Source organism: Carassius gibelio, chromosome A9 (assembly GCF_023724105.1).
Source record: "Carassius gibelio isolate Cgi1373 ecotype wild population from Czech Republic chromosome A9, carGib1.2-hapl.c, whole genome shotgun sequence".
Classification (NCBI taxonomy): domain Eukaryota; kingdom Metazoa; phylum Chordata; class Actinopteri; order Cypriniformes; family Cyprinidae; genus Carassius; species Carassius gibelio.
In genome coordinates this window covers 26,060,370-26,132,458 of record NC_068379.1, presented here as the reverse complement: position 1 = coordinate 26,132,458, position 72,089 = coordinate 26,060,370, and the positions used below count along the sequence as shown (strand labels likewise).

Below are 72,089 nucleotides of genomic sequence, written 5' to 3'. Positions count from 1 at the left end.
TAATCTTGTTAAGCGTTTTAATTTAAATTAAGATGAAAATAAAATTTTATAATGTAAAATAACATTAACAATAATAATAATAATATTGGAATTCCTATTTTCCTGCAGCAGGACAAGAAAATGTTCATCAGCAGGAAATGGCCAGTCACACACACACACACACACACACACACACACACACACAGGACAGCTGGTGGGGTTGATGGGAGGATCAGCTTCCTGTCGATGGTGGACAGAGACACACCCAAACCCCCACATCTGACATGAACAAATAATCCCACTGATACAAGAGGATGAACAATTTGCTCTGACACACACACACACACACACACACACACACAGGCTTTAAGCACAAGAGCGCTGATGTTCCCTTGTGCTGCATCATTGTGAACTCTAATGTAAATAACATCCATCAACAAGCCTAAAATAAACAGATATGTACACTAGACAAAGAACATATGTAGAGTGCAGAGATTCACACACACACACACACACACACACACGCTCACACACAAACACAAATCGACCCTTTACAATGTCCCTCGGGACAGGAATTATGGGTCCACAGATGTTGTGTGTGTGTGTGTGTGTGTGTGTGTGTGTGTGTGTGTGTGCGTGTGTGCGAGAGAGAGAGAGAGAGGTTGAATCTCACAAACCTGTCAAGAAATAAGTTCTTTTTTTTATCATTTTATAAAATCATATTGCATTTAACATGATTAAAAATTATTTTCATGAAAATATCTTGAAAATAATGTCAACAGAATATTATTACTTTATAATAATAATTTGTGGTTAAATAAGCTCTAAAAATACTTTTTAAATATCTTACAAATATTTGTAATGTTTTTTTATTTTTTTTATTATGGATACGACAACAAAATATATTTAAAATAATGCCTTTCAAATGATTTAATCTGAAAAATATTGCCAGAAACTTTTCTATTAAAATACCATTTGTGGAAAATCTGGAAAATAATTTCAGAAATTAATAACAACCACAATAATAACAATAATAATAACATTTTATATTTAATTTGTGTTTATTCACATGATTTCCATCCAGTGTTTACAATGCAAAATAAAACTGCTATTTCGGTGTATTTTTATGTCTAAACATAATGTATCCATGTGCTGTAACAGATAATAGTGATATTTTAGGGTCCCAGCCTAAATTAATCCCAAACACACAGCACTATTATCATGTATGTCGGGATCCACAGCTGCTGCTGCAACAAAGAGACGATTAGTCTGAGCTGAAATCACCCTCCTCCAATCACACGCTGAGAGCTCATGACTGACAGCTGTGAGAGACCAATCAAATCACAGGAACCATTAGCATCAGGATCCCACAGGACAGATATGATAGTTTCAACATCCATCACTCTAATTGAGTTGTTGAGGCTAATAGGCAATTACCAAGCGATTCCAATGGACATTTTTCCTAACCGATAACCGATGCTCGTTAACCGATTATTAACCATTAAACGATGAAGATTATTTCCAATTAGAATTGAATTAAACTAGAAAGGATCTGTGTCCATGACCCGTTAAAAATACTAAATTTGTGTCCCTGGGGATTAATTTTACACGTGCAAAAAGCAGCAAACAACAGAACAAGAGGATTCACATGGTTTTCATATCACATCACGCTCACAGCACTTCTTTTATATATATAAAACTAATAAATAGGCCTATACAAGAAATATTTTTACTAAATAAATTAAGAAAATGAAAAATGCAGAGAATTTTTGTGCTGCATGAAAGGAAACCAGAAGGCAGAAAGCGGCATCCTATATTTCATAAGGATTATTTTACCAAAAAAAGATAAAGGTTTGTTTTTATTGTGAATGTACACAAGTAAAGCCAAACCTTTTACAATTACGATTATCTTTATGACTAAAAGGAGTTAGAAGGAAAAACTCAAGTGATTGCGCTGGCGCCGCATACATGCACACAGTTGAGCTTTGCTACCTTGACAATGTAGTCTGTTCATTATCATAAAATACTATCAGTCAAACATATAGGGAAAAAAACACACTGCTCAGTTTAAATATGTAGTCAAATCTGTGCTGTTGAGAGTTATCACTGTAACGCCGTGATGTTGTGCAAAACATTTTGGATATTGAAACGCGAGTAAAGTACATAATAATTAGTGATCAACCTATATGTGTATTAGACGATGCCGATTATCTTGTAAAACATGCGGGGGGGGGGGGGGGGGGGGGGGTATGATATAAAGCCAATATGATTTTTTTATTATTATTATTAATATTTAAAAAAAAAAATCATTTGACAATGGATTAAAAAAAGAAACGTGTAAAAGAAACACCTTATAATTTAGATGACAGTATTTTTCACAAATAAATAAATATTTGTTAATAATACCATCAAAATGAAAGTCCTGCCTTGAACACATCGGCCAAGCAGAAAAATTATCGGCCGATGCCGATATATATACAAAAAAAGCCAAATATTGAACCGATATATCGGCTTTAGTGATATATCGGTCAACCAATAATAATAAATATTAATTTGCTTACAAATGAATGAGCTAATTTCTACAAATCAAATAGACAAACTTGTTTGAGAATATATTGTAAGAAAATAAGTGTTTTAATTTTTTTATATTGCTTTAAGTAAATGTTTCTTATTTTTAAGGATATACATTTTTTTTTTATAATTAATCTTATAATTCACGACGAGTGTTTGTAAATTAAATTGAAGATGCAATAAATGTGCATTTAATTTATTTATTAACCTGGTAACTGTTTAAACATTAAATAAGCTAAAGGTTTTATGTGTATTTCAATTACTGTACCCCACCAGTTTTGATTAACTGATAAATCAAAGCTCTGAATCAATTCACTGAAAAAGCGATTCATGGAAATGAATCAAACCTACCAACTCAAACACTGCTTTTGCTACTTAATTTTAAAATCACAAATGCTATAAAAAAATATTATATATTTATATTCACCAGCAAAAAGAAGTATAACAAAAACAAATCATTGCAGTTTTGTTTTTTACATCACGTTGTCAGACAAAGCAAATTGCAATGCTCATCAAAATATGATGATTTTAGGCTCAAGCGAAGGTCACTGATATACAAACACATCAAACACAAATGCACACGCTAACTAGTGCTGATCCTGCGTTGGGTTTATCCCAGGTTCGGATCAGTTATTCCTGCTTTGGGATCCTAAAGCTGCTGTTTATTAAAGGACACGAATGGCCTAAATACATCTGCTTTAATGTAGTCGCTGCAGTCTGACGTCAAATGAAACTCAGCCGCAGGAGGATGAGATGAACACAAGCTTTATCACGGATGAATCATTTTATATCACGATAACAGTATTCATCATAACATAGTTTGCTTTTATCTGGAAATTCAATGAAAAATCCGTTATATTTTGATAATCATGCACTATACACAACCTCCATTTAAGAAAATACACATACCATTAATCTGTTAATGAATTAATTGTACGTGTTGATTCAATAACAGCTGTAACTGATTCAGCTTAAAGATTCAGGATTCAGTTAAAAGTATCGGTTCATAAGAGTCAGACTGTTGTCTTTGATTCACTCATTAATCAGACTACACTGGTCTCACAGACACAAACAAATGCAAACATTGCAGTAAAAACTATACAGGACAATCTCTAACAGTCAACTCACTTCTTTTACCAGTGTCGAAATGATGGTCATAGTTAATGCTTGGTCAGAAAACCTGTAGGCAGACAATAGCTCTTTCCTCCCACATACACTCACTCACACACACTCATTCACCCACAGAGGAGCGATTATTAAGAGCAGAGAGTGTAAATCACAGCAAACAGGGCTGGAGGTTTGTGGGAGTGTGAGGTGAGTCATATTAACTATGATGCAGCAGCCTGCTAAAATCAGACTGCAGAGACGGAGGAAAACACACACTGTGACGCTGTGCATCAGAGCCATGTCACGCGCCGCAGGCCCCCATCCTTTCATTTCCCATCCAATCCAATCCCATCCCATCAGCTCTCAGGAGGCTCAGAGCCCCGGGGAACCTGCATCACGTGGCACCCTTCCATAAAGGTTTAATAGACAGATGCTGAGCCTCAGCCAATCGTGAGTCGAAAAAGCTGACATCACTGCAGAGTGCAACAGCCCCGCCCACTTTTCCCAGTTCACTGGTTTAATAAAACAGTTATACGCGCGAGGTGAATCACAACATTACAAAGTCATTTATACATGTACACACACACACACGCGCAAGTTATTATATAAACAAATACTGCATTATCGTATAAATATTATTTTACAAATTAATTATACGTATTTATTTACATATAATGGTTTGCAAATGTTGGTCTTTCTCGTTTTGCTTCAAATGTGCACAGAGTCGTCAATTTCTGAATAATTAATTACAGTATATATTAAATAGTAAGTCTTGTTCTTGTACATTTCATTACATTTTAAAGCAAATGTATAAAAAATTTAATGTCATTAAAACAATTTGTAAAAAATAAAATAAAATACATATTGTTATGTATTTAATACATGGTATAGTATGTAATTTTATTATATATATATATGTTCGGAATGAAAACATCCACTCAATTAAACTGCTGTAAAAATGTATCAGATTCCTTTTTTTTCAAACATTTTTTTTTTTTGAATAAATCTGTTAATCAACTTCAGTCCTGATCAAAACTACCAAATATTTTGAAAAAAAAAAATTCCAAGATTTTAACTCTTTAATTGCCAAGTTCATAAATGATGTCATTGATTTGGGGAAAAAAAAAAACACAAAATGACTTATTTTCAATATAAAAGTAATTGTGGCTGGATTTTTTTTTTTACTTTTTAAAACATTCTTGGGCATGCCAAAGACTGGTAGCAACATTGGCTTTGATGCATTTTTAATTTTCTTCCATAAAGAGTAACAAGCCATGAACCAAAGCAAAGCTAACTTCAAAAATCATTTTTAATGTTTTTTGATTTAAAGATGTTTATAGAAACATCTGTAAATCCAATAGAATAAATCCAATAGAATGTATTTCTATTGAAAAATATGCATAAATGATGCATACCCAGACTGACGCAGTGCTTTCCTCCGTTCTCAGATAGGTGGAGATTTATTTGTAGAATAAGAAGAATTCCGTGGTTAAACATGATTATTTATTATAATCTGGGTTTATGGGTTCTTTCAAAGCATATTACAGCAAATAACAACCTTGTAATTTTAACCATTTGTTGTTCTAAGTCAATTCCCCTATGGAGAAAAAATAAATGGGATTTCTACTGTTCCACTCTAATACTGTACAAACACACAGAAGGATGACGAAAAAGAGGAGCACGAAAAAGCTTCAGCTCACTACTGAGAAGAAAAGATCTCAGAGCGACAACAAAACACATGAGAGGAGCTCAGGACTCGATCTGAACAGCTGCTCCTCCTCTTCAAAACCTCACACAGGAAGAAGAAGACGAGGAGGATGCATGTTACAGCAGACACACACACACACACACACAGCTCTGACACATAATCAATACTTTACATTGGCGCTTCCATTAGCAGCTGTGGACTCCGCGCACACACACACACACACACACACACACACACGCATTATATTCCTTCTTTACAACCGCCTGAACAGAGAACAGATGGACGACATTTGACAATAAAACAGAAAACATCACTGAAACTATAGATTAATAGACCAATGACTAGTACACACTGGAAAAATATAAATCAAACAAAGATCACTGATGCGCATTTTTCAAGAAAATACTGTTTAAGTGTTTCTACTGTACTTAAAATTTGCATGATTAATTTAATGTTTAAATGTTAAATAATTGAATGTAAATTGAATGTGTTGCTTGCTTGCTTGGTAATAATTTATTTAATGTACTAGCGATTTCTTAGTTAAAATTGTTTTAAAAATTCTGTGTATACCTACAAGAACAGAATAATTTAATTAGAACTATTTAATCAAAATATACATATTTTTAAATTTAGTTATATGCACATAAATACACACATATATACATTAAATTATAATTATTAATTCATTTCATTTTTTATTTTCATATAGTTTAATTAGAGTTACAATATAACTTAATAATTAACATTAATAATAATTAATTTATAACATTTTAAATTAAATTACATAGTTATATATATAAATATAAATATAATAATATAATGCAAAGTGATATAAATATAATACTATTATCAGAATTAATAATTAACTTATTTATTAATTTATTTTTATTATTATTATTTTCACAGTTAAAATAGTTAAGAATTTAAATAGTTCAAACTGTTTTCATCTACAGTATTCAATCATTACTGTCACAACTGAAACTGATACAGAAGGTGTATTAAGAATCAAAAGATGCGTTTCATGATTCAGTTTTTGGCTAACATCCATCAATCTCAAAAAAAAGTTGAATTTAGGAAGCATTTAAACAGGCAATATCATACGTTTATATTATTTTCAGTAGAATTCAAGCAACGATGACTGTATTGTGATTTACACACAGACACTGTGATCGAAAATGACTCGTCACAAAAGAAATAAAAAGAGACGCATTGAGACAAGTCACTAAGTTATGTATGCGTGAATGTGTGTGTGTGTGTGTGTGTGTGTGTGTGTGTGTAGCGGTGTGTCTGTCCTTCAGCAGAGGGCAGTGACAAGACAAGCGCCACATCGAACACCAGACAAATATATCTCACATGCGCACCGAACACTCAAGTTAATCATCTTCAACCCCAAACAACCTTCAGAAAGAAGAAATACATATATATATACATATAGGAAAGACAGAAACGCACAAGCATGCACACTACAATGCGGTGGATTACTCACAACTGACGGTGATGCCACGCATGATCCTCCTTCAGCAGAGAAACAGCTGAAAGCAGCCGGACGAGAGACAGAGAGAGAGTGTGTGTGTGAGAGAGAGAGAGAGAGAGAGAGAGAGAGAGAGAGAGAGAGGGGGCGAGCGAGCTGCAGATTGTCTGAGTGGGCGAGGTTCAGCTGTGACTGCTTGCGTCACACTTTTCATGAATGAATGGGCTGGATGATACGGGCACGATGCAGCGAGCCTGATCTCTCTCTCTCTCTCTCTCTCCCACACACAGACACACACACACACACACACACACACACTTAATGCGGAAGCGGAACGGGATTTCGGGAAAACACTAATGCATGCGGCGCTTATATTTTCATTAATAAATAAAAAAAATATCAACATAAGGTAAAAAATTTAATGTTATACTTAATTTTAAAAATAATAATAAAATGAAGTTTTTTTATTGTTTATTGCTGTTATTATTTTTCATTATTATTAAATAATTTAAAAAGGTAACATATGGTAAAAAGCTACACTGATTAAGAAATAAACTGAAATAGTTTTTTATTATCATTAATTATTATTAATACAATAATTATAATTATTAATATATATATAATAATTTTATTAATTAATCTTATGTAATGTTTGTGTAAACAAAACAATAAAATACAATATTTATATTAAAATTATAAAATAAAATATTAATAACACTATCCATGTGATTTGCTTTAGTATTCTACTAAATTTAAAAAAGCATTTTTTGTATTGTTTATTATTACTTGTATTATATACTTGATATTTTATAATATTCTCTAATGTTATGTTATTATGTATTAAACTCAACATATGGCCAAAAGTGCTAAAATGTTAATGCAAAATTGTAAAAATACATGAATTATCATGATAATAAAAGTTAACATATAAAAATATAATATAATTAATATAATTTTTAAAACTAGTTGCAATAAATTATCGGTTGATAACTTAAAATTATAATTTCCATCTTTCTAAAACGCACTCAATTACCTTTCACTTAGAAAAATATTTTTTTACAGTATTGTATCACATAAACCGAATAGAAAAGCCATAAAAAATGAAGACAGATGGATTAAAATTTATTACTTTTTTGTTGAAAATGCTTTTTATTATTTTTAGTTTTCTCTGCATGGGGACATTTTCCTCAATTTAAGTTTATTCAGCAACTTTTTTTTCTTTTTTTTTGTATGACATGCTGAATATTAATAATAATAATAATAATAATAATAGTTTTATTTTATTAAATCCAACATATCATGCACATTAAGACTAATAATTATTTTATTTTTTAGCCATTTATTTTATTTTAAGCCAACATATCCTGCATATTAGTACTAATAATTATTTTACTGTATAGTAGAGTTGGGGTACTCGAACTTGGAATCGGACTCGAGTCCAATTTCGGACTTGTCACGCACTCGGGTGAATTTGTACTCGGACTTGACACGGACTTGAACATTTTGGACTCGGAAAATAACACGAGTCCGCGTCATGTGTAACAATAAAACCAGCATAAAATTGAGATGAGAAATTCGATTCGATTCAATAAACCGGTTGAAAAAAAAAAACAGAAAACAGTTCACCGGTTCTTTTACACTCAACGTAATGATGTCATTGGCGATGACGTAATGGCGTCAAGTCTATCAAACATTCAAATATATAAAGTCAGTAATCATAACTTCAGTCAGTTAAAAACCTCATAATCATGAAAAGTTTACAATTTTTTACAAATTTTTTTACAATTTTACAAAGTTTTGCAACAACGCACCCAAATACAGTAACAACAATAATGTGCACACAAGGATTTAAGTCTTGAAGATATAAAGTAAATAAATTAGGTGTCATCAGCGCAGGAACCATGACCCACTTACTATACATAATACATTGTGATGTATTTGTTATTAAATGAACTTACATTTCGCCAGATTGCCCTTCATCCAAGCCCTCGAAATACCCGCGATCATAACATTAGCACAGAATCAGAATCAATCACCAAAAGAATCAGTTCGGTTCAGACGCGCTGTGAGTCAGTTGGCTTCACGCTGAATCGCGCATGCGCAGTATCATCAGCTCCTCGGCTCTTGAATCGTACGCGTCCGAAAGAAATGGTTTTAACAGTGGTATTTTTTATTACATTTTTATATTGCCATTGGTTTAATGGGTTGAAAGGTTAAAATATTAATAGAATGTAAAAATGTACAATACCAATTTATAATCTTTTTTAATTTAATGACTTTCTGGACTCGGACTCAGACTTGGACTTGATGTTTAAGGACTTGGTCTTGACTCGTACTCGGCAAAGGTGGACTCGGACCCAACTCTACTGTATAGCCTTTTATTTCATTGTATTTTATTTAAGCCAACATATCCTGCACACTAATTATTATTTTATTTTAAAGTCAATGTACAGTAAAATTCAGCATCTTCATTCCACTAATAATAATAAAGCTCACGGTTTGTACCTCCACAGAAGTTGACGCTCATTTCCCGAGATGCTTCTAGCGCCGACTGCAAAGTATCTCCTCTTCTCTTCGCACCTGTAAATAATAAATACAGACGGGTCAGAGTTCAGAGGTCACGAGGTCAGTAATCAGACTCGGTGATCGCACTTTCCGAAGGAAAGGCTCCTATTCATTCAGAGGGGAACGTGTGAAAATCTCCTCCGTTACCAACAACCCAGTTAATAATTCAGCACGGTTCAAAATAAGGTGGACGAGATGCATTCCAGCAAATTATAGAATAATTTTAGAAATGATATATATATATATATATATATATATATATATATATATATATATATATATTTCTTTTTTAAATACCAAAATACAATAATAAATAAAATAATAAAATATTAAGGTAAAATAAAGTAATAAAATATTACTAAAACAATAAAGTAAAATAAAATGGTAAATAGACTTACAGAAATATTAAAGTAAATTACTACTGCAAAAAAAGTAAAATGAATAATTAGAATGGTAGTAAAACAATCAAGTAAAATAAAATGTCAAAAAAATATTCAATAAAATATTAGTCAAATAATAAAATATTACTAAAACAATAAAGTTAAATAAAATTACAGAAATATTAAAGTTAATTACTAAAACAAGTACAAAGTACAATTAAACAAAATTATACTGTAATACTATAAAAACATAGCAAATGTAAATATTAAATAAAATAATAAAATATTAGTAAAACAATAAAGTAAAATACAATTTTGAAAAAATATTCAATATAATATTAGATAAATGATAAAATATTACTAAAACAATACAGTAAAAATATACAATTATAATAATAACTAAACAATAAAGTTAAATAAAATAATAAAATTAAAAATCTGAATAAAATACTAAAACAAAATAACATCTAATATTAGAAAATTAATAAAAGCAAAATAAAACATTAAGTAACTTCATACAATAAAAATTTGATATTAAGTGTCTTCAACCACTATGTACTTGTAAAAATACAATGAGAAACAATGTAGTTATTGTGTTCATATTAAATTGCAAAACACTTGGTTAAATCCCTATGAAATGTTTTCATTTCTTTGTTCTGATTTTGTTGTCATTATAGTACAGAGATTTGTTTTCTCGTCACATTAAGCAGATTGTTTAATGAGGTTCAGGTGGTGAGTGCATGGAAATGAAGGGGGAATATTTGGTGGGTGTCGGGACACTAAAGAGACAAACTAATGAACAGCTGCTCACGACCAGATCATTAACCATCAACCGTGTGTGTGTGTGTGTGACGTGTGATCATGAAAGAGGGGGATGCTGCATGTCAATGAGTCCCACCTCCTCAAACACACCCGAGGGTGCCCCATCCGTCTTATTTACACCCCATTCTGCCCAATTAAAGCGCGACAGCTCAGAAAAACAACACACTTCATGCGTGACTGAGGCCAGACTCACATATTATCAGTGCAATTGTAAATGAAGACTACAAACATTTTGTTAAATAAGGATAACAAAGTATCAGACTCTCATTCACATCTGACCTAATGAAGAAACTTCTCATGTTTCGCCCCAAAATCAAAGAAAGGAAATCAGAAATTGTGTTTAGGTTAAAGAAAACAGAGCCTCATTTAAGGCATGTTTTTGCAGTGTGATATTTTTAAACACATTAGTTAGATTTTTTTATAGCAAAAAATAAAATATTAAATAAAATAATAATATATTATTAAAACAATAAAGTAAAATAAAATACTAGAAAAATATTTATAAAAAAACATTAATACAATTAAAATAAAATAATATTAGTAAAAAAAGGCAAAAATAACAGAATATTTATAAAACAAAGCAAAATAAAATAATAAATGAAATAATAAAATATTACTAGAACAATAAAGTAAAATAAAATACTAGACAAAATGAATAAAATTAATAAAATGAAAATAAAATAATATTAGGTAACAACAAACAAGGTAAAATAAAAGATTAAATAAAATGAAAATGTTACTAAAACAATAAATTAAAATAAAATACAAATAAACTAAATAAAATATGAAGAAAATAAAAAAAGATTATTAAAATATTAATAAAACAACGTGAAATAAAAGATTAAATAAAATAAAGAACATATTAATAAAAAAAATAAAAGCTAAAAATAAATTAAAATAAAACAATAAAATAAAATATTTCCAATTTATTTGTTCTGGTTTTATTGTCAATATAACAAAACAACATTGTGATTAATATCACTGTCATGTTTCACATAAAATCTAAAGAATTCACTAATTATATTTAAAGCAAACATAGCCCTATTCTAAGACAATTATGATTTTTGAATGTGACATTTTTAAGCACATTATTTAAATTCTCTTTACTTTTAAGTCAAATGTGAAAAATTCTAATTTTACGTTCCTCACGTTTAATGTGAACAATGTACAAAATATTGTTTATTTTCCTTCAAAAGCTACAAATGCGACATATTCTGACACAAAACATATCCCTGTCATTTTCCGCTCTGGTGGCTCTTGTTCATAAATTAATCATAACCCTGTGTTAACGACTTCATAAACGCATACATAACTACTTCTGAGGACATGCTAATGATGCTGGTAGAAGAGGCTTAATTATGATTTTCTAATAATGTGAGATGAAGTCAGTTACTCATAATTTAACAGTCCTTGCTTCATTAGTTTCCCTCTGTCAAACAAAATAACCCAAAATAACAGCAGCCAACAAAACACAAATGAAAGAACTTAATCAGACTTCATTTACAAGATGAGCACAAACAGAGGAAAAATAAATAAAATGACATATCCTCAGAATAAGATCCACTTTCTGCAGAAAGGAAATATTAAATTAAACAATAAAAATATTAATACAATTAAATGAATAAAACAATACATTATAATAAAATATTAAATAATAAAATTATTTAACTACTAGGTAAAATAAAATAGTAAATAATAATAAAATATTTAAAAACAATAATACAATAAATATAAATTCAATGACTAAACAATACAATAAAATAAAATATTAAATAATACAATTTTATAAAATAAAATAGAATACTAAATAATAATACAATATTTAAAAACAATAATATAATAAAAGTAAAATAAAATGAAAAAAACAATACACTAAAATAAAATATTAAATAATAACATTTTACAAACTACGAAGTAAAATAAAATACTAAATAATAATAAAATATTTAAAAAACAATAATATAATATATATAAAATTAAATGACTAAAACAACAGACTAAAATAAAATATTAAATAATAAAATTGTACAAGTTACTAAGTAAAATAAAATAATAAAAAAATATATATATTTTAGAAAACAATATAATAATAATAATAATATATATATATATATATATATATATATATATATATATATATATATAATTATATATATATATATATATATATATATATATATATATATATATATATATTATATATATATATATATATATATATATATATATATATATATAATTATATATATATATATATATATATATATATATATATATATATATATATAATTATATATATATATATATATATATATATATATATATATATATATATATATATAGCAAAATAAAATAAAATAAAATAACACGCATTTGCCAAACTTTTTTGGTCACCACAGATTCACCATATAGTGAAACATATCAATACCAATGATATTTTAGCATAACTTATCATTGTATTGGGTTGTAAAGGTTACTTTATGAAGCTCACTGATTGTGTATTTAAAACATACACACCGTCGCACCAAGAGAGTTGTTATAACATCCCAACTAAGCTGAAATTAAACGGAGAAGTTCCTCTTTCATAGAACCAGGGTTAATCAGGGTCTAGACCTAAAAGAAACCCAAACCGTCTCTGATTTAAAGTTTAGTAAATAAATTAGTCATAATTCACATGCATACTGATTTCGTTCAGGACAGACTTACAGTCTGAAAAGCATCTGAAGCCTCTGTGGGCTGTAAAGGATCCAGCGATGCTTCGGCTCAGTTACAATCTCTCATTAATTATTGAGACGCGTCGAAAAACACACACTGACAGCTCTGGTGTCCTTAACATGAATAACACAGACTCTTAAGATGGGAATGAATCCGGCCCGTTCCAGTAAACCAACGGATCATATACAACCACTGCGGAAACATAAGCAGCTCAACTGTTTTCAACATTGAGGATAATCAGAAATGTTTCTGGAGAAGCAAATCATCACATTAGAATGATTTCTGAAGGATCATGTGTAGTGATCAACCGATATTGATGTTTTTATAACCGATACCGATTACTTGCATGTTTATGTGACCGATAACCGATATGCAGAACCGATATTTATTAACTGTTATAAAGTAAATAAAGTGAAGTGAGTGAAGAAAGAACATATTTCATTTTTGTTTTTCCTCTTATCAGTAATCTTTTTTTTAATAAATTGTTGAAAATGTGTCTTTCATGTTAAATTTCATCTTGATATTACAACAACAAAAAACATTTCATTTATAAAAAGCATCAACAGCAACAACACTAATATTAATAATAAACAAAATAAATGTAGAATGTCTAATGTTTTCAAATGGAGAAAATGAATAAAGGATAGGAGTCATGTCAACTTTATTTTAAACAATCGTTTTAGTGGGTTTATAAGTTGTTTAATAGCTACAGAGTCAAGAATAATTAACTGGATAATGTTAATTCACTGAATTATATTCTCTGGAATATTGGTATATAACAAACAAAACACGTATTTTATTGCATTTCTCAACTAGAATTAGGGCTGGGTGATATGACGATAAAAAAATCGGATGGACGAAATTAAAATATCATTTATTACCGATACGATACCGATTATTTGCATGTTTATGTGCCTGATAACCGATATGAAGAACCAATATTTATTAACTGTTATAAAGTAGTAACCTTTTATTGTATTTCTCAACTGGAATGTTATATCAAAATTATTAATAATGTTTCGTCCTTCTTAATTACGAAATGCCTGCCGACAGTGCGGTTTATCTATGCAGTTACACAGAACTATATTCTCAAACATTGATCACTCGCGGCGATGTTTAGATGTTTATTAGCAAAATAATGGTTATGTAGTAAATGTTAATGTTTTAAACAAGTGAATCTTGTTTAACGTTACATGAGGTGGCTGTTCTGGAGCATTTCCTGAGTATCAACTTGCTTTTACTTGAACATGCGCTCATTCATGGCTGCATATTAATTCAAGCAAAGTTACGTCTTTATTGGGACAGGACTCAATGGATTATTTAACATGACTGCGTGAGTTGGTCTCTATTTCTTAGAGCCAAGCTGCATAAACTACATATCAGCCATTTATGTAATGTAAATGTAAATGCATCTAATTGGTGCACAACTGGCTATTATGTTAAATTAAGTTTACTAACAACAGCAAATCAAGTACTTGCATCCCGTTGTTGTTTTCTCGTCTCCCCTCAGACGCGCCGAAATGGCGATCCTGCGGGCAATTCTCAAAACACCCACAAGATGCCGGTGTTTATAGGTGAATCATATATTACAAAACCGATATCCGATTATGGTAAAATGCTTAAATATCGGTAAATCGATATATCGGTCGTTCTCTAATCATGTGACACTGAAGACTGGAGTAATGATACTGAAAATTCAGCTGCGCATCACAGAAATTAATTACAGTTTAACAAATATTCACATAGAAAACATTTATTTGAAATTGTAATAATTTGTAATAATTCTACTGTATTGGTCAGCAGAAGAGAGCTCTTTCAAAAACATGAATTTATTTATATAAATTAATTATAATAAAATAATTAAAATAGGCATAATATGAAAAAATAATTATAATAAAATTTGTAATTCATAAATCATTTCATATACATCTTTCTCTCCCTATATAAAGGAGTGGGAGAAATTTGTCAACTGGTAGAGATTTTAGACTCGTTTCAATCGCGGATCGTAGATGGTTAAAAACAAGTGATTTGAAGCCATTAAAGCAATATTTAAAATATTACTAAAACAATTATGTAAAATAAAATAGTAAATAAAATAATAAAATATTTCAGAAATTATAATAAAATAAATTACAAAAAAGTAAATAAAATATAAAAAATAATACTATGATTTTATAAAAACACAGCAAATAAAAATATTAAAGAAATACTAAATGTTATTAAAATAAAGTACACATAAAATAACAGATAAAATAATATTAGTAAAATCGCCTCTCTCTCTCTCTCTCTCTATATATATACATACACATAATTAAAAATAAATTAAATAAATGATATGAATATAATTAATATAATGTATAATAACAAATAAATTAATAAATCATATGTATCGCTCTCATAAACACAAAAACATCTTAATATTCAAAATCCATCTGCCTGCCTGCAACTACTACATACATATAAGCACTGGTCACTGAAAAACCTGCATGAGTCAACCACAAATAATAAACACAAGGGGACGTTATGGTTTACAGCCCTGATGCGTCGTGTCCGAGAGGTTAATGGCCCTTTCAAAGTCAACAAAGGAAGCGCCAACACACACACACACACACACACACACACACACACGCACGGGATCAGGGTGTGTATCACGTCCTCCTCAGACATGCATGTTCTCGGCTCTGGTCTCATGCAGGTGATTAATGTAACAATTATTAATTTTATTTCTAGCATTGTGAAAACTGAAACAGACAACCTGAATCAAAAAATGAAAATGAATTAAACTTACTCAACTAAAAAAAATGTATATGCTCTTAACAACACAAATCTTCATGGACAAAAGCGCATTACAGTCATTGCAACTGTAATATGTCACTTAATTTCATATCAGCAGTTATTCAATATATCGCCCAGTCACACACTGAATCTACTGAATCACAATACTCCAAAACAGATGCTGGAGACCTGAAAAACAGAGACACACAGAAACACACAGTACACACAGAAAGATTTCAACAGCAGGGAAAACCAGGGGAAGACCAGAGAGAACAGAGAGGATGATGGGACGAATACTAATCAGAGAACACAACAACAACAAAATGTTACAAAAGATTCCATTTCAAATAAATGCTGTTCTTTTGAACATTCTGTACATCGAAGAAAAAGAAAGAGAAAATGTATCATGGTTTCCATAAACATATGTAGCAGCATAACAGTTTTCAACATTGATAATAATCAGAAATCAGTATATTATAATGATTTCTGAAGATCATGTGACACTGCAGTAATGATGCTAAAAATACAGCTGTGCATCACAGAAATAAATTACAGTTTATAGTATATTCATGTAGAAAACAGATGTTTTAAATTATAATAATATATCTCTATTTGTACTGTATTTTTTATTTGAAAATTGGGACATATTGTCCAATCAAGGAAAGGACATGATATATATATATATAAAATCTGATTTTTATAATGTGAAATCAATGTTTGAATCCTTCAAATTTGTAAATTATTTGAGATTAGAAAAAAAAAATTAGAATTTTTTTTAGTATTTTCTTTAATAATTTTTTATGATGCTTATTCAGCAACAACATTTTAACACCTTCCCTAAATTACTGTACTTTTTAATGTAAGTAGGGACTGGCAGATATACTGTAAATGAAGAGAAGTGGAGGTCAGTGATGGGAGGAACAGAAGAAAAGAGGAGAGAGGCTGTGTGTGTGGTGATTTTTATTCCTCCACTTGTGTGTGTTAATGCGCTCCCCATGAGACACAGCAGGAGCTCGTAATTATAGCAGCACACAAATCTGGGAGGACACACACACACACACACACACACACACGATAGCAGAATAAGTCTTCCCCTTAAGGAGAAGTGCTGTTTGCTTAGTGCACTTCTCTCTGCTTTACACACACACACACACATACACACACACACTGTAAAGAGACACACACAATCACAACAAAAAGAAATGCATTCAAGTACAAGGTGGGATTGTGGGTTTTACAGATGCACTAGACTCCATCTGCACAAACCCAGCCCTAAATATAAAGATACATACATACATACACACACACACACACACACACATATACATATATATATAAGATTTTCCTGTGTGTTTTGTTGTTTGATTCACATTCATGACAGAAAGCAACAGGGACATTAAACTGCTGTGAACCGATGCAAACATCAGTTTTAAGTCATGAGCAACAGTGTTTACAAGGACACTTGGCTTGAAGAGACATGCATTTTGACATCATTTCACTGGACTGAAGCAGCTCAGCTTTACTTCATTCTCCATCCTTCATGATTTAGAAAAATCAGTGCATCTCAAATCTGCATTGGATTGCATTGCATTATATGTTTAGATCATTTCAAACTCATCTTAGATTATTGGAGATATAAAGCGAAGACTGATATTTAGATCATTTATATGTATGTATCTGGTATAGACTTGCAAAAAACTCATTGATTCACATTTCAAGCATCAGAATTGAATGTTTTTTTGTCCATATAAATATTAGCATCTGCACCAAATTGCATATTTTTGCTCAGTTTGACTCCCTCCATATCCTCACTATATCAGACCACATTATCTAAGAGGCACTAAGCTGATGCATACTCAACAGAAACACACGCATCTTTCAGATTTATATATATATATATATATATATATATATATATATATATATATATATATATATATATATGTACAGGGTTAAAAAAACATTAAACCAAAGCTTTCAACAACAGCTTCTTTATTGATATAACAGGCTATGCAAAATGTCAAAATAACTGCTGACTATTGACTATTTGTTTCAGTAACAGTGCACTATGACCAGATCAGCATGTGTTATAAATCTAATATCTAAATGCAACCAAGCAGGGAAGAGTCGGGGCAAGTTGTCACAATAGGAACCTATAAAGGCACAAAAGCAGATGCATACTTCGGACCTCAGACTTGTGAGAACTATCCCTACGCATTTATACTAAATAACATGTTAAATTAGACAAAAGCTAAATAATACTCTGATCTGCATCACAGTCTGATGTTTAAGCAGACAGAAATGGAAAGATCTGTAAGAACAGTTTTTTGGGGGGGATGTGCTCGCTTTGTTCCAGCCTTTGCATCTGCATCGAGGCTGCTGGGACATGTCACATTCTTGGCAGAGAAACAAATACGATGCATCTAACCAGGGGCCTCCGATTATATAGAAATACACGATCGACAGCTATGCATTCGGCCCACTGAATCAGAGTAAAACATCTAACATAGTTATATGTATTTATTATGAATATATATATGTATGTATATGAATGAAATGAGTTAAATCCTACCATTTGTCTCGGCTGTGCTCCTCCGATCTAATCCCGAAGCTTTAATGCCAATCGCGTGAGCGCGCACGTCACTTCCGCGTGATCTGACCTGTGCACCTGCACGTTTTCCTCGAGGATGCTGAATGTTCGCTAGCGCGGAATATCTGACGAGAGTGCGCGTATTATTCTCAAGCGTTTAATTTAAAACTGCTTGACTGTCTTCACCGTGACACACACTTCTCTTGTTTGGTATTGTGTACGTTGTATTGTCCTTAATGCACGGGAAGTCCGATTCTTTTTCTTTCGAACAGTTCGTTTGAAAGAACCGACTCAAATAACCAAATCAGTGATTCTTTTACGTCATCGCGTTGTCACGGTGTCCAGCAAGATTTATTAATTTTCCACTTTGTTTGAGCTATGAATCGTCACATAAAAAAACTGCTGTAATTAGAACATAGATAAATCTTGCATTAAAATAAACAACAACAAATAAATTAAACTATTTAGTAATAAAATCCTTATAATTAAAAACCAAACCAGCAAATACAGAACGCTCCCCAAACGTTCCCAATTGGTTATTAGTTAATTTATTTAAGTTTCAACAGCCATTAAGTATGAGACACATATTGCTGTTAAGTTAATTTTATTGGTAAGTGTTTTACTGTATTACAGTCGTGATTGAGCACATAAAAACGAAGATATATCTTGAATTTAAGCAAGGAAAAACACTGGACTTTGTGCTGTTCGGTAACGAAAGGTATTACTGTTTCGTCCAATCACCAAAACCCTCGGTTCAATCATTACGAATCGGTCACGTGAACTCGATTCAGTCGTGAAAGATTTGTTCATAGACATATAAATACCTAGACGCCTCATTGGCCGCTTTGAGCCGTTGCCGCGATAAGTCAACGCGTCCGCCATGTTAGTGAGGGCAAGACTGCCTTAAAAACAAATGAAAGTAAACGGGGGAGCTGCGGGTTTTACTAAACAAAAACACTATAACGTTCACATTTATGATATAAGTGCAGTTAAAAAAAAACTTTGCCTCCTGTTACTTAGTTAGGATTGGAAAATTATTAATTGAAAGCTCACATTTGTCTCACTTGTTGATTTCGTTGATTTTTTCGATTTACAAATCTGTTAATTTAGTATAACTGTGACATAGTCATGTAATGTAATTTGAATGTACATTACATGATATGTAGTTGTTTTATTGCTTTCTCTGTGTTCAATCCCAACATTTTTCTTTCTTTTTTTTCTCTCTTTCTTGTTTCTCAGGTCAGAACACAGCTCATTCCCTTTGAAATACTGGGATAAAATCTAAATAATACATATTTAAACACTAATAATTTACTATCATTGAGAAAATGTAATAAAAAAAGTAGATACAAATCAAAAGTGACACACTTGTAGTCTGCTTTTCATTTTGATAGCACTATAGCCTACAGATGAACTCCACAACAAATAATAACATGTAACTGATGAGGCTCCAGTGAAAATGAGTAGAAATATAGTAAAAGTGATATGTTATAATAAAAAGTATATGTAGTACAACTTAAACTAAAGTGAATAATATGAAAAGCGAGTACAACGATACAATAACATACCGGCATGTGATATTATAGATTTATAATAGCATAAAATTATATGTATAATATGAACAATGCCATAATAAATAACTGAACAACAATAGGTTAATAATAGCAAGAAGAATATATATCAAGGGTGGAATAATACAGAACAAAAATGAAGAATAAATTAATAATGAATCAAAGAGTAAAATAAAATAAAAAATTAAAATTAAAATTTTAAAATACTATTTGTGTAATAATTATAAATCAAATTAAGACACAACTAATGACGCAATAAAAAAAAATTTCATTGTGGACATGAGTTCCAAATGTGTTTAATTAATGAGCTCCTTACATGTACACACACACACACACACACACACACACACACACACATATATATATATATATATTAGAGCTGCACGATTAATCGTTAAAAGATCGCGATCTAGATTCAGACACCCTCTCGATCTCATTTCTAAAAGACGACGATTCCCCGAGTCTGTTAAACCTTTGACAAAGTCTTACCGGATCATTCAAATCCGTGCGCGCACTGCCGCTGACACAGAGAGAGCTCTTACCATGTTTGGTTAAGAAACATCTTCACAAACAGTCTTTTCAACTACACAGTATTATATCTGTCTTACAGTCATTTATATTATCACAGAAATACTGGGATAAAGTTTATAGTTTAAATATAAACATTGATAGCAGCGATCAAAATATAACAAATCCCCTTTTGAAAGTACTGCGCTTTAAATAACGTTTGTGTCGATTGCATTGTTTCACCAATAGGTGGCGACAAGTGTCTTAATTTATTTGTCAATGAATTAATTTTTCATTCAAGAGAATCGTTCAAAAAAACTGGGGTTTTAAATATATTATATATACACTACCAGTCAAAAGTTTTTGAACCATAAGATGTGTAATGTTTTTTTAAAGTCTCTTCTGCTCACCAAACTATATTTATCTGATCCAAAGTACAGCAAAAACAGTAAAGTTTTGAAATATTTTTTTTTACCATTTAAAATAACTGCTTTCACTTGAATGTATTTTAAAATGTAATTTATTTCTGTGGTGTGCAGCTGTATTTTCAGCATCATTACTCCAGTCTTCAGTGTCACATGATCTTCAGAAATCATTCTAATATGCTGTTTTGCCGTTCAAAAAAAACATTATTATTATTATTATTATTATTATTATTATTATTATTATGTTGAAAACAGATGAGTAGATTTTTTTCAGGTTTCTTTGATAGAAAGTTCAGAAGAACAACAATTGTGTGTAATAGAAATATTTTGTTATAAATGTCTTTGTCACACTTGATCAATTTAAAGAATCCTTGCAAAATAAAATAATTTATATACTTGTGATAATGATAATGTTAATAGTAATAATAATAATAAAGAATCGTAGGAGAATCGTGATCTCTATATGAGATCAAAAAATCGTGATTCTCAATTTATCCAGAATCGTGCAGCCCTAATATATATATATATTTATATACAGAAAATCCTCTGAATCAATCTCAGCTCAAGAAAGACATTTTATTTAAGTTTTCATTTCTATCTTTCTCTGGGAATAAAGTGGTTTAGTTGTGAAGACAAAACCTGACTAATAAAGATTAATTCCCCTGTTACTGTCATGCAGTTCCATTTGACTGTAAATAATACTGTAACCCACAGAAGAGGTGGGAGTTCAAAGTAGGAATCTTTATATTACCAAACTGCAGGGAGAGGACGAGTCATGATCTGCAAGATTAACCACAATCTGATGTGATCCGACCACCTCAGAGAAAACCAGTGTTGAGCTGCTGCAAGAGATTTAGAAGCACAGCAGCTGTGGTCAAAGAGTTCTTGTGTTCGGAGCGGGATCGCGAATCATTTGAGTCAGTTTGGGAGTTCGGAGCGTGAATCATTTGAGTCAGTTCTGGAGTTCAGTGGCTTCGCGAATCATTTGCGTTAGTTTGGGAGTTCGGAGCGTGAGTCATTTTAATCAGTCCGGGAGCTCGGAGCGGGATCGCAAATCATTTGAGTCAGTTCGGGAGTTCGTAGACAGGCGGCAAGGAAGTCGACCGGAAGTTGAAGTCGGCCGGGTGCCGCCATCTTGTATCAGAACTTCACTTGCGTTAGCATTCCCATTGACTCCCATTCAGTTTGGAGTCACTTTGACAGCGAATAACTTTATATCTGAGGAGTTTAAAGACTCCGTTGTCCATTATTTATTTCTAAAGAAACACAACAATGTATAAAGGGCTCCATTACCGTCTATGTTGCATTATGGCCCCGTATAAACCGTTTTTGTAAAAATAGGCTAACGATTGCGTCATAACCACTCGTCTCACTGTCGCATTACCGTACAGACAGGAGGAGACGCTCGCAGGTAATTAACTTAATATGGCGTACTGGCGTTACATTTTAAAATACTATACAAAATAATTAATCAGAATACTTACTCCTTCTCACTCACGCCAAAGAACTCCCCGCTCAAGCTCGCCGTCTCTGCAAGATTAACGAGGGCAGTTTACACGCACAGTTACTAGAAGATTTACATCTGTCAGACAAGTTGCTGACGTCGTCAAGCTTCGTTTGAGTCTGCGCGTCAGAAACGGAAGTGCTAAAAAACGCTAAAAATGGGCTTCACTTGTCTCAATTGAGTTCCAATGGGGTCGCTGTGTCCATTTCTTTTACTGTCTATGTTCGTTGCGGGATCGAGAATCATTTGAGTCAGTTTGGGAGTCCAAAGCGGGTTTGCGAACCCTATGGTTCTAAATAGAACCCCAATGAACCCTTTTTTCTAAGAGTGTTGTCCAGTGTTGGGCAGTAACGCAGTTATTTTTGACAGTATGACAGTAACTAATACTGTAATGCATTACTTTTTAAATAAATTAATTCTGTTACCGTTACCATATGGTGCATTGTCCGTTACTTTTTTATACATCTATGTATATGTATGTATGTATGTATTTTTCTCGAAATTGATTCTGAATAATTCAGATTGCTTTCATTTATTGATTTCAAAATGTTTGTTGATGGTTTTCATACTGAAGCTGTGAAAGGAACATTTTTAAGGGCTCAACACAACAGCTTTTATGATGCAGAAGCCACTTTAGTTTTTGATTCTGAATATATTATTCCGGTGTTTCGTTATTTATTTCAGAAATCCTTGTGATATACTTAATCAAAATATTGTTTAAAAATTACTTTCTGTTTTACTTTGCGTTTGCATAGACCATAACGCATAAAAGTGCATTAATGGGAACATTAAAGAAAGTTCTTTAAAAAGTAACTAAAAAGTTATTTTTAACAGTAATGCATTACTTTTTGGTGTGAGTAATCAACAAAGTAATTGAGTTACTTTTTGAATTAAGTAACTAACTGTAACTAGTTACTATTTCTTAGTAACTAGCACAACAGTGATGTTAACACATATGAATGTTTGAATGTGAGTATGTGAGGTTTACCTTGCACAACAAAATCTCAAAGTATAGTTACACGTCACACCTCTGTTTATCAGTTTGCACTGGCTTCCAATTGCTGCTCGCACAAAATTCAAGTTATTGATATATGCCTACAAAACTACCACTGGCTCTGCAACCCATTTACCTAAATTTGTTACTTCAGACTTATGTTCCCTCTAGAAGCTTGCGTTCTGCAAGTGAACGTCGCTTGATTGTGCCATCCCAAAGAAGCACAAAGTCACTTTTACAGACTTTTAAATGTTAAATGTTCCCTTCTGGTGGAATGACCTCCCCAACTCAATCCGAGCAGCTGAGTCCTTAGCCATCTTCAAGAATCTCTTCCATCTTTATTTGACCCTCGAACTTTAACACTCACTATTCTAATTCTATTCTTAAAAAAAATCTAACTACCTTTCTAATCTTTTTGTATTCTATTTTCTTTTCATTTATTATGCAATTGTATATGTATGTGTGTGTGTGTATGTGTAAAGACCTCTAACTAGCTTGCTCTATTCTCTTATTTTTTATTTTTTATTCTATCTGTTTTCTTTTTATTTATTATATTATTTAAAATCGCATGCTAGGTGTACTGTGTTAACCTAACTTCTTATACTTCTTATAGCACTTATATATCATTGCTCTTTTTGTTTCACATGGACTACTTTGATGATGTTTTTCTTACCTTTCTGGACATGGACAGTAGACCGTACACACAGCTTCAATGGAGGGACTGAGAGCTCTCGGGCTAAATCTAAAATATCTTAAACTGTGTTCAGAAGATAAACTGAGGTCTCATGGGTTTGGAACGACATGAGGGTGAGTTATTAATGACATAATTTTCATTTTTGGATGAACCAACCCTTTAATGCAGTGTGAATTAGCATGAACTAACAATGAAAAACTATTTTCATTAACTAACATGAACAAAGATGAATAAATACATTAATAAATGTATTGTTCATTGTTTGTTCATTAACTAAAGGACTAGTATTTCAAAGTGTTACCACTTCATCTTTGTAAATAAGTAACGGTAGTGAAATTAAAGAGAGAAGATTTAGCTCCATCATTAATCTAGACAGTCAAAGGGCTCACTCTGTATATTGTGCTCATAACACCATTTAGTTTATATATAAACGGCAATATAAGTTAAAACGTAATAAGAATTCATTTAAACTTTGAATTCTTATAAAGTCTCAGCTTTCACTGCTAACTACGCTAGCGATATCGCTATCTATTATTAATAGTCTGACTGACACTGGTGGTTAATAGGGCTTGGGCGTCGTGACGTCATTACTTGGCGTGACCGCCACGTTGACAGCCTCCTTTACTGCCACTCGGACTACTGTGCAGTGTTTAGACATACTCCCTCTCATCCGTGTGTCTTAATTTGATTAATTAAAAATCTATTTCAACCATAGGAAACCGTTGCTGTATTGTGGGGTGTAATAGCGTAACACTTAATCGCCATGGGGAAAATAAAATGAGAATGGATTGACTTTACACCGCTATCCTGCTTGGAGGCGCGACTACGGAGACCATAACATCTGAATATTAATTTATATAGCTTAAGTTAACATTGAAAATAAGGGAAATTTCTCGGGTTACTCATCCAAAATACGGAAAATTTCAACATTCATCTTTTTGTTGCTATCCCTCTGCTGACAGCAAAAAGTCGTACTACAAAACTGTGATTTGTGAAGCTAGGTCTAAAGTGACTTTAGTTACAGATTGGCGTGAAATCGTGCTCTCACAACAACCACGCTATCTTAAAAAGCCCAACATCGCGCAGAAGTATAAATTGGCCTTAAAGGAACACTCCGACTTTTTGGGACTTTAGCTTATTCACACTATCCCCCAGAGTTAGATAAGTCCACACATACCTTTTTCATTTCTGTGCGTTCTGTAAGTGTTATTCGACGCACCCACCGCTAGCCTAGCTTAGCACAAAGACTGGATGTAAATGGATACTGTTAGCATAGTAATCCCAATAAGTGACAAAATAATGCAAACATTTTCCTATTTACATGTTGTGATCTGTATAGTCGCAGCGTGTACAAATAACAAGTCTATATGAGACAGAGGCCATTTTTAATCGTATAAATACTGGGAACTATATTCTCACTAGGCGTAGGAGCACAGCTAAGGTTACTTGGGCGGAGTGGCTACTTGGGCGGAGTGATTAGCGCAGCACACGAGACGGTTCCGGTTCTGTAAACAAAAACCGTAAACAAACAAACGTGACTAACTAGCTAGATGTGACTTGTGTTCATGGCTGACTTTGAGGAATTTTACTGTGTATCAAACCAAGATCCAGAACCATATAGTTTTGAGCCAGAACACACAGACGAGGAGTTACAAACTTTGGAAGCTGTAAGACAAGATGTCGAAGGGAGAATCAGAACGAACACAGACTGGTGGTGTAAATGTGGAACAAGCCAACCTATGCCGACAGAACCGAGTGCCTTTGTTGTAGGGCTGTAGTACTCGAGTCCGGTCTTGGACTCGAGTCCGGACTCGAGACATTTTTCTGTCGTCTCGGACTTGTCTCGGACTCGTTGAATTTGCACTCGGACTTGTCTCGGACTTGGCCATTGGACTCGCCAAGTCTTCTAGTTGGTCTTGACCGAGTCCAGCAAAAAAATAAAATAAAAAACTTCTCCTTCATAACAAAACCACATTTGCATGATGTCACTACTGAAAACGTGTGGAAAACGCTAGGCGCGCCGCTCTCCTTATTTCCAAAGCACTCTGTAGCCTGCGCTTGCGCTCCAGTGGCGTCTGCTGTTGCTGGGCAACCATGACCCGCTCTCCATGATGACGCAGAAGTTTCAGCAAAGAATAAATGGAATTCCAGCACTAAACATCACTTGCAGTAGCTCTGCTAATATATTCATTTACAAAATGGCTATCCTTGTACAACTATGATCATCTGTTTCTCCATCTTGCCTTAGCTTTCAGTATTGTTCCGGGAAAGGATGTGCATGACCAGCGGTGCACTTACTGCGACCTGAAAAGTTTAGATGTTTCTAATTTAATTTTCTACCTGTTAGATTGTGTTTTATTTACGTCTACACCTAGATAGCCTTTTTTTTATCAATAAACGCGTATTAATGTATAGCCTTATGCAACAATTAAATATGTAAATTTTAAAAACTTTATATATGACATTACATATTTACATTTTCATGTAACAGCCAGTATTTGTATCTGTAACAATCACAATTGTTTTCCTATCTGCATTCGGATACAACATCGTAGTTACTTGATAAGACTGTTATGACTTTTTATATATTTTTTCGTAGTTATCACTGAACAAGTATGTCGTGTTAAACTGAAATAATTATTAATTTCTAAAATAATATTTATCATGCAAGCAGAGAGATGTCATGACAAACGTGTCATAGTGATCATTTGAACACGACTGAATCCATTCAATGCACACATTCTCATTACGCAGAACGCTTTGAGCGAGTCTTAATGTTAATGAACTTCACTAAACAGATGTGTGTGTTCCGCGCAAACCAGCAAAAGGTAAATATGCAAACATGTAGGACAAGTAGACAATGTATCCGTATCTAAGCTGATCATTAGCCAACTCTTGAGAGAGAACTGATTTGGTTTTTGAGAGACTGAGACGCGCAGCGCGGCTGTTTGATTGGTGAGCGCGCTGTGCTTATTCCATTCATTCGTATCATGGTAGCCTAAGCTTTCAATATTTGCCTTTTAAATATATGCAAATAATATAATGTGTAGCTATGATGTATTATTATAGGTAAAATTACTCTTGCAACGCTCTGATTTCTGAGAGATAAACAGAGAGGCGACAACAATGCGGTGTTTGATTTGCTCTCTTTTCACTCATAAAGTTTACATTCATTCACTTCTGGCGCTGATGCCCTGGCTCACCTGTTATCTAGCAAACACCAGACTCTGTCAGCTTTAGCCGAGTATTCAGGCAGAATTATTCCTTGAGCGTTATTCGTTTTTTAAGCCATTATCCGTGCCATTCCGAATAAGGTATTCGGCTTCAGGCACAACCCTAATTATTACATTATATTTTATTTTTACATGCAACATAGATAAGGTCATATAGTAACAGCTCCACGCAATATTGTAATTCTAAAATTCACGTCGTACTTGCAAACACTTTGTATGCATTATGGTTAATGCATGCTGGAGTAGTCGATTGTTTCCGACAGAGCTCGACTAGTCTATGCAAGCACTAGCACAGTATGACAAAAATGTCGCTGTATTTATGTGCGCATGTCCAGTAGAGCCAAACGTATCCATTCTAGCCTTGCTGCGCGCATTTGTCATATCCCGAGCTTTGCGTGTGTCTGTGCACTGTGCCAATTAGGCATAGTCATATACATTTTTCACCACAGATATAATGTCAACAAAAAATAAAGTACATAAAAATTATTTGACCTTACAGTTCCAAACTTTGTTTATCCAAGTTTAGCTCCCAGGGTCGGACTGGGGGTAAAACCACTCATTAGCAAGGCCCCAAAGGAAGAGAGGGCCCTTGAAAAGTATGAATCTGAAATATATATTTTTTACCTGGATATTTTCATGGGTGGGGGCCATGGGGGCCCATCAGGACTGCCTATGCATAGGGCCCAGGATCTTGTTTAACGCCCCTGTTAGCTTTAACCCTAATTATACACACTTGAACCTAATCAAGCTCTTACTAGACACACTAATCTTCCAGGTGTTTTAAGGCCAGTTGGAGCTAAACTTTTCAGAGTTGTTACTTTGCACATGCTTTTTGATCATTACAAATAATAATGTAAAATGATTTTCTTAGAATAGGAGATATGCTTTCTCTTGCATCACAAACATTATCAGTAGTTAAGTATGTGGTCTTGAAAAGGACCCTTTTTTCTTTCATTTGGACTCGGTCTTGGACTTGGACTCGAAACTTTTGGACTTGGACTTGACTTGGACTCGAACCTCTTTGGACTCGGTCTTGACTCGGTCTCGACTAGTCCTGGACTTGGACTTGACTTGGACTCGACAAAGCCGGACTTGACTACAGCTCTACTTTGTTGTAATGAATGGGACCGGGTATTACCATCAATGTCAAGGCTTGATGACAATCAAAATATTTGCGTCACTACCACGGAAGATTTCTCTGCCCTAATACACCCGGCAGTTGTCGTTTTTTTTATCCCATTGTGACAAGATCAACTGGAAGAAACGCCCCATGCCGAGTGAACCTAATGGTCAGCTGTCCACCAAGTAAGTGATTTTGTTATAATGATCACGAGCAGTGTGTTCATGACAACACAATAATAACAATAAAGGGGATACACGGAGCCCCTATTCACGTAATAGTGTCACTACTAAGGTTATATTACATTAACATGGCACTGTTACAGTATGGCTAATGTTAGTCATCTCAAAGCATAACGGAACACTTACCGCAGCAACAGGTGATCCAATTTGTCCCGTCTTTATTATCGATGGGATGGCTGTATCCTTTAGCACACGTTTCATGGTCCGTGTGGCAACTTGCATTTTTTCAAAATAGTTGTCCACAGTAAAATGTTCAGAGCAAACGAAATACTTCGTGATGGTGTTTACAGGTGTGTTTGGATCTATTTCCAGAGCAAGTAGCCATTGATTCATCAGGTCAGCGTTTTGGGTTGGAATTCTATGAAACATCATAGTATTTCCTGGTCTCCCCTGTTTATTGTCACAGCTCTTTACAATACAGCAAACACCCATGATTATACATTATAAATGTACTATCTATCTAGTAATTGCTGACTCTATTACTTCAACTCTGAGCGAACACTCTGCTCATCACCACGGCGTGTCTCGTGTGCTGCGCTAATCACTCCGCCCAAGTAATATTAGCTGTGCTCCTACGCCAAGTGAGAATATAGTTCCCAGTATTTATAAGATTAAAAATGGCCTCTGTCTCATATAGACTTGTTATTTGTACACGCTGCAACTTTACAGATCGCAACATGTAAATAGGAAAATGTTTGCGTTATTTTGTCACTTATTGGGATTACTAATTTACTATGCTAACAGTATCCATTTACATCCAGTCTTTGTGCTAAGCTAGGCTAGCGGTGGGTGCATCAGATAACACTTACAGAACGCACAGAAATGAAAAAGGTATGTATGGACTTATCTAACTCTGGGGGATACTGTGAATAAGCTAAAGTCCCAAAAAGTCGGAGTGTTCCTTTAAGGTTGCTCTCAAGTAAGCAAACTATGCTTTGAAAACATGTTTCGCTGGAAGGGCAAGAGGTAGCAACAGGACAACAGTACAGAGCACAGGTCCGATCGAAGGGCTAACGGGATATTTTACAGGAAAATTCTAAAACGGGAAGACAGCGGGAAAAGAGCTCAAATACGTGAGAATCCCGGATAAAAACGGGAGGGTTGATAGCTTCTAACTACACTTTTGTTAAAAGCAATTACATGTGTGAACGGTTGTTAGCACTAACGTTTACCAAACTAGCAGCAAGGTGTAGCGCAGCTTACCTTTGTCCAGATTACTGTAACGTATACTGTTTGCCGGTTTTATGATCTGCAACTCCTGAACATATCCATTTGTGAACTGCACATGAGACTCCAATGACTTGTAGCTTCGGAACTGTTCTGAAGTGTAGGCGCTCATAAAACAAACAATGTAGCCGAGGATATCGTCGGTGCTCCACTCTTTGTTGGGAATTTCATATGGATCAAACCGTTAATGTTGCCGGTTTTGTGCACATACCGGTCCCTGGCATCCCTATTTTGTGTATCCTTTAAATCCCACAACCTTTTCGCGATTTTACCATCTTTTCTCTTTCTCCCAACTCTGCTTCTTCTCGTTCGACTTGCTGTATGTTTACATTCAAATGCAACGCGGCGCCCAAGGCAAGCCCTATCAAGCTGTCAACTTAATGTTAAAAATGACTAAAAAACATTGAGAAAGAACAGCTGAGTCTTACCTGTGAAAGATAACACCCCGAGATCTGTTTTTATTATCGTGTGACGGTTTGTAAGTGTCCAATCTGTCGATGAGTCAGGTACGTTTTCTTCTGTCCTGATGTGAGAGTTATACATACAGTCGGCATCTAGTCATAGCTGGGGGCGTGTCGAGGGCGTGGGGGGAAAACACTGCGAACATCGTTTGTATTTAAATGACAAAAATGCACATATTGAGCACTCATTCCCAGAGACACGTAGAACAATTGTAGTCTCTTTTAACTTTAATATTCATATAAACTAGTCCATATCGATATTTGATTCATTTTACAGCACTAATGTAGATGTATTCATTCAAAAATAGCCAAATTCCATGATGTTATGCTTTATACAGCAAGTTCTATTTTTGACTGGATTCCGCAATTCATTCGTTTCGCAAACACAGACGGGGTGAATTTATGAATGAAAGTGTAAAAGTTCTGACACAAAACTAAGTTGTTACGTGTCCACATGCTTTTTTAAGTGGGTTTATGTTCAACAGCGTTAATAATGAACATGATGTTAATATAGCCTGCCTGTGATTAAATTTTTTCATCCTTTCCGGTTCTGTATGTTTATTAGGAAGGATGTAGAACTTCAATTCATAATTTGTTAGTTTATTGGAGGTACAGAAAACGACACAGCAACTCTTCGGCGTGATTGTCCCGTGTATTTCAATTGGCGCCAAGGCAATGTTTTCCCCCACGGACTAATTCACATCACGTGACGGGGCGTTCCCAGACCAACTTTCTGTATCTATGGATTTGTAACGACACGTGACATCAGGGCGTGACGCGTAATGTACGAGTCGAAAAAATTAGGCGTGTTATACTTTCACTGAAGCAAGCAAACGATCTCTGCGCCAGCGCGGAAAGTGAGGAACTAACTGATCTCTGCTTCATTACAGTTTGCACATATTTTTTAGTCGCGAACGTTGATCTTCCTTCAAACTTGTTGAAAAGATCAGAATCGGACACAGCGCGTGTCTTAGCCAATCAGAAACGCTCTCCGTCTGTCAATCATTTTGCACGGTTTTTTTTTTTTCCTTTAAAGGGCGGGGTTTAAGAGAGCGAAATAATAATAATAATAATAATAATAATAAACAACAATAAAGAACACAGCAATTGTACTGCAAAGAAATATAATCTAAGAAAATATGAATTTATATTATCATATTCATTTTATAATAAAACATTTAATTGAATCAGCAAATCACAAAAAATACACATAATATTTTACACTTTTTTTAATTCACTTGTCATGTCTTAACATTTTAAACCTTGCAGATATCTGTTTTAAACTTACACTGAGGACACTTCATAGTTTGCTTTGCATTTCTGATATTTCTAATATTTAAGGCACTGCATAATTGCTTTTTAATTTAAACTGCAGGTTAATGTTCAATGTGAAATAATATCATCAAACGTATCTGCCTGCTGACATCCCATAATGCAGTGCTTCCTAATCTGCCATCTGGCCATTAAACCTTGTCAGCATTGTGCATGACTCATTAGCAACATGCTCAAATATGTACAGAACATGCATTTGAATTTTTATACACTCATTTTTCATGCATTGTTATTATTACAAATTAATAAATAAGGCTCAACTGAAACGTGTTTCTTTTTAAAGCTTAAATATGCTTGTATTTATGTATTTGGTAAATATGCTTGAAATAGGGGTAATGTAGCCAACCAGTCATGAATGAACAGAATAACGACTGGATACCTCAGAGTTATTCCTTGCATAAAATACTGTATATTTGTATGTGCACATATATGCAAACTAACAGCTTGATTTTTGTTACCTGCAACACCAACATTTAAATTCCTATTGACCCAGATACAGAAACTTCTGTCCAAAATAAACACAATAATGCATTATAAAACATATTCGTAGCACTGTATAAGTGGAGCTAAATGTGTGGCTTATGAAATCTGCATGAAAGCAACATATCTGGCAGTGTTAACAGCATCAAACAGAATTGCAATCTGAAAACCTGTTTCAGAACAAATTTGTTTGCTGCTGTTTGTTATGAAAGTGTGTTTCTGCCATAGTTTAAAACAATTACAAGGTAAATTGTATCTCAAAATTGGGACTTTTATTCTCACAATTTTGAGTTTATATTTCACAGTTCTGACTTTTCTTAGAATTGCAAAAAAAAAGGTCAGAATTGAGAGACATAAATTCAGAGCTGCAAGATAAAAACAAAATGCAAAAAAAAAAGTCAAAATTGTTTAATATAACCTGGAGATGTAAAGTAGAATTAAGTCAGAATTCTGAGATGTAAATTTAGAATTGCGAGAAAAAAAGTCAGAGCTGCGAGATTTTTTTTTCAGCCACGGACACAAACCTTTTTTTAATTAAAAAATTCTGACCTTTTTCCAGAATTCTGATTTTGCATCTTGCAATTCTAACATTATATCTCTCAATTCCATAAGAATAAAAGAGATCCAAAGTTGCAGTTACTCTAGTTTTTTCATCCTGTGGCAGAAGCACACTTCCACACTTTGTGGCACAGAAATTACAATTTTAAAGACACATAAGAGTGCAGAGTGTGTTTGAGCTCATTTCTGCTAAAGCGTGTGTGTGTGTGTGTGTTTTCCTGAAGGTCAGTACTGTGTCTTATGTCAGTTTGCTATCTGACACAGAGCTTCTCGTTGGTACGGACACACAGACGCGGTGCTGCTCACTTCTCTCCACTGGAGCGGCTGATGAGACGACTGCGAGCTCTCGACCTGCAGCAGACACAGAGACAGCTGGAATTACTCTGGAAACCCAGCGAGAGCTGAAATATTGCTACTTGATGCACTAAATAAAAACCACTTATGAAGCGCTGAGAATAAGACCGCACAGAGCCATAACACTGAATGTGCTTATGATGCAATTGCATTTGAAAAACTCTTCTTACTCAGAGGCAGCTGCCTTTTGGATTCGAATCCCTGAGATTTCAGCGCGTCCACGATCCATTGTAAGACTTTGCTGGAATCGGAGACCTGCCAGAAGACAAGAGATTCACCAGCTCACACTCACATTTGCTTTGCCATGCTGCGAGGAGAAGTGAACAGACCGAACTGACTGTAAAGCACTATTATTTCAGAAGCACACCTGCTCTTCAAGCGTGGCCAGGCGTTTTGTGATGGAGGGAGAAACCCTCTCCTGCTCGCGCTCCATGAGCTCTGACATCACACCGACCCTGAGACCAAACAGACATGTTTCACCTTCATGTTTTTCTCTTATTTCTGCGTTTGGTTTATATATATATATATTTCAAATATAGAAAAATACACACACACACATACAGTAAGTGTATATATGTACAATTATTAATTATATATAACTCATAACTAATTTATATGCTATATAAAGCATTACATTTTTTCATACTATTATAGAATTTATTTCTATTTTAATTAACTTTTATTTTAAGTTTTTTCTATTTTATATGTGCGTTTGTGTGTGTGTGTGTATATAATTATGAATGTGTTATTATATATAATAATGAATAAATGTATACATACACACACATTTATTTACTATATATATATATATATATATATATATATATATATATATAAATATATTTTAATACATAATATGTTTGTGTGTGTGTGTATGTATACATTTATCCATTATTATATTGTGTTTGTATATATATATATATATATATATATATATATATATATATATATATATATATATATATATATATATATATATATATATAATGAAATAAATGTATACATTTTTATTAATCAATTATTTTTAAGTTTTAGTAATTGGGATTTCTAAAATTTGTATTTTATTTTATTTATTTAATCTTTTTTTTAAATACTTCTATTTAGCTTTTATTTCTATTGTTCTGTATTACATTGGGAATTTAATAAAGCTTTTAAAAAAGCCGTAAGCTGAACTTCTCAAGAAAAATATTTAGAAGTTTTTTGCACACTTTTTTATTTTTTATATTTTTTTGTATCTTTTACATTATATTTTAAAAGATTCGATTCATTTGGCCACAGTGTGAAGAAAACAATTGTAAACGGCCATGGAAAACTGTAAAAACTGTAAACAATGGTGACATGTTTTTCCGTTCATTCAAGGCAGTAACTAAACTTAGGTTTTGAAGCTGAAGTAGACAGATTTCTTTTTACAGTAAGAACAAGCTAAAAATGTGCAAACAGTAATATTACTCAGAATATGGGCAGGATTAGTGTACTTCATACTTCAGCAAACCGGGTAGGAACTTCAAGTCATGTCATTAATATTCATGAGTGTAAGCCCCTCCCCCTATGTTTTCAGAATATTGCTATGCTCCTCCCCATGTTCTAGAGTAGATGTAAAAGTTTCCTACTGAATTCAGATCATAGTCTATATTCAAGCAGTGTGATGTTGTATTTCTGTCTCGGTTACTTCTCTGCGATGTCCTGGATGCGATGCTCCTCGCTCTGACTCTTGTCCTGCCGCATCGATGACAGATAGTTGTCCTTCATGTAGGCCTCCCATACCAACAGCTCGTACTCCTCATTCTGCTCCAGTTCCTGTCCTGTGAAGAATCAAGCACTTAAACCAGGGACTGAGACTCTCAACACAGACGTTAGACATGAAAGAGCAGATCAGCAACCATTTCAGCAAGTTCTTTGGGTTCGATTCCCAGGAAATGCATGAACTGATAAAAACGTAAACAGTAGATGTCACTTTGGATGAAGAATGAACATGACTAGACTTCATGCTGATAACTTGATCTTGAGTAATTAACATCACTAATCGATCACGACGTGTGTGTTTTGGCTCACTGAAGGTCTTGTGTTTCTGTGGAGCGTGGCGCTGCAGCACTGCTCTGATGAAGAGGATGAGGTGACTGAGGAGGATGAAGGGTGGAGGAAGAGCGGGTCGACTGTGGTACTCCTTGATCAGCTCGTAGCGCTGGAACTTCCAGATGGTGTCTGTGTTGTCCTGGACCTCCTCGAACGTGTAGCTGTGAGGCGCAGTGAGACAGAGTTTAAAGCCCTGACATTCACCGCCATTTATTATCATGCATCTTTTATAGCCTTGTACAGGAAATTAAAAAAAAAAATATTGTAATTTTTTTAATATATCAGTATATTTATGACAAATATACATCAAAATATGCTTAAAATTATATAATATGAAATAATATTTGAAAAAATATACAAAATATTAAATAACCAGATATTTGCCTGCATAAATAAATAAGTACATAAACATTGTTAAATATTTAAATCTAATTAACTATGTTATTAATTTTACTGTGTCTGATCATTTTTTTTAATTCTTTAATTTATTTTAGAGAATACACAGAAATATTGAGATACAGTACAGTCATAAAACATTTGTGACCATGGACCACAAAACCAGTCATAAGGGTCAGTTGTATTTTTAATGAAGATGTATGCATAATCTGAAATCTGAATAAAGTTTTCCATTGATGTGTGGTTTGTTAGGATTGGACAATATTTGGCTATTTGAAAATCTGAGGGTGCAAAAAAATCTAAATATATGTATATATTAAAAAAAAAATCTTTAAAGTTGTCCAAATGAAGCTCTTAGCAATGCATATTACCAACCAAAAATTAAGCTTTGATATATTTACAGTAGGACATTTACAAAATATCTTCATGGAACATGATCTTTACTTCATATCCTAATGATTTTTGGCATAAATTAAAAATCAATAATTTTGACCCATAATATGTTTTGTTGGCTATAGTCCCTCCAGAAAAACGAATTTTTTCAAATACGCCGTGCTTTCGCCGCATAAATTGCCGATTTAAGGAAGCAAAATATGCGGAGGTAGCATGATTTCATAATAAAAATAATTTTAGTTGCAAAAAAAGTCACATATATGTAAATCGCCATTATTTCCCAATGGGAACCTTATAAAGTGACGTAATTGCGCGACGTGAACATCATCTGTGAAACCCGCGGTGAAGCCAGGGTGAAGGACGCAAATCATTCTCATCTGCCAACAAAAATGAGTCACCTTTTTTCTCTTTTTCATCAAACCGCAGTTTTTGCAAGTTTCCGAAATTTCATCGCATAAGATTGCAAAAATAACCCGCATATTCCATCACATTTTTTAAGAAACAATCACAAAAATAATCCGCGGTTCGATTCCCCGGGAACACATGACAGGTAAAAATTGATAGCCTGAATGCACTGTAAGTTGCTTTGGATAAAAGTGTCTGCTAAATGCATAAATTTAATTTTAATTTAATTTAATTTTAATTTAGTTTACTTGAGACTGCCCCCAGGGCAACTATTGCTTGTGTTGTGTATTTTCATGGAATCAAATATGAGTTAAGTCTTTCACAAAGACTGCTTTTTGTATGATGCACAGAGCTGCTGTGTACAGTATGCATGTACAGTAGAAATCAAATCAGCTCAGTAGGAAACAGAAGCAGGTAAGTGTTTGTGGTCGCCCGTCTCTGTCTGTGCACTCACTTGAAGATGGCGATGAGGAGGTTGAGCAGCAGGATGTTGGCGAAGAGCAGATAAACACAGAGCATGATGATAGTCAGCCATTCTGGGAAGGCCGGCATGTTATCATCGTTCAGCACGGGACATTTGGGCTTCAGAGGCTCGGAGCCGTTCATACTACAGCTGCCCGGGTTAAACTGAGTGTCTGCATCACAAAACACAGAAACATGAGCTTTCTGCTTGGTCTTTGTTTCCCCTACATTTCTGTATTTCTGAATGTTCTACAATTGACTTTAACTACTGACCTGTATTTATTGACACAACATGCAATATTTTATAATGCAATATAATAACAAACGTTAAAAGTTTGCATATGCAGTATTTTGTAATATTATAGCATGATTGCATATTTAAATTTAATTTTGCATTAAATAAAACATTATACATCTGATTTAAAACTGACTTTAGCTATTGATTTTAAGTATGCAATTTGTTATATATATATTAACATATAATATTTAATATTTGCACAGTTATAGTATAATATCATAAAAGTTTATTGCATATTTACATAAAAAATCTACAATTGACTTATAACTGACTTATTGTAATCATTAATTATAAGTATACAGTTTTTTGCATACACTGATAAAAAAAAATAAAGCATCTAAAAAACTGGTTGCATCTAAATTTTCTAATTGGCCTAATTGAATTTATGAATTTATTCAGTTAGGACAATTTAAAAATGTAGATGTGATCAGTCAATAGAAAAATAAATAAAACAATTTACGATATATATACATATATTTCATATGTGCATATGCAATTCATATTTCATAATAAAATAATTGCATATTTTGCACATTGAATTTGCATTTTGCATTCAATTTTATTTTGAATATTTCCATATAATATTTAATATTTGCATATGCAATATTTAACAATATTATAGCAAACAATTGATGCATATTTAAACATTTTGCATTAGATTTATTTGCTTTATATATAGCATATATAATATGTGTGCATATTTAGTTCTGAACAGAATATATTTATATATGCATTGCAAGTATTAGGAAAAGTTATTTATTTTTCATTGGCTCAAGTTGTGAATCATTACTCTAATTTTCTTTAATTGGATAAATAAAACATTTTTTTCAGCTCATAGTGGGTGCATCTTAAAATGTGTATAAATTATTGCTAAAAATAATTTTAGGCGTGGAGAAAATGAGTGAGATTTACATATCAGAGGAACCCTGTTGTTGTGATATAGTCCTTTAGTGTGGAATCAAGTGGTTTCAATTGTAAAGTTAGTAAACTGCTCACTGTCTATATTAGTGGGAACACTGCCGAATATGATGAGGTAGGGCTCATAGACAGCTCCGCGCATGATCCAGTTCAGTCTGTCTTCATTGTGAATCAAAATGCCCTGCTTGGCCACCCCATACGCCACAACCCAGATACTGAGCAGAAACATGAAGAAGAACAAATCCATCATCTGCAGAGAAGAGACAACATTCTTAGCTCAGTCTGTCTGCATTAGCTTTTATGCAAACATATGCTACATTATGATAGGCTCATAGGAATCTTTTTCACCCCTGAGGTCCAGGATGTTTCATAAAACAACTAACTCGTTCCTTTCAGAAGATCAAGAAATATTTGATTCCTTTTGAGTCTCTCACAACTTAGGCTGCATAGAGTTATTACATAAACACATGTGAAGTGAATAAATGAGCATTATGGACATGCAAACCCACCATTCTCCTGAGGATGATTATCTTTGGGCCTAGAGTTCGGCTGATAGTGAAGATGGCCATTAATCGGAGACAGAATATGATGAAGTCGATGCAGAGAATAACTTTACCTACATAGAACACAGTTCCGGAGGCCAGAAGTCTGTATAACAAACACAAAAGTTTGATTTAGTTTACTTTCAACTAATTTCTGAGTCATTGTGCAACTCAACTGAATTTAAATGAACACATGAGAAACACACTTTAAATGATTCATTTATATGCTCCAAGAGAGTCTATTAATGTTGAAAGTTTGATTTATTTCAGTAAAATGAATATGCATATTTAAATAGCATTATGCATTTAATTTTATTTCATATTTAATAAAAAAAGGTGTACAACTGACTTAAACTACTGACTAATAGTCCTTACAAAACAATTATATTATACAAAACAACATATTTTTGCATATATACATATTCCATAACAAACATTTATACTTTGCAAGTGCTATAATATAATATAATATAATATAATATAATATAATATAATATAATATAATATAATATAATATAACATTTTCAGTGAAATCTTTTTAATTGTTTTTATGAACAGATTCATAATTCTAAATGGAATTTTTTTTATGCATTAAATGTTTTAGTAAATATCTGTAGGTAAAAATAGCTTTTTTATTACATATTAATTTTTAAAATATTGCTATTTATAATTTTTTATTACCCAAACTATATGCATATCTGTAAACGACTGCACAATAATTTATTTGATTTTACAGCGGCTTACAACTATTTACTCTAAAACCAAATGTATGAATTATACAAGTTCTGATAAACTTGTGTAATTTTTACATCTGTTCTAGAGAAAATATATATTTTCATTATTTAATAATACTTTATGAGAATAATAAGTTTCACCTTATCACCTTAAAAATGATAACTGTAACAAGATTTTCACTGTTTTTACTAATTCAACTTGGCTACATTGACTGATCAAAATTATGGTCCCTTTTGATTAAAAAATAACCTTTTAAGTGATTTCAGAGGAAATACAAACCTGATTCCAAAAGAGTTGGGCCAAGTATTTTGTTCACAATAGAATATAGATAACATATCAAATGTTGAAAGTGAGACATTTTGAAAAGTCCTGCCAAATATTAGTTAATTTTGGATTTCACGAGAGCTACACATTCCAAAAAAGTTGGGACAGGTAGCAATAAGAGGCCAGAAAAGTTAAATGTACATATAAGGAACAGCTGGAGGACCAATTTGTAACTTATTAGGTCAATTGGCAAAATGATTGGGTATAAAAAGAGCCTCTCAGAGGGCAGTGTCTATCAGAAGTCAAGATGGGCAGAGGATCACCATTTCCCCAAATGCTGCGGCAAAAAATAGTGGAGCAATATCAGAAAGGTTGCAAAGAGTTTGAAGTTCATCATCATCTACAGTGCATAATATCATCCACAGATTCAGAGAATCTGGAACAATCTCTGTGTGTAAGGGCCAAGGCCGGAAAACCATACTGGATGCCCATGATCTTCAGGCCCTTAGACATCATAGCTGCATAGAAGGATCCGGGTACGGAAATAGCCAGCCTGCAGTCCAGATCTTTCACCCATAGAAAACATTTGGTGCATCATAAAGAGGTAGATGTGACAAAGAAGACCTAAGACAGTTGAGCAACTAGAAGCCTGTATTAGACAAGAATGGGACAACATTACTATTCCTAAACTTGAGCAACTTGTCTCCTCAGTCCCCAGACGTTTGCAGACTGTTCTAAAAAGAAGAGGAGATGTCACACAGTGGTAAACATGGCCTTGTCCCAACTTTTTTTAGATGTGTTGATGCCATGAAATTTAAAATCAGCTTATTTTTCCTTTAAAATTATACATTTTCTCAGTTTAAAACTTTGATATGTCATCAATGTTGTATTCTGAATAAACCGTTGAAATTTGAGACTTCCACATCATCGCATTCTCTTTTTTTTCACAATTTGAACAGTGTCCCAACTTTTTTTGGAATCGGGTTTGTACATAAATACAGAGATACATATTCATATATATATTTTTTTATTATTATAAGGCTCTACGTATGATGATTACTTCTGTATAATCTCAATTTACTGAAAGCAAATATGAACTGTACTGAATTAATATGAATCATGTCTTAACTGTATTGTTGTGTTTACCTGCAGACCAGACCAGCAATGAACAGTATGATTGACAGCACATCCAGAATGTTCCACACATCACAGATGTACATCTTTGCTTTCCTCCGTAAACCAGGCCCGTCAAAGTCATTATAGAACTGTGGATTTTCAATGAACACAATAACAAGATGAAGGGTGAATAATTATAACTTAGGAAATATATTTCCTAAGGGTGGAAATCACAGCCCTGTGTGAGACTGTTTGTGTATGTGTGTGTGTGTGTGTGTGTGTGTGTATAGGCTACCGAAAGCAAGTAAAGAATATTTAAATTATCAAAGAACATTATTGCTGACTTCAGTCTAGAGTGAGAGTTTAAGCACTATCAAAAAAATCCCGTTATAATCGATGAAGCTACATTGTGAAAGGAATCTCTTACTTACATTATATGTTAGGGATGCACCGATACCGATATATCGGCCCGATACTGAGCTCCTGTACTCATACTCGTACTAGTTTAAATGCCCCGATACCACACATAATGTGAAAAGTGCTAGATTCAGACATAGAAACACTGACAACAGTATAACAGACAGCAGAATTTAGTTATTAGAGATTAAGGTTGTCTATGTAGGATATATATGCAATGAATATAATGTTAAACATTCATTATTAATGCCCTTATAGCTAACGTGTGCGAGCTGATAAAGCACGCTGAGTGGATTGAGCGCGCAGCGGCAGAGATGCGTGAGCTTGTCGAGTGAATATACATTTATCACTGGAAAGTTTGTAGTTCGGTAGGATACGTCAAAAACAATTAAAACAATGCACAAGTTACTTAACAGGCATTTGGATTAAAACTTAATGGGTTTTAAGCACTTAGTGGGTACAGGACACTATAGTTCCATTATGTAAGTAAGCATTGTTCATTCACTCCCCTCCACCTACAACTCCTGCCAGCACCGAGACTCGAACCAGCAACCTTCAGGTAACCAGTCCAAGTCTCTAACCATTAGATGTTGAAGGAGTCTGAACAAATTTAGAATTTAAAATTGACTGTATCTATTTAATAAATTAAGTTAACCAGCTAACATTATACATACTATTTCGGTTTCTGTACCCTATATTTTACAAGTGTAGAAATGCAATAAAAATATCGGTATCGGTACTCGGTATCGGCAATAACCAAAAAAAAAAAAGTGTCGGTATTGGGCGAGTACTGGAAAAAGTGGTATCCCTATTACAAATATATCTGAAAGTGAAAGTGACATGACATACAGCTAAGTATGGTGACTCATACTCAGAATTTGTGTTCTGCATTGAGCCCATCCAAAGTGTGCGCACACACACACACACACACACACACACACACACACACAGTGAACACACACCCGGAGCAGTGGGCAGCCATTTATGCTGCAGCGCCAAGACTCAAACCCACAACCCTAGGGTTAGGAGTCAAACTCTCTAACCATTAGGCCACAACCCCTTATTTTTTTTATTTACATTTTTTTAGTGAAAGGCACAGGCAGTGTGAAGGCATCTGCATATTTGTAGTGAAAGGCATTTGCACTTTGCACTATACTGAGAGCATCTGTGAAAGAATTCAGTCAACGAGCGCGCACAGAACAAAACTCCAGTGTTTCGGCTCATTCATTTCATTTTCCTTTATACACAATTTATGTCACCTTAAAAAAAATAAAGTATACAGCAGCTCCTTATTGCATAAAACTAAAACTGAAACGGGAAGAATAAAGTGCATTCTGATAAAAATGTTGTGCTGTACATCAAATCTTAGCATCAGCTGAACAAAATTTCACTCATTTTAGGGAATTCTGATTATGGTTTCTAAATGTGACTAGATTCATGCTTTGCCATTTTTTTAAAAGTAATGCATTAACATATTGAATTACTCCTTAAAAAAAGCAACTAATTGCATTACTTAGTTACATTGCACTAGTTGCATTACACATTTTAGTATTTAAGCAGTATATAACTATCATGGACTATAGTGTGTGTGTTTATCTCACCTGTCTAAGCTCCTCAAACACCAGCGATGTGAGCCACACATACAGCAGAAGTTCCCTCCACGACGGATAGGTCTGGAAATCGATCATGAGCACCACGGCAAACAGCCACAGGAAGCCAAAATAAGAGGCGATGTTCCAGTAAAACTTGACTTGAGGCGACGTGAACAGACTCATCAGACAAGACGCACAGTTGAGAGGTTTCAGCTCAGGCTTCAGCTCAGGCTTCTGCGAGGAGTCGCTGAGACACAACAATTATCACTCCTTACTGATTCAGACAGATACATATTTTCGTATGCTTCTACATGCTCACATTAGTTTGATACATTAACATATACATATGTACAATTCTATATGACCCTAGACCACAAAACTAGTCTTAAGTGTCAATGTAAAGCGTTAAATAATATTTCCATTGATGCATGGTTTATTAGGATCAGACAATATTTGGCTGAGATACAACTATTTGAAAATCTGGAATCTGAGGGTGCAAAAAAATCTAAATATTGAGAAAATCACCTTTAAAGTTGTTCAAATTAAGTTCTTAGCAATGCATATTACTAATTAAATATAATAGACTATTAAAAAGTCATTATAGTATTATTAATAATAACTTACTATGAATATTACATAAAGATAATAATAATAACTCATGAATAAAGATTATTGCATAAAGACAACAACAACAATATATTTTTTTGTAATATTTATAATAAATAATAGTTTTTTAATAGTGTAAATGTTTTTATTTATTATAATGTAAAAAAACTAAAATAAAATCATTAAAACTGGTTTTGTATATTGGTTAGGTAATCATGATAATAATAATAACTCATTATGAATATTACACAAAGATAATAATAACAATAATACGTTATATAATAATCTCTTTATGTAATACGCATAACAAATAATTATTTTAAATAGTCTAAAGATGGATTATTATTGTGTCAAAAAATTATGTAATATTAATAAAAAACAAAAAATAAAACCATAATAATAATAATAATAATAATCATATGTAATATTCATAATGAATAATTGTTATTTAACCATCTAAAATAAATTAAGTTATTAAAAGTTGGAAATGCATATTATGTTATAATAATAAAAACGAAACATTTTATATATATATATATATATATATATATATATATATATATATATATATATATATATATATATATATATATATATATATATATAATTTATATGTAATATTCATAGTGAATAATTGTTCTTTAACTATCTAAAATAAATAAATAAAATAATTCAAAATTGGTTTTGCATATTGGTCATGTAATAATAATGGTAATATTTCTTTGTGCAATATTCATAATGAATAATTGTTCTTTAATTGTCTAAAGATTACGTATTATTGTGTAAAAAAATACAACAAAACATTGAAACAAATTTACAATAACTGAAGGGATTGACTCATGCCTTTAAATGCATTGGTGTGAATGTGGGCCGTGTGTGTCTGTAACTCAACTCACCGATAATGCCGTTTGAGTTTGGTTTCTGAGCTTCCAGAAAACACCGAATCATCGGCCAGTTTCTGCTGCTCCGTCCTCTCGGCCTGTCTCTGGATGTCTTCATCACGTCTGCCAGAGTTCAGTTTAACATTAAGGGTTAATTGCGAATCGCTTAATTATTCAGTGCAGTGCTGCTATCTGATGGTGTGTGCATGTAATGACCCAATGACATGACTTTAGGTTTAAGCGCTTTAAATTATGCATTTGATCAAAACAAGTGTTTTTACCTGAAGGTTAGGAAGCTGGTGTAGATGAGAGGAAAGAAGATCATGCAGAGCAGCACTTTCCAGGTTGAATTCTCCACAGACAGCTCTCCACACCAAACCTGAGTCAGCAGAGCCTTACAGAAAACACCAAAAACAAACAGAGTTTTACTATTTCTACCCTTTCACAGACGAAGAAGGCAGCAGGTGCAATGCATACCAGCTTTTCGCTTCGGAGCCGAGCGTTAGTATCGTTCTGCTCAACAATAAACTAAATGTGCATTGGCTCTTTTAGTTTAAACTTGAAGTAGATTGGTCTATCGAAATGTTATGCAATGCATATTACTAATCAAAAATTAAGTTTTGATATATTTACGGTAGGAAAATTTACAAAATATCTTCATGGAACATGATCTTTACTTAAAAAATCAATAATTTTGATCCATACAATGTATTTTTGGCTATTGCTACAAATATCTCTGTGCAATTAAGCATGGTTTTGTGATCCAGGATCACATACAAAAATCCATATGAATAAATAATAATAATAATAATAAAAATATTCATAACATCACAATGGTGAGTAAATAATGACTTATTTTTTTTAATTTTGGGTAAATTAGCCCTTCAATACGCCAAGATTTATATTTGTGACCCTGAAACACAAAACCAGTCGCTGAGGTATATTTGTAGCAATAGCCAAAAATACATTGTATGAGACAAAATTTTAGATTTTCATTTTATGAAAATAATCATAAGGATATTAAATAAAGATAATTTTCTTAGAAGATATTTTGTAAAATTATTACTGTAAACATATCAAAACTTACTTTTTGATTTGTAATATGCATTGCTAAGTACATCATTTGGACACTTTAAAAGGCGATTTTCTCAATATTTAGATTTTTATGCACCCTCAGATTCCAGATTTTCAAATAGTTGTATCTCAGACAAATATCGTCTGATCCTAAAAGCCATAAATCAATGGAAAGCTTATTATTATTATTAGAAATCTCAATTTAACAGGTTTTGTGGTCCATGGTCAAATATCTCAGTAGGATGATGATGGGTTTGTTCACCTGGACTCCAGAGTGAGCGATGAAGCTCTTCGCGTCGGCTTTGAGCGCGAGCCACAGACAGGTGCTTCTGCCCCACATCGGCGAGACGCGCGTCAGCAGCTTCTGTGCCCTCTCTGCGTCCCAGCTGTGACACTCGCTGAACACACCTGGGACAGGAAGACACCAGCAGGGTTAAAGGTCCCAGCTCTGCTCAGAAGGACATGAGGCGATGTGTGTCGGCTCGTACCAATGGCTTGTTTCTCGTAGTGGCTGGCCAGTTCTGTCATGTCCTTTGCCTCTTCACTATCGTCCTCTCCGCTCTCCTGCGCCAGCTTCCTCAAGATCTTACTGGCTGCCAGAGCGGCTGCGATACAGTCTCTGCACTGCAAACACAACACAATACTAACTACAACCACACTCATGCTATTCAAGAGGATATTGTGATAACAGATGCAAATTACAGATTTTAAATACACAATCAGATTATATCATTTATCATAAATCATATGAGTGCTCATTTTACACAAAGAACATCTGAACAGCTAAATTTAGGCAAACCACAATAGATATAAATAGAAAACTGCATAATTTACATAATGTAGGCTTGTCAAAAAAATATAAACAGCAGCCATTATTATTAGGATAAAATAATTTGGTATGTTTTTGTTTTATTTTTAGTTTAATCATGTGAACCTAATTCATTTTCAGAAAAAGGAATGGGTAATATTTCACATAAAAGAGAACACAAAACTGAATAATAATAACAATAATTATTATTATTGCTAGTATTAATATTTATTATTATTAGTAGTAGTAATTACATATTATTGTGTCAAACATAGAAATAAAAATGAAAAATTGGTTATTGGACACTTGAAAACATAAGAAAATTAAAAAAATAATCTGTATGATATAAAATAAAATATTTATCTCGATTCACAACCAGTGTAGTAGTAATAATAATAATAATAATAATAATAATAATAATAATAACAACAACAACAACAACAACAACAACAACAACAACAACAATTATTATTATTATTATTATTATTATTAGTATTATTATTATTGTTATTAAATACACATTAATTTTATTTAAATTGTTCTTTAATAGTCTATGAATATGTTTTATTGTGTCAAAAATACAAATAGAATATTTAAATAAAACATTTAAATAAAAAATGAAAACCTGGTTCTGCACACTTAAATGCATAAAGAAATAATCTGTGATATATAATAACAAAATATTTCACTATGAATACATTACAGGTGCTAAAATCATCAAATAGTTTTTACCATATCCAATTTAGATATGTAAACTATCCAAATGCACTGATTATTATTATTATTATTATTATTATTATTATTATTATTACTATTACTATTACTATTATTATTATTATTATTATTATTATTATTATTATTATTATTATTGTTATTATTGTTATTATTATTATTATTATTATTATATTTCACAGCTAAATGAGTTTCTACCACCAAATGAACCAGAAAACAAGTAAATGCGAATCATAAAGTGGAGCGTTCATCCCTAATTAATGTTATACCTGCTCCCAGCTGATCTCTGCCATTTCTGGGTTATTCTGCACAATGGCCCAGAGGAAGAGATCTCGAATCGATTCCCAAACCTTGTTTGCGGTCCTCTCTTCATCCGAACATGACGGATTAATCAGGCCTTTGGACGGCACCTGAGAGAGGACCACAAACACTTCTCACAACTCTTCTGATAATCAATAATTATAGAAGCTTGCAAAAAACATGAACAGGTCAAAAATAAGTCACATTAAATTCTATTTTGTATAAAGACAATATGCCTACTTTAGAATCATTTAGATGCATTGTGACATTATTACTTTGATGTCAATTCATTAACTTTTTTAATCATTATCAATGTAATATCATAATTTTTGTTTTAATTTCAAAGAAACATAAAACCCTTACAACTAAATTTATGAGGGGAATAAAAGTTAAGAAAATTCTCAGCAGTTAACTAAAATGATCATTCATATATATATATATATATATATATATATATATATATATCAATTGTTCAATTGTTCAATTAAATCTGAAGAAGGCACTTGAGGGCACTTTCGAGGAGCCGAAATTGGAGCGAGCCCTCCCTGGCAGAACTGGGTATCAGGGTCCCTCCCAGGGCGAAACAAGGAATCAGGAGCCCTCTCTGAGCCGAACTGGGAATCAGGAGCCCTCCCTGACAGAACTGGGGATCAGCAGCACTCCCTGGGTTAAACGGCGAATCAGGAGCCCCCCCTTGGCGGAACTGGATGATCAGGGCGGAACTGGGGATCAGGAGCCCCACACTCCCCGGGCTAAACAAAAAATCAGGAGCCCTCCCTGTGTTAAACGAGGAAACAGGAGCCCTCCCAGGGCAGAACTGGGGATCAGGAGCCCTTCCCGGGCTTAACAAGTAATCAGGACCCTCCCTGGGAGAAACGAGGAATCAGGAGCCCCCCCTTGGCGGAACCGGATGATCGGGGCGGAACTGGGGATCAGGAGCCCCCCACTCCCCGAGCTAAACAAAAAATCAGGAGCCCTCCCTGTGTTAAACGAGGAAACAGGAGCCCTCCCTGGGAAGAACTAGGGATCAGGAGCCCTCCCAGGGAAAAACGAGGAATCAGGAGCCCTCCCTGGGTTAAACAAGGAATCTGGAGCCCTCCCTGGCAGAACTGGGGATCAGCAGCCCTCCCTGGGAGAAACGACGAATCAGGAGCCCCCCCTTGGCGGAACCGGATGATCGGGGCGGAACTGGGGATCAGGAGCCCCACACTCCCCGAGCTAAACAAAAAATCAGGAGCCCTCCCTGTGTTAAACGAGGAAACAGGAGCCCTCCCTGGGAAGAACTAGGGATCAGGAGCCCTCCCAGGGAAAAACGAGGAATCAGGAGCCCTCCCTGGGTTAAACAAGGAATCTGGAGCCCTCCCTGGCAGAACTGGGGATCAGCAGCCCTCCCTGGGAGAAACGACGAATCAGGAGCCCTCCCTGGGTTAAACGACGAATCAGGAGCCCTCCCTGGGCAGAAATTGGGATCAGGAGCCGTCCCTGGCAGAACTGGGGATCAGGAGCCCTCCCTGGGAGAAACGAGGAATCAGGAGCCCCCCCTTGGCGGAACTGGATGATCGGGGCGGAACTGGGGATCAGGAGCCCCCCACTCCCCGGGCTAAACAAGGAATCAGGAGTCCTCCCTGGGCAGAACTGGGGATCAGGAACCCTCCCTGGGCTTAACTTGGGAACTAGAGCCCACTCTGGGCTGGATTTGGGGACTGGGAAGTGCTTTGGAGGAACAGGCACAACAAGGCGCTTTCAAGTAACTGGCACTGGAGCAACTCCAGGGACTGACAGGCTTGAATGAAGAACCGCTGGCAGGCTTGCCACAGGAGTGACCAACAGACTTGACTCGGGAACGGCCGGCAGAGGCATTCCGGATCAGGATTGGAGACTCTCCAGACACTGGATGAGTGCCTCCTCCAGTTGTGGTAGGTTGTGTCTGGGAGCTCCATGGGGCGATGAGCCAAGACAAGGAACATCGCTCATTTCTCCATTTGGACTGGGAGAAACGCATGGGAAAACAAAACACTTATTAAAAAAAAGGAAAACAAACGGGAAAGGGTGTGCCACTTAATTGTTATTTGGTCTGCTGTTCTTTCACAACCCACTGAGGCAGGAAGGAGCAAAGAGACGCAGGAGAATATTTAGAAAACATAGAATTTAATTCAAACTCGAATCGGACTCAGTGTAAGTACACAGGACTTAATGAGTAGAAGATGAGGAATATCTGGAACTATTGAAAGAATAAAAATAGGAAAAAACTGGGAACAGGAATATAGCAGGAATATACACGTGAAAGGTATATGCTTAAATGTAAATTAATAACCCACTTATGTAACATTATCAGTTAAACTGAATTATATTTGAAAGCTATTCAAATTGTTTTCATTAATTTAAATAAAATGGAAATATAACTATTTGCTGACAAACTTTAAATACTTTTATCTTGAAATCAAAAATTGTAAATATTGGAAATTAAATAAAAAAAAAATTTTTTTTAAATAAAAATGAAAAAAACATGCATGACACAATTACTAATACTGAACTGAAATTAAAATAGAAAATGGAAAACATAAAAATTCTTAATAAATACTGTTATTAAAGTATACTACAATAACACTGTGCTGTAATGTGAAAAATAACAATACAGTAATTCAATTTAATAATATTTGTATGTATATTTACATTATTATTTAGTCATTTAATTTAAATCATTTAGTCATGATTTATATGTCCTTGCTGAGCTGTTTTTAGTGTGCTGTTCTAAAACTTGCCACTAAATGGACATCATCTTTGGTCATCTTGTAGCACGATGGGTCGTATAACGGTTGAGTGAAACTCCCCAGCAGGTGGCGCACTTCTTCAGCCACGTGACTCAAGGAGATCTTTGTGCTTCCAGGCTGTGGCTCTTGACCCCTGCAGATTTTTCCACCCTGGACTCTTTTAGCAAGTTTGCGCAGGAAGAAGCAGGCGGGCAGGTGGGCGTAAAGCTCACAGAGCATGTCTTCACACTCCATAAACTTCTTCACACACACTCCATTCTCCAGCAGGAGACGCACAAATTCAGGTTTGTCACCCACCAGCGCAGAAAACATGGCATGATGCAGATCACTGGACTGAGATGAGAAAGATATGGAAAATACATGATCACAAACTCAACCAGGTCAACCTAGTGTATTATTATTGACTTCTAAGCAGGGCTATTATTGTTTACTAAAACTAAAACATATAATAATAATAATAATAATAATAATAAGTAAATAAATAAATGTTTACTACATACAATAAAAATTGTAAAAACACAAACTTAAAAGAAAATATCTTAAAAAATTATATTTATTTGTCAAAGCAGCATTTGTCATTTTGTCATTTTAGTTTGTTAAAGTACAAAAATAACCAAAACTAAATAAACTAAAATTAAAAAATGTATAAAAACGATATAGACATATTTAAAAATCATAATAATAATAATGAAAACTTATTTTATATCAGCTTGTTGCCAAATAAAAAATAAAAAAAATGAAAACGGACACATTTTTTAAAAACTAATAATAATAACAAAATTACAAAAACATTAACTAAAACTTCAATACAAATAAATGCCATTGCTTGAAATAAAATAAACATTAAATTAAAAACATATTATATTAAAATATCTTTTAATACATTATATAAAAAAATTATACTATTCTACAAATATGTATTTTTCAAAGCAACGTTTCTCATTTTATTTTGAGTACTAAAATAAATAAACAAACAAAAATATTTTATATAGACATGTTTATTAATAATAACAATAATAATAATAATAATAAATAAATAAAAATCTATTTAAAAAAATGTAAACAAAAAATTATAAATAAAAAATTATAAAAACCATAGACATATTAAAACAATGAAAATAACAAAACACAACATTACAAAAATATTAACTAAAACACACACACCTATATATATATTTCTTTATATATATTTCTTTATATATATATATATATATATATATATATATATATATATATATATATATACACAAAAATACACTATGAATAATAAAACAAACAAAAAAAAAAATTAAACTTAAAAATTACTAAAATACCTAAACTGTAATATTGTATCATCTATACTAAAAAACACAGCTTCTAAGCTTGGCTTGCAGTCGTATTTTAAAACAAGTTAAAACAATATCTGCAGTACACAAACGTGATGTATTTCAGCAAATGTTAATGAAGATAATTGTATGTGGCATGCACAAAAGTTTCTCTTTGATCCTCTAGTTTAGTTTAGTTTGTAGATCTCGACCGTCCACTGTCTGTCCTCGGTGAAGATCTGGCTCTCTGCGATGTCGACCCGGTTCCAGGCCACAGCGAGCTGCAGCTGTCTCTCCCACGACTGACGAGCCGTTAATTCATCGCTTCTGGAGGCTGAGGTGCAACAACATGTGTCAGGTTTAACCATTCTCAACAGTTTGTCTTTATTTATTTCTTCTACTGATCAAGAAATGAAAAAAAAAAAAAAAAAAATGTCTCAAGTCTTGTGATTTAAAGTCAACTTTAGGTCTGAAGTCAAGCCACCGATTGTTTTAAGGTTTTCTATAAACTGTGCTGCAAGACAGTGTTGCTATTGTTGGATTAAAGTATTAAAAATAGTTTTTGGTAATTAAAATAAAGCTGAAATTAAATTAAAATATTAAATGAAAAACGTTTAAAAAAAAAAAAATTCTGATGATTCTTATAAAACCTGTCAAAAATATGTCCAGGTCATATTTCACACCTGAAATAAAGAATATTAAATCATATATATATTTTTTATATGTTTCACACACACACACACACACACACACACACACACACACACACACACACACACACACACACACACACACACACACACACACACACACATATATATATATATATATATATATTTTTTTTTTTTTTTATTATTATTATTTATTTTTTTTTTACGAATAAAATACCTCCTTTTTAAATTTGAGGTATTTTCCATTTCTGCATTGTATTGCATTGTGACATATTTTCATACCAATTGATAACCAGTTTTCTTATCATTATTAATTCAATATCATTATTGTTTTTCTCCAGAAAACAACAACAACAGCAAAACATCCTTCAAATTAAATTAGCCTGAGAAACAAGGTGGGGGGGGGGGATTACTTTTAAGACTTATTTTGCTTTGATGCAAAAAACTTTCATCATTTCGTCATCATTGTTAACTATTAACTAAAATGATTAAAATCATTATCTGAAATAAAGCTAATATAAAATAACTGAAAACAGTAGATTAAAAACATGCTTAAAAAATTGGCAACTAACTTAAATAAAATTACTGTAAAAAACGGACAGAAAAAATTTACTAAAACTTAAATAAAAATAAATTCAAGAATTTAAATATCTAAAAATATTTTTTAAGAAATAGAACCATCAATTTTCTTTAAACTGATAAAAATGCCAAAAGCACATAAACAAGCATATTAAAATAAAAAGCTAATTCAATGTTCTAATATTATGTAAATAATACTAAAATAACACTGCTGCAGGATGATCATTATATATATATATATATATATATATATATATATATGATTTAATATATATAGACCATTTACTATAACAGCATGAAATACACTTCTGTCTAACGTCTGTTTAACGTTTTGAGTTGCACTGAAGAACTAATGAACATCTCACAAGCAAGACAAGTCAAGTGTGTCTATAAGCAAACATGCTTGATAGACTTCAGTGCTTGAGTTAATAAAGCTACACAAAAAAATCTCTACAGCATTTCACTATATAGCTCCAGCACTAATAGCTTCCTCCATCAGAGATGCCAAGAGAGGATGAATGCATTTAAACCAGAGTGAGCTGCACAATGCCAAAACCACCATGACTGTTCTCTACACAGCATTAAGCTTAAAGTTATCTGAAATAATGTGCATGATAGTGTTTATACGCTCTCGATCGCACTCTCCGCTGCCATTACTGACCCAACTATTACCGGAACAACACAATTAGGCTCTGCCCGGAAAAACCAAGTCATCAAATTTCAGACGAAGAAATGCAGAGACTTGAACGTGTGCCACTTCGCACCTTTCAGTAGAGCCTGGAGAATGGCTACGTCAACATCACAGTTTCTTTCCTCGTCGAAGTGAAACACAGTGAGCAAATGAGACATTCGGATGATGTCCTGAATCTAAAGAAAGACAAACAAAAAATTATAAAATTCACTGCTTAAGATACATTTATTCAACTCGCTTATGTATCTCATATATATATATATATATATATATATATATAAACACCACTATCATTAAATTATATTTTATATTATATTATATTTATACTAATTCTCATTTTATATATATATATATACATTAAAACATTTGGTTCATGAATAAGACTACAATGTACTCTTCTATTCAAAAGTTTGGGGTCAGAAAATTATTATTCTTTTTTATTAAATACTTCTATTGAACAAGGACGCATTAATTTGATCAAAAGTGACAGTAAAGTCATTTATAATGTTGGTAAAGATTTCTATTTCAAATGAATATTGTTCTTTTGAACTTTCTGTTCATCAAAGACTTAAAAATAAATGAATGATGGTTTCTACAGAAATATTCGGCAGCACAACTGTTTTCAACATTGATAACGATCATAAATCAGAATGATTTCTGAAGATCATGTGACACTGAAGACTGGAGGAATGATGCTGAAAATACAGCTTTGAACACAGGAATAAATTACATTTTACTATATTTTCACAAAGTAAACAGTTCTTTTAAATTGTAATAATATTTCACAATTTCCACTGTATTTTTAATCAAATAAATGCAGCCTTGGTCAAAAAATTCTCAAAATGTATATTGATATTTTTGATGTTCTGTCTGTTACCTTGTTGGTCCACTCAATGAACTGCGACCCATCAAAGCTTTCATACTCAGCTTCTGTAAAAAACCTCTTGATGAGCTGCTGGATACGGTCCGGAGTGACCTCTGACCCGGGCAGAGCTGCCGCCTGAGCGATGACGTCCGTCACGCGTCCAGAGCCCTCCAGCACCACACACGGCGTGTGCTTCAGTATCGCATTGTGCACGGTCTGCCAATAACCATGTGAATTAGGCTTGATCTCACTGTGATCTGGGAAACTGATGACTTTAAAATCTCACGTTTAGCGTTCCTGTACCGCAGTCCAAGACCACACAGACCACCGGTATCGTCAATCCACTATTCTCTGCAAAGATAAACATACAAAACTCACTTCATCAATAATACATGACCAATAAACAATGTTAAAGAGCCCTGAAATACTAATTCTGTGACTTTTAGTTGTAGTTTACTGTAAGTTTCACCATGCAGATTTTTAGTTAAAGGCTAATTTAAAAAAAAAAAGTTGATATGTCCTGCCTAAACTTCCTGTATTAACAGGAAATACATCCACACAGGACATAAACCAGCTTTTTTCAAACATTTGCGACCCTTGAGCACAAAAGCAGTTTTAGTCGCTGGGATATATTTGTAGCAATATGCAAAAATACATTGTATGGGTCAAAATGATAGATTTTTCTTTTATGCCAAAAATAATTAGGATATTAAATAAAGATCAGGTTGCATGAAGATATTTAGGAAATCTTCAGGTAAATATATCAAAACGTAATTTTTGATTAGTAATATGCATTGCTAAGAACTTCAATTGGACAACTTTAAAGGTGAGTTTCTCAGTATTTATATATTTTTTTGCACACTCAGATTCCAGATTTTCTAATAGTTGTATCTCAGCCAAATATTGTCAGATCCTAACAAATCACACACCAATGGGAAGATGATTTATTCATAAATAACTGACTCTTAAGACAAATACTGCATTTGTATTTGTTCGAGATACAATTATTTGAGAGAGCAAAAAAATCTGCTTTAAAGTTGTTCAAATGAATTCTTAGCCATGCATTAAATTAGGTTTTGATATATTTATGATAGGAAATGTAAAAAATATCATCATGGAACTTGATCTATAATTTTGCCTCTTACAGTGTATTTTTGGCTATTGCTACAAATATCTCTGTGCAACTTAAGACTGCTTTTGTGCTCCAGGGTCACATTATAATGAAACAAAATACTTTTTGCTGTTCTTTTGAACTCTCTGGTCATCTGTGCATCCCGGAAAATAAAACACATCAGGGTTTCCTCAAAAATATTGTGCAGCACAAATGTTTTCATCAATGATAATAATCAGAAACGTTTCTTCACATTAGAATGATTTCTGAAGATCATGTGACACTGAAGAATGTAGTAACTGATCACATGAAAATGTTACATTTTACTATATAAAAATTTCACAATAGTAGTTTTTAATGTGCTTTTTAACCAAATTAATACAAGTGAGCAGAAGCCATGAAAAACATTAAAAATCTCACCAACCCTAAACTGCTAAACTTTTTACTGTACTGTACTTTTTACACAAAGTTTGACCTACAGTATATTCCCTGGCTGAACGTTTGCCATATAATGACTGCTCTGATCACAAAAAACAGTTGGTAATCTGAATTTAGTGAAGCTTCCTCAACACTGCACCTCTATTTCCCAGCGGCTGTTGAGAGATGTATTTCTCCAGACCAGCCCGCAGCTCCATCTCAACTCCATAATGACGAGTGCCATCATCCACCAGCAGGAAGTGAGTGTGGTTGATATCGAGACAGGAGAGATGACCCTGACTTTGCTCGTCCAGAGAGTATTGCACAGGGAGATAACCCTAGAACAGACAAGACAAGATCCAGGAAAATGCTGTTATTATAAAATCAATAATAGCGTCAATTTCAGCCTGCGGTTATCAACATAACAGCTACTTTAAGTAGGTATGGTTTAACATGCAGTGTCATGCAGTATCAGCTTTATAATATATTTGCAATTATATAGGATATGGGGATTTTAAACTAAACAACAATGTATTTTTTGTGATTTAATTGCACTTCTGATTAAGTTTCTCAAAGTTTGTGGCATTGCATTTGTTTTGTGAGTATGATGACTTTAAAAATAATATACTGATTAAATGTATTGATCTTCAGTGCAAGCAAAAATGACATTAGTGCATCATGATGCAAAAACAAATAGACCAGGAAATCTCAAACTGGGGTTTGTGAGTTGATGAAAAGCTAATAATTATATCATACATTTTTTTTATAAATAATAATAATAATTTATATATATATATATATATATATATATATATATATATATATATATATATATATATATATATATATTTTTTTTTTTTTTTGTTTGTTTCTTCACCTGCATGTCATGTGACCATTAAACCAAAACTGATTCATGTCAAAAATAAATTTTGAGAGTTGGTTAATTTGATTAATTTCTGTTAATCATATCAAACCTGTTTTAATAATTTCAAGCCTCTTTATTTCAATGAATAAATTCAAAACTCTGATTCAGTGAATTATTGCTCAGAAACTGGGGTTTGTGAGGAAACTGCAAGGGATTTGTGAGTCGATGAAAGGCTAATAATTGTTTAAATACAAAAAATTTAAAATTTAGTGAAATAATTGTGAATTTTGATGAACATGAAATTTGAAATTCTGAATGAATGTGAAATTTTAAATTTTAAATTTGAAAAGGTGAAATATTTTATTTGTATTTCTGCCACATGACCAAACCAAATCAGCGAGCCGCGAACATGCAAACGTGCAGTTAAATTATTGAAAAATTAACATCAAGTACATATTTTAACTGCTAGGGTTCAGCCGACAGAACATTTGAGAATATTTCAAGTATTATAATGTTTAATTACATTTATGCATTTGACAGATGCTTTATCCAGAGTGACTTACATTGCATTCAAGGTAAATGCTTTGTTACTTCATGCATTTCCTGCGAATCAAACTCATAAACTTGCGTAGTTATCAGCATGCTTTTTTTTTTTGAGTCACAGCAATAGCTTTAATGATCTGGAGTTGTTCCTACTCGCATGAGCTCAGAATTGATGAGGTCTTTTTGATTGTGAATGACTCCCCAGGGTGCAACACCGATGGCGACAATCTGTCCCTCCGTCAAACCACTACTGAGTGTGTATTCTCGCACGGCCATGCCCACGTGCTTCATCACACCAGAGTGTGTCCCTCCTGTCAGGATCCATGCACCTGCCACACGGAAAGCATTGTAACTAGAGAAGTTTCAGTCGGTCAAGTTCTACGTTACGTCGGTGACTGACGAATTGGGATCTCGCTAGAGAAACAAATTGCCTTTGAGTGTTAACAAAACAAGCCAATGAATGTTGGCGTGCGAGATTTGCATTGCGCACCCTGTCCCACAGCGTGGGTATATAAGAAGAGCACGTCCAGTTGCACATTCAGCTTTTCGCTGAGAAGCCGAGGCTTTCAGCTGCCGAGCAAGAGTGTGTTCAAGACAGCCAAATAAACTACGAGTGTTGGTGTTATGGGGCGTTAGCAGGGGTTGCCAGTACCGCAGCTTCTCATTCTGCAGTCACTTTGGTGTTTTCAGAAAAAGAGCAATTAAATAAAAGAGCTCCAAAAGTGACGCGGCATCTTTTTAAAGATAGTCTTCCACATGTGTGTTTCTGGTTGTGGTCATTTTCTGGCTCCATCTGATTGTCATGATCGCTGCATTGCGTGCCTGGGCCTCGAGCACACGGAGGCAGTGTTCATGGATGAGTCATGTTCTCCTTGTGGGAATATGACCATTGCGATTTTTCAAGTCCCCCTCCCCATGCCCTGTTCTAGTTCCTTTGCCCACATTGTTAAAAATATTCTGTAAAATATACGGTAAAAAACCGGCAGCTGTGGTTGCCAGAATTATACCGTAAAAAATACGGTAAAACCGTTTTTGTTTAACGGTTTTATACCGTAAAAAATACAGTTACACTGTTGTAGGTTTAAAGGTTTTACTTTATATTTACAGTTTAATACTATAATTGATCTGATATAATATTAATATACGGACTTATTGAAGCACTGAAAGCTGTTTTGTACCTTTGTATTACACTGGTAACCACCAAAAGCAGGTGGTGATGAGAGAGTCACGTGGTGAAACAAAGCCCATCACAAGCAGCTTTTATATAATAAGATATATAGAAGGTGCACGGTGTCATTCACACAAGCACTAAACACCATCATGGTGAGACTCATTAAACTGAAATATGCCATAAACATTAATTTAACAACATTTTATGTAACATACAAACCTAATAAACATAACAGATAAGAAAAAAATTAAGAAGAAACATAGTTATTTCAAGGAAAAAACATCAAATTCAAACAAAATTTGAAATGCAACGCAGAGAATTCTGGGAGCGTAAGTTTACGTTTTTCTCTGTAAAGTTTACAGGAAAGTACCGTTAACCAGTAAACAGGTTTGTACCGTAGCATTTTCACAGTTTTTTACTGTTGAAATCAGTCATTTTTTACAGTGCAGAGGAGGTCTACTTTGGCTACTTTGGTGTACCGGGATGCGAATGCTGAAGCATCGGACAGGGCTTGTCACCAGCAGATGACCAGATCTCGATCATTGCATTGGGGGATGGGCTAGCCTCTAGAGATGAGGATTCTTCTGCATTGCCTCCTTCTGGGAGAGTGGCGTTGCTCGGGTCAGATCCAGAGCTGACTGCTATGCTTGCCCGTGCCTCCTAGAGCGTCAGGTTGATATGAAAGCCCCCTCCATTTCCTGATTGCTCAAAGCTGAATGATTGGTTCCTGGGGGTGCATCACGTCGATCGCCGGCAGCCACCTCTGGTTCCATTCTTCCTGGAAGTGCATGAGGAGGTTACTAGGCCCTTTTCTCCCCGAAACAGATCTAGTGCCTCCTCCGTCCTCACTACCCTTGACAGCGGGGCAGCAAAGCGGCATGTGGAAATCTCCCTAGTCGAGAGTGCTATTGCGATGCAGCTTTCTAATCAGCCAAGGCTTACAGAGCTGCTGGACAGTCCACCTCCGTCCTGCACACCATGTCCCTCCTGATGGTCTACCTGGCCAAGGCACTAAAGCAGCTGTACGAGGGTAGTTCTGATCCAGGTGTAATTCAGGAGCTGCACACTGTGACTGACCTTGCGTTATGAGTGATGAAAGTCACAGCACATTCCCTGGGTCAGACAATATCCACTTCGGTGGTCCAGGAATGCCACTTTTGGATTACCCTGGCTGATATGAGTATGTCCGACAAGCACCGCTTCTTGGACTCTGTGATCTCCCAGGCTGGACTCTTCAGCAATGCGGTGGAGAGCTTTGCCCAAACAGTTCTCTACCACACAGAAGCAGCAGGAGACAATTAAACACATCCTGCCCCGGTGGCCTGCTGGTGTCAACACCCCACCTCTGCTTCAGCCCAAACATTCAGTAAAATAGCAGTTTCCAGTTTCTCTAAGTCTCGAGAGGGCCAGGATGGCAGTGCATGAGGTGCAGCCTCAATACACCCGTCACTCTCTCCTTTCACCAGCGGGCTCTAGGGCCTGGTACAAGGATGCTCTGCCTTCTCATGCACCCCCTTCCCAGCCGTGGAGCCTGGTAGGAGTCGCACCATTCACTCAGGACAACTCCAGGACACTGTGCCTTCCAGTACGAGTCCCTGTGCTCCACCTTGCTGCCCCCCTACAAGGCATGCCTATGCACTGAAGTGGAACCAGTTTGTCGTTTGGTGTTCTTCCCACCGGGAAGGTGCCTTCTTGGGATCTCCCCTTGGTCATGCTTGCTGCGCCATTCTCTTCTACGGGCCGGATACGTGCCCTTAAGTGCTTCTCAGTTCAGTTTCCCTTTGGCGAACCCTGTTGAAGTTCCTCCCGCACCCTCGGAAGTCAGGCGTGGCAGAGTGGCAGATGCCAGGTCCAGCACTCGTGGGTATGCCCAAGGTTAGCCCTTGTGCTGGACTAGGTGCCCGTGTGTAGTGATTCCCCTACCGGTGACCCCACAAATGTTTTTCTTCCATGGTACGGGTTTCCTAATGGTAAGCCTGTGTCTTTCCCTGGCAGAGATTCTTCTGCTGTCTCTGCTGCATAGTGATCTCACCCCAGGAGGGCTTAGTCTACCACAGGGACTTCCATATGTAGCACTCCCCCATGGCCAGTCCATATGTGTAATCTCCACATGTTACCTGCTATGTGCAGGATGTGGCTTCCATATTATTCCCCTACTTGGGTACACTTTCCCAGAGTTATCCATTATCTCACTGTATGGAACAGCAGTGGTGGATTCCTGTGCCTAAGCCCTGTCCTATCTTCTGCCCCGGTGTGGGGGGACTTGACGGCTTTTGCAGGGCACTGAAGGGGGTCCCTCAGCAAAAAACTGAATGTATGAATCTACGCGCTCTCCTTATATGTCCCCGGGGGGTGCCCGATGCATTGGATAGTTTTGTTAACACTCAAAAGCAATTAGTCTCTAGCAATATCCCAATTCATCAGTCACTGATGTAATGTCCCCATTCCCTCCTTCAGGGAACAAGGGTTACAAACGTAAAATATGTCAACAAAACCCATCAAAAACATGATTTTGTGGTTTGTGATGGTTGCACACACATGTTCTAATTCTCTAATTTTGAGTCAGTGTCATTGAGAGCTTGACAAACCTGGCTAGAATTTAAAGTCGAGTTCAGACTGAACGATTTTAGCCCAAGTTTTGGCTCACCGAACGGTTTTGAGAAATCACAGACAAATGTCCGAGATCACAGGCAAATCAGTGCTCGTTCACGCAAGTGACAATTACAAAGTGTTAATGAGCAAAGACGCGATCTGAGAGAATTCAGGCGATACAAAATCATGCTGTGTGAAAAGTGTTCTGACTGAAAACTACATCAGCGATGACCGACAGCTAATGAGAGAGCAAGATACAGAGCAGTGGGGAGTTCAGGAGGGAGTTATAGACCACAATATCAGCAAGTATAGCTTCTTTTCAGAAAAAGGCTTTCTTCTCTGCCTATTTGGACCCAAGAATTGGAAGAAAAGTTTGTAGAAATTTGGTAGGAACACCCGTGTCTGTTCTACGTTTCATCTGAGCTATCCCAGTCTCAAGTGAGAACTCAGCTCTTGCACGTGTGATATCGCATTGTTTTCTTGTCACATCTCGAGCGTGTTTGGTTGTGAAATGTAGTTTGCGTGCCAGACAGATTTATTGACTATTCTTCCTATTGTAAAGTCATGCAGTGTGAAACCTTCTGTTACCGATCCATTGTGCAGTGTGAACTGAATGCTGACCAAGATAGTCATGCAGTATGAAAAGACCAGTGACCCAACTTCTTTGAAAATCGTGCAGTCTGAACTTTTTTTTTTTTTGTGATACTGTTTAATGGCAATATGTCTGTGTTTTTATTGTATTTACTTATGTGAAAATAAATGCAAAATGATATGCATCTGACATAAACAACCAAGCAGTTGAGATTTGCTATATAGTATATATTACTTAAAAAAATGGGATGTACTAAATCTTCGCCTTTAAATCTAGAGCTATGTGGTAATTTAGTTTACATTGGGCACTTATGCAGGCTGCTGTACCTGAGGTCTGGGCGACTTTGATGAGACCCCGACGAAACTTGTCCTTCAGGTGAGTCTTTATGTTTACGTTTTTGTCTCCACCGGTCACTGATATCAGCAGATTGGGCGAACGCAGTTTCCAGTGTTTGGTCATCAGCTGGTAGAGACGCTCACAGGGTGTGTCCGAGGACACCCGGACATACTAATCACACACCACAGAAACCCTTCTATGAGTTCAAAAATATACTTCTAGATCCTCTGTAGTGAATGGGTGCCGTCAGAATGAGAGCTAATAAAAACATCACAATAATCCACACCACTCCAGTCCACCAGTTAATATCTGGAGAAGACAAAAGATGCATGTTTCTAAGAAACAAATCCATCATTAAGATGTTTGTAACTTCAAACCGTAGTTTCAATATGAGTCTATAATCAATAATAACACTCAATCTTAATGATGGATTTGTTTCAGTTTTTGTCTTCTCCAGATGTTAACTGAAGGACTGGAGTGCTGTGGATTATTGTGATGTTTTTATTAGCTCTCATTCTGACGGCACCCATTCACTGCAGAGCATCCATTGATGAGACACTGATGCAATGCTGCATTTCTCCAAATCTGATGAAGAAACAAACTCATCTTCATCTTGGATGGCCTGAGGGTGAGTAAATCATCAGCACATTTTCATTTTGGGGTGAAATTATATATTTTAAACATCTATAAAATGCAGGAGGCGTGCTTGAATTAAATTTTACCTTTGCGGTCTTCTGTCCAAGCCCCTCAAAGCTGATATCTCCAAAAGCGTCGGTGGGCACCTCTCTGATGTGTCTTTGTCTGTTCCACTGCTCTCCCATATAGTTCTCCAGTTTTTTGGCTTCATCGCTGTGCTCATCTTTTATATAACCACACATACAAATCCCCTCCCTGTCAACAGTAATCCATGTTATCCACACACCAGTTACATCCCAAAAACACACGCACTGCACATATTGTCCAAATGTTGTTAAACTACACACAGAATCCAACAGGAGTGTATACATGTGATCTTTAGTTGACCGCTGGTCAACGGGACCATTTATGTGTGTGATACTGATGTAAAGTGAAATTTCATACACTAAAAGCATCAGGTGTTGATTAAGTTTGAAATTATTTTAACTGAGAAATTGCTAGTGAATTTCACAAATACTTATGAAAATAACACACTGAATTACACATTACATTTTTAACTAGAAAGACTGAAATATTATTTTCTTGTGGTACGTACTTCATTATACTTTTACTTATTATACTTCCTATTTTAAGCACACAGAATAACTTTAAAAAACAGTTAATGAACAAATATACAATGCACAAGTCAGGATAATTGTATGCATAATTTTGTAGCTCAACAACAAAACTTTCACAACAGCTCAGATATTCAGCAAAAACATCTTTTGGGGCAAAAAGTCAGTTTTGGATGATTAAATTGTTTTTATTATAAAATAATAATAATGATGTATGAAATAATAGTCCGTTTTTTTTTTTTTTTTTAGGAACAGTTTAGACAAAATGTTTAAAAATCATATCCATGTAAATCCATATATATATATAATTTATTTATTTAAATGTTGTATTATATTTGATACACCAGGGTTCATGGCTCATATAATATGATATAGTGAAAATATGGAGCTCAAACTCGAGGATGAAAATGTATTTTTATTCCAAACTGAGCAAAAATATGTAATGCAGAAGATGCTGATATTTATATGGACAAAAAGGGATAAAATGCTGATGCTTGTAATGTAAACCAATGAGATATTTATAACAGTACATCAGTTACTTACATAAAGTGATATAAATATCAGTCGTCACTTGAGATCTCCAATAAAATGTCTTAAGATGATATTTCAATGCTTAGTTTTCTGACCAAAACATGCAATGCAATACGATGATGACTTAGAGATGAATAAATAACCGTTCCTCAAAAGCCTGATGATCATATTTGAATCAACAGGATTTTTCTAAAACACGATTGGAAAATCAAGTAAAATACAAGTCTGGAAATACAACTTGCTATTCTTATGTTTATCTGATAAAAATCAGGACATTTGTACAATTAAATAGAAAGGCTTTTACTTGCTAACTATCAAAAACTATCAATCAGACGACAGAAGGCATTAAGTTTTTTCAGCAAAGTTTGATCATATCAAATATGATACAGTAGGCTTTATAGGGTTAATTCATCATATAAACATGCTCATCATACCTGTCCTTCTCCACATAGAAGAAGCACTCTTTCTTCTTGATGTTTTCTTTAATCCATTTGTTGAGCAAGCTGTGCTGAAAGAAGGGAGACTGAGACAGAGGCAGAGGCAGAGACAGAGGCAGATTTAGGTCTTTAATGCTGCTGAAAGCTTGCGACATGTTCAACTCAATCGCTGCCTCGTCCATGTTTGTGTCAGAGACAGTCAGCGTGAATGAGACGGGTGATGGACTTGGGCAGGACTAGCTACAGTGCATTTACTGCTGCGCTGAAAAACTGCCCTGCTGCAGTGATGATGTCAGACAGAGATGAAGCATTACAGGGGGTAAAACTAAACTAATGGAAACATATACGGCAACTTCACTGAGAACTGGTCTGTTATTTTAGTATCGCCGATACAACTATAGTTTTTATTAATATTTTTGTACTTTCTGTTTTCATTTTCATTTTAGATCCAATTTAGTTTTAGTTAAAATTTTTTTTTAAATGCAAACATATATAACTTACATTTTAACAAATAAACATCCACCAATCCCACCTAAAAACTTGACCCATAAGACCACATTTTTTTCAAATAACACAATATTGTTTATTAGGGTACACCTGATACTCGTCAACTCCGTAAGCCACAATTTAGGTGGAACCTCTTTTTTCTTCAAAACAAAAGGATACGTTTTTTTATGAAACAAACTGTTGTTATATATAGTCTCATTTTTTTTTTTTTTTCGGAAACTCCACATTTAATTAATATAGGATCTGGTTCAATAGGAATGTCCAATGTGTGTAATAGTGTAATATTTTGTTCCAGAAACTAATTAAAAATACATTGCATTGGTGACTTGCTAAAATAAAGGAAGATTAAAGGGTTAGTTCAGTCAAATAGCAAAATTATATCATTAATAACTCCAAATCCGTGAGACCTCCGTTAATCTTCGGGACACAGTTTAAGATATTTTAGATTTAGTCCGAGAGCTCTCAGTCCCTCCATTGAAGCTGTGTGTACGGTCTACTGTCCATGTCCAGAAAGGTAAGAAAAACATCATCAAAGTAGTCCATGTGACATCAGAGGGTCCGTTAGAATATTTTGAAGCATCAAAAATACATTTTGGTCCAAAAATAGCAAAAACTATGACTTTATTCAGTATTGTCTTCTCTTCCGTCTCTGTTGTGAGCGAGTTCACTGCAGTTTAGTGATATCTGGTTCGCAAATGAATCATTCGATGTAACCGGATCTTTTTGATTCAGTTCACCAAATCGAACTGAATCGTTTTAAACGGTTCGCGAATCCAATACGCATTAATCCACAAATGACTTAAGCTGTTAACTTTTTTAATGTGGCTGACACTCAGAGTTCAAAGTTCAGACCTCTTGAGTTCAAACAAACCAATATCCCGGAGTAATTCATTTACTCAAACAGTACACTGACTGAACTGCTGTGAAGAGAGAACTGAAATTGAACACCGAGCCGAGTTAGATAACGAACAACACACTGACAAAATTTTGCAGAGCGATCAAACCATTAACTTGTCTGGCTTGTGAGGGTGATAAACACCATCTCAATCAGATATTATAGGAGCTATGTCTGCATCTCCCTTGCTGAACATTTCTTCCATAAAGGCCTTATCCTTATAACCAGTGTTGTGCTAGTTACTAAGAAATAGTAACTGGTGACAATTACTAGTTACTTAATTCAAAAAGTGACTCAATTACTTTGTTGATTACTTACACCAAAAAGTAATGCATTACTGTTAAAAGGAACTTTTTAGTTACATTTTTAAAGAACTTTCTTTTGCACTTTTATGCATTATGGTCTATACAAACAAAGTAAAACAGAAAGTAATTTTAAACACTATTTTGTAGCTCAATTGGTAGAGCATTACGCTATCATGCGCAAGGTTCGTGGTTCGATTCCCCGGGAACACATGATAGGAAAAAATGTATAGCCTGAATGCAGTGTAAGTCGCTTTTGATAAAAGCGTCTGCTAAATGCATAAATTTAATTTAATTTAATTTAAGTCAGACCAGCACAAACTGAATATTGTATATCACAAGGATTTCTGAAATAAATAACAAAACACCTGAATAATATATTCAGAATCAAAAACTAAAGTGGCTTTGCATCATAAAAGCTGTTGTTTTAAGCCCTTAAAAAATTTCTTAAGTATAAAAACTATCAACAAAATACAAAATAACAAAACATTTTGAAATAAATAAATGAAAGCAATCTGAATTATTCAGAATCAATTCGAGAAACATATATACATACATACATACACACACACACACACACATATACAGTATATATATATATATATATAAATGCTGTTTAAAAATGAAATTTATGTTATCATGCTAAGGAGCTGACTGAAAGCTGGTGACTCCACAGTAGAGATACGCTGCATGTTTTCAACAATGTTTCACCTGTATGAGAAAAACATACAGAGAATCACTTAAGACACTTTGCTGTAGACCCATTCCACATAATAATATTCATTAAAACTGTATGTTAACACGTAGGAGCTTGCTGCATGAATCCGTGAGTAGGCTACAGTTTACAAATCCATGGGAATGGATTGCGAAAGTGTGCGCGCAGATTATGAATTCGTGGGTAAAGATTCAAAAACTGAGAGTACAGTTTACAAAATCTGAGCGCACGGATTGGAAATTTGAAACCCTAAGAAAAAACGGTGTTTAATGAAATCATTTTATTTGTTGAAGCACACTTTGTATTTTCTGTATTTTATTTTTTCAATTTCCTGTATATTTTTTTATCTTTATCTGTTTCTCAAGTTCTACAAAATTAGCATTCTATGCAAATCAAAAAATGACAAATCAGTTCAAAAATGTGACATCCTTATTCTCTGCAGGCTAATTTTAGAACTCTCGAACTGACTCAAATGATTCGCGAACCCCAAACTGACTCAAATGATTCGCCAACCTGCTCCAAACTTCCAAACTGACTCAAATGATTCGCGAACCAGCTCCGAACTCCCAAACTGACTCAAATGATTTGCGATCCCGCTCCGAACTCCCTGACTCAAATGATTCGCGATCCCCAAACAGACCCAAATGATTCGCGAATCCCGCTTTAAACTCCCGAACTGACTCAAATGATTCGCGAACCCGCTACGAACTCCTGAACTGATTCAAACGATTCGCGATCACGCTCCGAACTCCCTAACTGACTCAAATGATTCGCGATCCCCAAACTAACTCAAATGATTCGCGATCCCGCTCCGAACTCCCTAACTGACTCAAATGATTCGCGATCCCCAAACAGACCCAAATGATCCGCGAAACGCTCCGAACTCCCAAACTGACTGAAATGATTCGCGATCCCGCTCTGAACTCCCTAACTGACTCAAATGATTCGCGATCCCGCTCCGAACTATCAAGCTGACTCAAAGGATTCGCGATCCCCATAACTGATTCAAATGATTCGCGATCCCCAAATTGACTCAAATGATTCGCGATCCCGCTTCGAACTCCCTAACTAACTCATATGATTTGCAATCCCCAAACAGACCCAATTGATTTGCGAACCCGCTTTGAACTCCCGAACTGACTCAAATGATTCGCAAACCCGCTACAACTCCTGTACTGATTCAAATGATTCACGATCCCGCTCCGAACTCCCTAACTGATTCAAATGATTCGCGATCCCCAAATAGACCCGAATGATTCGCGAACCCGCTTTGAACTCCCGAACTGACTCAAATGATTTGCAAACCCGCTAAGAACTCCCGAACTGATTCAAATGATTCGCGATCCCCTGCTTATAACACTGTTGGTTTGACTTCAGCTGCTTAGGAGAAATGCTGTTCTTAAAAGAAAGGTGCTATTGAAAATGTCCATCTTTTTTATGTTTGATGCTATCACTAATAAGGCATATAAAGCAGACATCATCCTGGGACACATATTTGTCCTCGTAACCCTTCTCATTAAAATCTGACTCTAATAGTTTTAAAACATCATTAGCTGATGGAACTGAAATAAAGACAGGAATTATACCAGAGGCATGTTGTGTTACTAGATTCCTTCTGCAAATCACTCAAAGCTTGGATAGTCACCAGTGATGTCCCAACTCTTTTGTTCCATTTGCGTACAATCCACAAATTTCCTAAGTAGTTTATAATATTTTTTCAGTCTTTCAAAATAGCCAAACCTCGCACATGTGGAGTTGCCTCAACAGCCTTGTAAAAAGCCATCTAATAAGTTTTTCTTTAAAGGCTCGCTAAACAATAAACACATTTTCATAGCTGTCCTTCAGTATTCCTATAAAAGAACCCCTTCCATAGCTTTGCGAGCTTCTCCAGTTTTCAAGTTATACATCTTCTCACTCGCTAGAACTGATTTATAATCAATAAGTGCTGTGAAAGACACTTTCCAATCAATGAACTTCAGAGGATCACCAGCGAAAGTTGTTGAATCTGGAACAGCTAGGGAGTTTGTTATCAGCTTCGCTCCATCCATACCGAGTTACATCGCCTCTCCACCTCTTCATCTTTAAGATTGCTTTCACAATGTCCTTTCTTGTCCTTTATTCCTCTAGAATTGGGCACATCTATATTTCTTTCTATATTGTCTCTGCTAGCATTCTTGCTTCATTCAGCTTCCAGTCATTTTCCATCTAATGAATTTGATGGAAAATGAATTTAACGGTAAAAGACTGTAAAAATGCTACAGTAAAAGCCTGTTAAATGGTTAACGGTAAATTCTCCCACATATTTATGGTGAAAAACTTTCTTGGAGATTGCATGTAATTTTACGGTATTATACCATTTTTGGAAGTGAAAAAGACAATTTACAGTGAATAACCGTAAAATGACATTCCCAGAATTTAATGCGTTATATTTCAAATTTGATGTTTTTTGGTGTTGTTGTTACGGTATTTACCTGTAAATTCAAGTTAAAACCATAATGTTTTTACCGTAAATTTTACAGTTTTTTTTTTCATAGTGTATATAATCTGGCTTGCTGTTTGTGAATTTTTGCATAGCCTTAATTTCCGCCTTAATCTCTCTTTCAAAGCTTCTTTCTTATGGACAGAGTTGTAAAGTACCTGAAACCCATACTTGAGTGAAAGTACAAAATACTGTACAGTGAACATTACTCCACTATAAGTTACAGTTTAACTCTTATTAGAGTATCTGATTATAACAGTACTGTAATTAAGTATTTTACTTATACTAAATATAAGCTCAAAGATGCACTAGTCAAAGAGACATGGTTGATTTATTTTCAAAAACCACAAAAAAATTCAACACCTCAAAAATTTAATGTGTAATTGCAACACCAAATGCAGTTGAGTAAAAAGTACAGATACTTATTAAAAATATATAGAAAACGTTGCTAGTAAAGTAAATTGATTAATGACATACATGTCTGCTTATGGATCAACAGTTTCTATTTGTTTTCTCACCAAATCACAAATTTCTGCAGTCTCTGGAGTTGACTGCGATGTAAGGGAGCATGCATGGTGACTCCATCTTTTCTAATCTCTTAAACTATCACATCTATAAAGCTTTCAATTTAGACAGAATCAAGTTCGCTGGCTGCTTTCGGTAGTCTTTAAAAAGCTTTCTCCTGCTTCTGTGCATCCTGTTTATGCACAGCCCTTATCTACCATTACTTTTTCAAGAACTTGATCTTGATCTAAACTGTTGCATTCCTGTCTAAATCCTTATCAGGAACATCAGGACATTTATCTTGATTGCACTACTATTTGCTCAACTTTCTCTTTTTTTTCGTCTGTCTGCAATTTTAATCAATAACCTACTCACATGACATATATCATATGGCAGTCCTTGACAAAAACAAAACAAAATTACTAAAACTTTTTTAAATGAAACATTTTTTCAACATTACATCAACTATAATCCAGGGGTTATCAATATCAGTAATATATATATATATATATATATATATATATATATATATATATATCCATACTAAAATAACACACTAAGATAACCACAGTAGAAAAAAGAAAAGAAAAAATATGGCAGCATTAATAAAAGTTCATATACATTTATACATAAATATAACACAAAAGTAGGGCATTCCAACAGATTCCAAAAGATTGAATTAACTCAGAATTTGTAAATAATTATTCGATATTTTCAAGCTGACAAAACATTGTGCAAATAGAGTTCTTTAGAATAATAATAATAATAAAAAAATATTTTAACTGCCCAATTTTTCTTTATATTGTTGCTTAAGAAAAAGGGATAATAATATTTTGTATGCCTAAAATAAATGAAAATTAAATAAACAATTCCTTAAGCATGTCCTTGAAACAAAACAAGAGAAATAATTCAAAATATTCTTCTTAAAAATAATTGTAAATAACTTCAAGTTACAAGATTAATTGTTGTTATTAAGCATTACATCTTAACACTACTATATGCACAAATTCTCTGAAGTGACAAAAATCATTAATAATGTAAACAATATCTGGTTATAATGATGTGTGATGTGACTTTGCTGAATTTGACATTCAGTACAAAAACAATATAGAATATAAGCAGAATATACATATTGATCTTTGAAACAAAACAAAATAGATAGATATAGATAGATACTATTACTGATTTGCCTTAAAATAAATGTATTCATGTATTTATTTTATTATTTTATATAAAAAAGTAATGTATTAAACATTAAATAAATGTTTTTTTCATATTGTCTATTATTTATTAAAAGATTTTGTATAAAACAAAAATCAAATATTTTATATATATATTTTTACTGACATTAAAAATAAATAAATTAATGCATTAAAATATTTATAAATTAGTATTCTTTACTTTAATGTTAAGCCTGTCATTTTCTTACAGAAAAAAAAAAAGATTTTCTTAAATATAATTGAGAATCGCACTTTGGAAAATTCTTACAAATTTATATTAAATTTCTTCGATTCTTTAATTAATTAACCTCTACTCTAAGTCTATTCTTTAAAAAAAGAAACATGCCCTTTTAAGACTTTAAGACTTGCATTTATTTACTAACAGCTTGTTTTACAAAAAAAGAAAAACGAAACTAACTTCTCTAATCTTTTTTATATTCTATGTATTTGTTTTCTTTTTTATTTATTATACAATTAACAAAAGAAAAAGGCTTTTAACACTAGCTTGCTCTAGTCTATTATTTTCCTATTCAGTCTTTTTATTTTATTTAAACCGTTTTTGTTGTTTTTTTATTATTATATGGCTTATATCATTTTAAAAGCCTTGCTATGTGTACTGCGTTCAGCTAAATTATTATAAAACTTGCATATCATCTTTTGATTGCTTCCATTGATAAAAACGTCTGCTAAATGACTAAATGCAAATGAAAATTAATTTCTTAAGTTCTTCTCATGAACCCGAGATGCATCTCTTGCATCAAACCAATAAACCCTGACATTGAAGCGACGCCTTCAGCGATTCCTTTCTCGAACTCCTCTGAAAGGACGACACAACAGGCATCTGATATCGCACTCGTTTCCAGAACCTGGAGTTGGGCGAGGATTCGCCGTCTTTCCAGAGTAAAGGTGAATTCTTACAGAGCAGATGTTGCAGTCCGAGGGGCAGATGTGTGTAGTCCTGCATCTGTCCCAGCTGGATGACAATCACGCCGGTTTCTCCTTGGACCAGAGCCTGATGGAGACCTACCTGGAGATCATACGCTTCAGGAGAGTCGCTGCTTTTATCTGAACTTGCTCCTGGTGTTAAAACGATGATGAGTCTCCGGCTGAGCTGGATCTCCGTTTCAATCAGATTCATGCAGTCTGGTGAAGAGATGACGGCGAGAAACAGACATTATAGGATGCATCACACATGAATGTGTGGAAACAGTAAGTAAAGAAGCGCACCTTCCCCGGGCAGATCATCTCTGCCGTGAATGAAAAGTTTAAAGCCGTAGTAGCTTTCCAGCACTGTCAGCAGAGATCCATTGATAAAGTCACACACAGTTTTGCTTGTGGCCTCAT

General features: G+C 34.2%; 3 protein-coding genes across 9 annotated transcripts in view; all 3 read right to left on the bottom strand.

The window, feature by feature from the left end:
- LOC128020262 (mitogen-activated protein kinase kinase kinase 13) overlaps window positions 1–18,844 on the bottom strand; it is a 55,221-nt gene extending 36,377 nt beyond the window's left edge. For 2 of the 5 annotated variants that reach the window (XM_052607075.1, XM_052607074.1), the window contains exons 1-3: window positions 18,666–18,842; window positions 9,342–9,416; window positions 6,852–6,897 (exon numbers count right to left, since the gene is read on the bottom strand). The gene's annotated coding sequence lies outside the window, so the exon portion shown is untranslated. Of the gene's footprint in view, window positions 1–6,851; window positions 6,898–9,341; window positions 9,417–18,665 lie in introns of all 5 variants that reach the window. The other 3 variants (XM_052607076.1, XM_052607072.1, XM_052607077.1) reach the window with 2 other exon arrangements.
- A 14,425-nt stretch (window positions 18,845–33,269) lies between these two features.
- Window positions 33,270–64,305, bottom strand: LOC128020185 (transient receptor potential cation channel subfamily M member 2). The gene is made up of 25 exons (XM_052606888.1): window positions 64,121–64,305; window positions 62,628–62,796; window positions 61,896–62,076; window positions 57,368–57,543; window positions 55,967–56,144; window positions 54,565–54,629; window positions 54,291–54,494; window positions 53,487–53,589; window positions 51,685–51,806; window positions 50,160–50,501; window positions 47,367–47,507; window positions 46,046–46,181; window positions 45,820–45,965; window positions 44,765–44,877; window positions 44,499–44,606; window positions 43,006–43,243; window positions 41,018–41,136; window positions 38,840–38,978; window positions 38,409–38,580; window positions 37,107–37,287; window positions 35,438–35,619; window positions 35,055–35,187; window positions 33,753–33,840; window positions 33,556–33,640; window positions 33,270–33,382 (listed from the first exon to the last, which is right to left on the bottom strand). The coding sequence occupies exons 1-25, from the start codon at window positions 64,303–64,305 to the stop codon at window positions 33,270–33,272; spliced, it is 3,819 nt and encodes a 1,272-aa protein (XP_052462848.1).
- A 6,836-nt stretch (window positions 64,306–71,141) lies between these two features.
- The window catches only part of il1rl1 (interleukin 1 receptor-like 1), an 11,756-nt gene continuing 10,808 nt past the window's right edge, over window positions 71,142–72,089 (bottom strand). For all 3 annotated transcript variants that reach the window (XM_052607069.1, XM_052607070.1, XM_052607071.1), the window contains 2 exons: window positions 71,973–72,089; window positions 71,142–71,888 (listed from right to left, as the gene is read on the bottom strand). The exon at window positions 71,973–72,089 is cut by the window's right edge and continues 48 nt beyond it. In XM_052607069.1, coding sequence (XP_052463029.1) covers window positions 71,503–71,888; window positions 71,973–72,089 — 503 coding nt within the window. In that variant the 3' untranslated portion in view covers window positions 71,142–71,502. The remainder of the gene's footprint in view (window positions 71,889–71,972) is intronic.

What these genes read in the sequence shown, in the direction of transcription:
- LOC128020185 (XM_052606888.1), bottom strand. Translation starts at nt 64,305, where the DNA reads ATGGACGAGGCAGCGATTGAGTTGAACATGTCGCAAGCTTTCAGCAGC. An exon ending in ACAGCCGCTGGGAAATAGAG is followed by an intron (nt 54,630 to 55,966) that starts GTGCAGTGTTGA and finishes TTATCTTTGCAG; the next exon opens with AGAATAGTGGATTGACGATA. An exon ending in CCGAGGACAGACAGTGGACG is followed by an intron (nt 50,502 to 51,684) that starts GTCGAGATCTAC and finishes TTCTCATCTCAG; the next exon opens with TCCAGTGATCTGCATCATGC.